The following is a 72,089-nucleotide window of genomic DNA, read 5'->3' as shown; positions in this document are numbered from 1 at the left end:
CTGCTCCCTGAGCCGTTCGATGTTCTACCCCGAAAGTAAAGAAGCCTCCACCTCTGGGGTCGATTGAGAATCATCGATCGGGTTCTCCGACTGACTTCCTCGAGGAGAAGTCCAAGCCATAACGCTAGCCCCAGAAAGGAGAACAAAGAGAAAAATGGCAAAGGAGAAAGGATGCAAGGAAACAGGCACGGAAAAGAAAACTTCGAGAGGGGTTTTCAAAGGAAGAGGATGGAGATAACTACTTGGGACTGGGGGACAACTCGACAGGGCCTCAGCGTCAGAAATGGATTTGCAGCAAAAAGTGAAGTTTTGGATGTAAGTGGCCGCATATATATAAGGCCCTTCAATGGTTGAGATGAAAGCACATCGAACGAGGGCTTCCCGGATGCCGACACATGGTAGTGCTTGGATCCTTCCTCGGTCCGATGGTTCGACGCACCTGCCACCAGATCAAGCCACATCACCTCCATCTGCGTGAACGGTTCTGGCCCAATAGCCCCCTGACACGTGGCAGAAAAATCGCATCTCAGAATTTATTAACCGATGGCAGTTCGTGTTCCCAAGGAGACGACGGTTCGCATTCCCAAAGAGACGGCAGTTCCATTCCCAAGGAGACGGTGGTTTGCGTTTCCAATGGGATGTTTGACATCGGATCGCTCGTTGGTACGATCGTCAGAGTCAGAGCATGACGTGATGGGAAACCACTCCTTTCGCCCGAAGCCGTCGCCCATGTGGAAACACTGGCCAATACGACATCCGACTCAGGAGTGGGGGGGCAGCTGTTGGGATATACCGACCGACCCATGTATGCCAACTTACCTCGGACCGGTTCGACCGACGTCCGACTCTACCGACCAGACCGACGGACAACTCCGACGATGACTGCCGACAATGGCTGCCAACAATATCCGACAGAAGGTATGTCGACCGAACAGACTCATACTGTCCCCGACCGGCCAAGCGACCGAGCCCAAATCACCGACTCACTGTCGGGTGGTAGCCGACGTCCGACTTCTGCAAGGCACCAGACCAGCCGACGGTATCTCCGAGTCATCACCCGGCAGTCGAATACCGACATATAGTCGGCCAGCCCACCCAAACGCCGTACGATCGCTATGGGTAGTTGTCCTGTCAAGGACATGCGGTATGGCCGTCCTGGGGTATTGTCCTGTCAAGAACATGGATTAATTCCAGTGACTTGACAACCCACGGTGGTTTGACAGCTCCCGACGATTTGATAACTCTCCAGTTGTCTGCACCATTAATGACGGGACCATACCGCATTCCACTATAAAATGGGATAAGGCAACAGTCTTGGTAAGTTTTGAGCAAGCTTCCTCAAGCTCTCTGAAGCGCCTCTTAGCTCTTGAGCTCTTTCTCTCTCTCTCCCGCTGAGCCCCTGATTTTCTACTGTTGCCTAGTCTCCTCTCTGGCTTGACCGTCGGAGGGTCTCCACCGGAGGCATCCGGTCTGTGAGGATTTTTCTTGCAGGTGCACGACACCGGCGATCGGGCGATGGGGGGATTGGCCGCAACAGACATATTTGTACCTAATAAATTTAAACAAAGGGGATTTTGATGCCCGATCCATTTGTGGACCGGACTTTAACATTTAAACCATGTTCATCCAAAATATAACATCCGATCCATTAAAATTAGGTGTTTGAGTCCCTCATGAAATAAAATTACCCTCATTTTTAATACGATAACTGTCCTATCTAAATCCCCTTCCCAAAATTTCTTCTTCCTTTGCCACACACAGCTGAAGAACGTCTCCAATCTGCTCACAGTGCCTCCTCAAAAATACCCGACACATAGTTATAATCATGTTCCATTTTTTTTGGGGGGCGAACAGAGGGGGTGGCTAGAGGCAGTGTGGATAACTGGGGGACCAGGGTGCGGTGCCGACGGCATGGAGCAGCAGTCAAGGGACGATGCGGGTGGTCGGGAGGCAGTACGGGCGACCAGAGGGGCAGTGCGGGTTGCCGGGAGCAGCACGGTCGGTGCGGATGGCCAGGGGACAGCGTCGGGAGCCATAGGGGGCCGCTGTGGTGCCGAAGGTACGACCGGGGGTGGCATGCACGGAGGAGCTCGGGGCCACCCCAGGGGGGAGGGGAGAGTCTGTGGCATGCGGGGAGAAAGTAGAAGAAAAATAAAAAATAATAAAAATAAAAATAAATATTAAATAATAATAATTTATTTATTTATTTATAATTTTAAAATATTTCTAATGAGTCACCCTTTTGAAAAAATATTTTATATATTTTACTTATTTATTTATTTATATTTTTAAAATTAATGATTTATTAATAAATAATTCTTTCTAAAATAGTTTTTAAAAATATTTTCTAAAAATAATTTTTAAAATAACTAAAAATTAAAAAAATAAATAGATAAAATAAAATATTAAAAAATATATAAAAATAAATTATTTTTTGTAATAAAAATTATTTAGTTTTTAAAATAATAATAAAATATTATTTTTAAAAAATAATTTTAAAAAATATGCGATGGTTTATATTTTTAAAATTATTTTTTAAAATTAATATTTTTTACTATAATTTTTATAATAATTTTTGTTTAGTCAATTTGGTGAGGAGTTGATGCCATATAAGAGAGGCATAAGTATACCTGGTATCTCAGTCCATGATGAGTTTGAGTCTGCTCCTGCAGTTCTGTGCCGAACACCCATAACCCCCCTCCAGTGTCAAAGTCTGAGTTTGCTCCCTTGATAATTTTAATAATAAATAAAAATTATTTTTTAAATTATTTTTTTAAAAATAATAATATATTATTTTTTAAAAATAATATTTTTAAAATTATAGTTTAATAATAATAAATAATATTTTTATTAATCAAATAATAATAATTTATTATTGATCATATAATAATATTTTATTATTCATAAAATAATAATAATATGATACACAGTTAAATTAACATGGTACATGGTAAATGAATATTGTATACAGTTAAATGAATAATGTATATAATTAACTAAATACGGTATACAGTTAAATAAATACTGTACATAGTTAAATTAATATTACACATAGTTAATTTAACACTGTATATAGTTAAACGAATCCTACATACAGTTAATTTAATACTATACATAGTTAAATAAATCCTGTACATAGTTAATTTGACATTGCATACAGTTAAATGAATCATACACACAGTTAATTTAACTATATACAGTGTTAAATTAACTATGTGTAATGTTAAATTAACTGTATACATGATTTATTTAATTATATACAGTGTTAAATTAACTGTGTACAGTATTAAATTAACTATGTACAGGATTCATTTAACTATGTATAGTATTAAAATAACTGTGTATAATGTTAAATTAACTGTGTATAGTATTTATTTACTGTATACCGTATTAATTTAACTATGTATTATATTTAGTTAATTGTGTAATGTATTAATTTAACTGTATATACTATTTATTTAACTGTGTATCATATTTAATTAACTATGTACTATATTAATTTAACTGTATACCATATTTAGTTAACTATATACCATATTAATTTAACTGTATATAGTATTCATTTACTATGTATCATGTTAATTAAACTGTGTATCATAGTTAGTTAACTATATACTATATTAATTTAATGACCATTTTATTTGATAAACAAGTGACCATGAAGAATAATTTAAATTTTATAATATTTTATTTTTTAAAAATCGACTACAAAATCAATCGCTAAAATCGATCACAAGATCAATTGCTAAATTTATTAAAATATTTTTTTAATAAATTGATTGCAAAAATAGTAGCTAATTATTTTTAAATTTTTTTATTAATAAAATTTATCACAAAATCGATCGATAACTATTTTTAATTTTTTTAATTAATTTATTGATCATAATATCAGTTGCTAATTTTGTTAAAATATTTTTTATTAATAAAATTGATCATAAAATTGATAGCTAATTATTTTTAAATTTTTTAATGAAAAAATTGATAGCAAAATTAGTTGCAATTTATTTTTTATAATATTTTAATTTTCAAAATTGATTGCAAAATCGATCAAATTTTTATTTTATATTTATTTTATATTATTTTATATTATATTATTTTTATTATTTTATATATTTTATTTTTTATTATTAAAAATAAATTTTTTATTATTTTTTATATATTATATATTATTATATTTTTTTTATTTTTTTTATTTTTTATTTTTTATTATATTATTTTTTATTATTTAAAATAAAATTTCATGCGGTTCATGAAGTGAGGCGTGGATCAAAAGGTATTTTCGGCCCCTTTTTCGTAGCTCATGGTCCTCTTTGTGGACCGACGAAGGCCGACGTCGGTGACCACAGGGAGCACGATGAGGGGAGGCTGTTACAGGTAGTCGCTGTGGAGGGGAGGGGGGCGGTCACCAAGGAGGAAAAGAGGGATTTCAGATGTCGGGGAGGGGAGGGGGGCCGTCGCATCGTGGGCCGGCATGGGGAGGCCGCCGCGGGTGGTCGTCGGGAAAGGGAGGACAGGCCGGAGAGGGGAAGATGAGGTTCGGATGCGGCATCCACTGGAAGTCTTCTTCATCTTGTCTCTCTCCTTCTTCTTCCTCTTTTTTTTTTTTTTTTTTTTTGCCTGATGGGGTTTGAAAGAGTATTTTGGATATTATTTAAAGTTATCTCGCGCCAAAACTTTTGGGTCATGATAAGTAAAGATTGAAAGTTATAATTTTGGTCAATGAAAAGTTTTGTTATAGTGGCGTCAATTGAGGGATCGACAATTAAATACCCATTAAAGGAAAACTTCAATTTTGTCCTACGCCATGCTATATGATAGCAAAATGCTATGAAGGCCATATAATTAGTGCGTATCGTTATCGATATTTTCTTTTATGTAACATGTGACATCATGAGCTATGAATATTTTGCCTGCTTATCTATAAGAGATTAAATGTTGTGGTAGGGATTGGTTGTGATAATCCGGCCCAATTGGGCCCAAAACCAGCCCACAAAGCCCACCAGAAAAAAAAAAATAGAGCAGGGAGGAAGACTCCCGATCGGAGTCTTCCTCTTCCCCGTCTCCGACCAAAAATCGGAGTCCTAGGGCCATTAAAAGACCCTAGGACGAGCTCTATAGGAACCCCCTCTTCTCCTCTAAGTGTAGATCCTTCGGTCACCGACGATCGCCGGAGTTTTTCTTCGATTTTTCCGTTTGAAGCCGCGGCCCCTCGACCTGTGCTCGCCGCGATTTCTCGCCGGAAACCTCACCGAAGTCGAAGGTAAGCCCCGGCCCTCCTTCCTCTCTTCCTTCCCCTCCTTCCCATGGCTTCGTGCACCCTCGTCGGCCGTCGGGATCGTTGGAAAAATTGATGAAAAAGCGAGACCCTGTTCTGCCCTGTTCGGTCGAGCCATTTCCTCCTCTTTTCGGGCCACCGGCACCACCGCCCGTGGTGCCACACCCCTGTAGCATGACCCCCACCTCCCTACCTTCCTTCTTCGAGGGTTATGGCCGTCGGTGATCGGTCAATGACCATAGAAATTCAAGAAAAGGGATCGGGTTCCCTGTTTTCCGATTTTTTTATAAAACTCCTGCCGGCCGAGCCTCACTGTCAGCGATCTCTTGCCCCCGCCGTCGGCTGCCACTGTTGGACCTCCAGCCATACCGCAGTACCTCACCGGAGCACGAGCCACCAAGTTTTCCCCCGCCTCTTGTCCCTCCTCTGTTTCGGCCTAATGAAAGCCCGGGAAGAAGAAGAAGAAAAGAAAAGAAAAAAAAGGAAAAAGAAAAAGAAAAGAAAAAAGAAAAAAGAAAAAGAAAAAGAAAAGAAAAGAAAATGTAAAATAAAAAAATAAAATAAATAAAATAAATAATAAGAAAAGAAAAAATTTTCCTCTCTCTCTCTTTTTCCCTCTTTCTCTCTCTCTATTGTCTCTCTCTAAAAAGAAAAAGAAAAAGAAAAAGAAAAATATATATATATATATAATAAAAATATATATATATATGAGAGAAAGTTTTTCTCATCTCTCTCTTAAGTCTTTCTCCCTCTAGAATTAGACTTTCTCTCTCTACCTTCTCTCTCCATTTTCTCTCTCTAGATTTTCTTCTTATTTTCTCTCTCTAGACCTTTCTCTCTCATTATGGATTTTGTCTCTCTAGGGTCATTCTCTCTCTCTGATTACATCACAGACCCTAGGATAAACTTGAGATGAAAATATGATGATCTGAGATTGCTCCAAAATTCGTGCAGTAGATCGGATCCCGATCCGATTCTTTTTCGAAATTGATAATATCAATCATGGTTAATCTATATTAAGTCACCTTGATATAACCTCTGATGATCTCAATCATGATTGCCACTTTTAAAGGATACGAAGATTCTCTCTCCACTTTCTCTCTCTACTTTCTCTCTCATGACCGACTTTCTCTCTCTAAAAAAAAAGATCTATGAATCCTGTATCGAGTCATGCCTTTATCTTTTAGAAGCTCATATTGACTCTAACAAGATGATCTGAAGTTGCTTTGATATCCGTGCTGTATGTCAACTCATCTGATCGTATCAAAGATCTTTCAAATTTATTATTAAAGAACCCTATTGATTGATCTTGACTTTAATTCGATCTGTGCCTCACGATTTCTTGATCAAGTCACTTGAATCTGACTCTCAGATCAAAGATCCTAAATTGCCCTGGTATCTGGATGGACCGACACCTCCGGACAACAATCCTCTTTCCTTATGATTTAATCTTATTATATTTATGAAGTAGAAATTGATGATGATTTGATATTTTAAATAGGATTAGCTGATTCTTCTAACGAAATCCGAAGATCTAAGATGAACGAGGTAAGTAGATCTTATGCTCCTTATTTATTTTTAAATGAACATATTTTTATGCAAAGAATTGCTATTGATGAAATCATAATTTTTTTTATAAACTAAGGATCAGCATATGTGATATGAAAAAGCATATTTTATTATAAGCATTGATTTTATGAATATGTCTTATGAAAATAGCATGATTATGAAGCATGAATTTCATTATTTTCCCATCTATGTATATGTATGCTTTAAGAAAAAGATATAAAGATTTCAAAGGCTCTCAGATGGCTATGAATGAATCCCTTCGGGAAGGTCGACATCCGGAGCTAGCATCCACATGAAACATGGCCCTGCCAGCGGGTATAAAGTTGGCACATGAATTAAGAACTCTGTCGATTAAGAAACATGGCCCTGTCACGGGTATAATAGTGATCTTAGCACGAATATCTGTGAGCAATGTTTTGAAACATGACATGAATACATGATGAAAATGATTTACGATTCATGATTGTGAAATATACATGATTTATGCATGCATGATGAGTTTATAGCTTGTTTTGTTATATGCTCTATGAAATACTTTATTTTGTATTATCTGTTATTTTTTAAATATTGCATTATCATGAAAAACTTATGCTTGATCCGATAAGGAAGTGCAAGTTCTACTTACTGGGCTAGTGTAGCTCATATTCTTTTTGTTTTCTTTTTGTTTGAACAAAGAAATAAGGTTAGGATCGGCAAAAGGAATCCAAGCTTGAAGATCGGCATAGCAAGCTGAAAAAAATTGGCAGCAGAAGTTTAATTTATTTTATAATCATGGATTTATAGTTATTCATGAATATTGAGATTCGAGTTAGTACTTACTTTTGGATTTAGATGCTCTGAACCCATATTGGTTCGATTATTTGATGAATAATATAATTGAATCTTTTTTATTTGACGGATTTTTAGATGATTATGATGAATTGGCTTCGTGTTATCGTGGGTTCCATCCCTCGGTAGCATGGTCGTGTTATGTCCCGGATTTGGGGCGTGACATTTTATGGTATCAGAGCTTAGGTTTAAGATCATTAAGATTATAAAGTGATATCAAAACTTTATGTATGATCAATAGGATGTGACCGAGTGAAGTATAATGGATAATATCAGAGCTTAAGATTATGATCATTAAGGACATGATAGAATGATATAAAGTTTAGGTTATGATCACTAGAGAATATGACTTAAGTGGTATTTGAGCTTAAGATTATCATTATTCGAGATTATGACTTTAATGATATTTGAACTTGAGGCTAAGATCATGAGGAACATGATAGATATAAAAAAAATGATTCAATAATTTGATTTCGAATCAATAGGTATTATGATGAAATTTATGTATAAATGGCATATGATGTCTATAATAGAATTGACGAGTTATATCTTAGATTTCAATTAGCAAGGTTGACCTGAATACGAGAAGTGCTGACCCTAGAATGAAGTAGGAGGTACTGATATATTATGTTAGGTATATTTGATGATATTGGAATGCTAAACCTATATGGATAAAGGATATGATAATTTTACTGATTTTGATGTTAATTTCTTTGCAAAGAAAAGTTGGTTTGGAAGTTGTCTAAATGATTGTAAAGTAAATCGAAGGTTAACTCAAATTAATTCTAGACATATTGGATTCTCGAGGAGTAGTGAAACTTATGTAATAAGTTCAAACATAGAAGGTGGATGAAGATTTAATTTTGATGTGCTATGCCTAAGAGATAGTAATGACAAGGAAATCTTAAATTTTACCCTTAATTGTATGTGAAATCTGAAAGTTGGATCTATCTCTGATTGATTTAATATACAAAGATATCTTTTATTTTTGATAGACTTAGATAATTTGGTAAGTTGAGATCAGAGTGCGCAGCAAAAGCGTGATGGTCTGAATTGATTAGAAATATTAATCCTTTAAATCTAAAGATATTATGAAATACGTTAGTTGTAAATAAGGAAGGATTTTACTGATAATAAATGGATGCTAGAGAGAAAATCTATCTGATCAAGGAGAGACTCAAAGCAGTATAGGATAGACAGAAGAGTTGGGCAGATAGAAAAAGAAGAGAATTAGAATTTTATTTTGATGATCATATTTTTCTAAAAATATCACCTACAAAAAGTATCATGAGGTTTGGGAGACATGGCAAGCTGAGTCCGCGATATAATGGACCTTTTGAAATTTTAAATCAAGTAGGAGATGTTGCTTATGAACTAGCCTTACCACCAGATCAGTGTGATAAAGTATGAGCCATTGCAAGTTTACGAAGATCTAACCTATGAAGAATTTTCTCTCTGAATTATTGATCGAAAAGAGCAAGTTCTAAGACGGCGTATCATTTCATATGTAAAGATTCATTAGAGTAATTATGAAGAGAGAGAGGCCACATGAGAGCTTGAAGATGATATGAAGACGAGATATCCACACTTATTTGAAAATGAAGGTATGTTAAATTTCGAGGATGAAATTTTTTTTTAAGGGGGTAGAATGTGATAATCCGGCCCAATTGGGCCCAAAATCAGCCCACAAAGCCCACCAGAAAAAAAAAAAAAAAAACAGAGCAGGGAGGAAGACTCCCGATCGGAGTCTTCCTCTTCCCCGTCTCCGATCAAAAATCGGAGTCCTAGGGCCATTAAAAGACCCTAGGACGAGCTCTATAAGAAACCCCTCTTCTCCTCTAAGTGTAGATCCTTCGGTCACCGACGATCGTCGGAGTTTTTCTCCGATTTTCCCGTTTGAAGCTGTGACCCCTCGACCTGTGCTCGCCGCGATTTTTCACCGAAAACCTCACCGAAGTCGAAGGTAAGCCCCGGCCCTCCTTCCTCTCTTCCTTCCCCTCCTTCCCATGGCTTCGTGCACCCTCGTCGGCCGTCGGGATCGTTGGAAAAATTGATGAAAAAGCGAGACCCTGTTCTGCCCTGTTCGGTCGAGCCATTTCCTCCTCTTTTCGGGCCACCGGCACCACCGCCCGTGGTGCCACACCCCTGTAGCATGACCCCCACCTCCCTACCTTCCTTCTCCGAAGGTTATGGCCGTCGGTGATCGGTCAATGACCGGAGAAATTCAAGGAAAGGGATCGGGTTCCCTGTTTTCCGATTTTTTTATAAAACTCCTGCCGGCCGAGCCTCACTGTCGGCGATCTCTTGCCCCCGCCGTCGGCTGCCACTGTTGGACCTCCAGCCATACCGCAGTACCTCGCCGGAGCACGAGCCACCAAGTTTTCCCTCGCCTCGTGTCCCTCCTCTGTTTCGGCCCAATGAAAGCCCGGAAAGAAGAAGAAGAAAAGAAAAGAAAAGAAAAAAAAGGAAAAAGAAAAAGAAAAGAAAAAAGAAAAAGAAAAAGAAAAGAAAAGAAAATGCAAAATAAAAAAATAAAATAAATAAAATAAATAATAAGAAAAGAGAAAATTTTTCTCTCTCCCCTCTTTTTCCCTCTTTCTCTCTCTTTCTCTCTCTCTATTGTCTCTCTCTAAAAAGAAAAAGAAAAAGAAAAAGAAAAAAATATATATATATATAATAAAAAAATATATATATGAGAGAAAGTTTTTTTCATCTCTCTCTTATGTCTTTCTCTCTCTAGAATTAGATTTTCTCTCTCTACCTTCTCTCTCTATTTTCTCTCTCTAGATTTTTTCTTATTTTCTCTCTCTAGACCTTTCTCTCTCATTATGGATTTCGTCTCTCTAGGGTTATTCTCTCTCTCTGATTACATCACAGATCCTGGATAAACTTGAGATGAAAATATGATGATCTGGGACTGCTCCGAAATTCGTGCAGTAGATCGGATCCCGATCCGATTCTTTTTCGAAATTGATAATATCAATCATGGTTAATCTATATTAAGTCACCTTGATATGACCTCTGATGATCTCAATCATGATTGCCACTTTTAAAGGATACGAAGATTCTCTCTCCACTTTCTCTCTCTACTTTCTCTCTCATGACCGACTTTCTCTCTCTAAAAAAAAAAGATCTATGAATCCTGTATCGAGTCATGCCTTTATCTTTTAGAAGCTCATATTGACTCTAACAAGATGATCTGAAGTTGCTTTGATATCCGTGCTGTATGTCAACCTCATCTGATCGTATCAAAGATCTTTCAAATTTATTATTAAAGAACCCTATTGATTGATCTTGACTTTAATTCGATCTGTGCCTCACGATTTCTTGATCAAGTCACTTGAATCTGACTCTCAGATCAAAGATCCTAAATTGCTCTGGTATCTGGATGGACCGACACCTCCGGACAACAATCCTCTTTCCTTATGATTTAATCTTATTATATTTATGGAGTAGAAATTGATGATGATTTGATATTTTAAATAGGATTAGCTGATTCTTCTAACGAAGTCCGAAGATCTAAGATGAACGAGGTAAGTAGATCTTATGCTCCTTATTTATTTTTAAATAAATATATTTTTATGCAAAGAATTGCTATTGATGAAATTATAATTTTTTTTATAAACTAAGGATCGGCATATGTGATATGAAAAAGCATGTTTTATTGTAAGCATTGATTTCATGAATATGTCTTATGAAAATAGCATGATTATGAAGCATGAATTTCATTTTTTTTCCATCTATGTATATGTATGCTTTAAGAAAAAGATATAAAGATTTCAAAGGCTCTCAGATGGCTATGAATGAATCCCTTCGGGAAGGTCGACATCCGAAGCTAGCATCCACACGAAACATGGCCCTGCCAGCGGGTATAAAGTTGGCACATGAATTAAGAACTCTGTCGATTAAGAAACATGACCCTGTCACGGGTATAATAGTGACCTTAGCACGAATATCTGTGAGCAATGTTTTGAAACATGACATGAATACATGATGAAAATGATTTACGATTCATGATTGTGAAATATACATGATTTATGCATGCATGATGAGTTTATAACTTATTTTGTTATATGCTCTATGAAATACTTTATTTTGTATTATCTGTTATTTTCTAAATATTGTATTATCATGAAAAATTTATGCTTGATCCGATAAGGAAGTGCAAGTTCTACTTACTGGGCTAGTGTAGCTCATATTCTTTTTGTTTTCTTTTTGTTTGAACAGAGAAATAAGGTTAGGATCGGCAAAGGAATCCAAGCTTGAAGATCGACATAGCAAGCTGAAAAAATTGATAGCAGAAGTTTAATTTATTTTATAATCATGAATTTATAGTTATTCATGAATGTTGAGATTCGGGTTAGTACTTACTTTTGGATTTAGATGCTCTGAACCCATATTGGTTCGATTATTTGATGAATAATAGAATTGAATCTTTTTTATTTGACGGATTTTTAGATGATTATGATGAATTGGCTTCGTGTTATCGTGGGTTCCATCCCTCGGTAGCATGGTCGTGTTATGTCCCGGATTTGGGGCGTGACATTGGTTATGTTATAAGAGAGTCAGATGGTTGGGTTATACATATTGCTTCCAAATTAGTTTGTCCTTTACCTACTCCATTGATTGACCTAAGAGCGGCATGGGAAGGCTTACTTGCTACCATGGAGTTGTTTCATCCTCAAAAAGATATATCTTGAGGGAGATTCTACCATAGTTATTTCATGGAACATCAATCCAAGATCACAACCTTTTGATGCATATCCTTTGGCTCTGATATATGGTATTATAAGAACAACACAACTTCTAGCTTATTTACAGTCAAGGTGAGTAGTAAGCCAACTAGCAAGTTGGTCCTTACCAAATGTTCTTCCCCCTAAACTCTCCTATTTTTTTCTCCTAATTTGATATGTTGTACTTTCCAAGGACAGCGATGAAAAATAGAGGTTCATCTCCCTTTTGCTGAAAAAAAAAAAACCTTAAAGAAAAACCATGGGTCTATTTCCATAGCATTTGTCTCTTAGAAAACCATAAGTCGATATCTCTTTATCCACCTGAGATAGGAATTCTTCGTTGGTTTTTCTTATGCAATTTTCAGGCATTTAATTTTGCACAAAAATTTTTATGTCGTGCTAGATGATGGTTCAATGCTGCAAAGGTAACAAAAGTCAAGGATGCTGTCATGACATTTTCTTTTTTTTTTTGATGTGAGATGTAATGCGCTAGGACTATTTTAGTTAGTCTTACTTGTTTGTTAGATATTAAATGATGCACACAAAATTTAATAAAGAACTGGGAGTTTTCTGCTCATATCATCTATCTTTTCTAAAACCATGCCTACAAAGCGATATATCTTTTAATCTTACCCAAGATAGATAGCTTTTGCTGATCTTGCTTGTACAATTGTTAGACATTTAGTTCATTACAAGTTTAAATAAAATATTCAATTTAGGGTCATGCTTTGACAAATAATAATGAAATGCTACAAGGACTAAAGTTATGGATATTAACGCAAAATTTTCTTTTATATGATAGAAAACATCATATGCTAGAAATATTTTGCTGGCCTTGGTTGTCTACTATGCACTAAGAGGTCTTTTGGTTAACAAATTTTATTAAAATATTATAACAAAAAATTCAAAATGAATAGGTTTTACCAAAATAGTTGTTTAGTTGTTTTCCACAAAAGCAACGTCATGGAGCCCCAATAAAAAAGAGTTTTATAAAAAAAAAAAAAATCATTTTGATGAATATCTATTTTAGTAAGATTTTACTCTCAGATAAACAACCCTAAAAGTTTAAACAAAAACCAGGTTTTTCCTCCCATAGCATTAGTTTCTCACAAAACCATGATCATAAAACGACATCACATCAACCCACTCACTTAACATCACACAAATTCACACCCACTTTGGTGCCAGGGTCACCACATCCTTTTTTTTTTTAGTATATATGGTTTGGGTCACCAGGAAATCAAGAAGCTGAATCCATCAGACTGTGGCTAATCAGAGCCAAATACCCCATCAGTTGAACAGCACTGATTTGCAATTAACGATCACCACAAATTCCAAGTCGGTCACCCACCCACCATTCCACCGCCTGTAGCCGGTTGACAGCCGTTGCGATTCAAAATGCTGAAGAGAAATCCGACATGGACGCCCTCGGAACGGACGGTGTGGATCTTTCCATGCACTTTAGAGAGAAGCGACCTCCGTCCGATCGCAGAAGAGCTGCTCGACGTTTAAAGGTAGGGTTTGAAACTGCCCTCGTCCGCCCCTGTCAAGTTCGAAAAGAACAATAAAAAACGCCCTCCTCTTAGTCTTCGGACCGTTCTCTCAATTTGAAAAAGCTCGCGGAGATCTCAAATGTGCCATGGATATATTGAGTCCTCGCTCTCTGACTGCATTCGGACGGTGAGTTCCTGAATTTTTTTTCTTTCGATTTCGATTCCTCGAGTGCCATATTCAATTAGGGTTTTTCTCTGAGGCGAGGCGCCTGAGATCTTGATCGTTTCTTCCATTGAATCTCGAATTCTTGAAGAAATTGATGATTACGGTCCTTCTAGGTGTTCCTTTCTGGGCCTGGTTTCACTCTGGAGGGGATAATTGGTTCAACGAGTTGCCTTTTTTTGATGATTAGGTGTATTTGGCGGGGTTAACAGATCCGTATAGGAAATTTGGCAACTTGGATCGTTCCTTGATTGGCTTTTCTCAGCTTATCTTGCCAATTTGAAATTTTACTTGATAACTAGCTTGCCAAGTTGAAATCTTTTTCGTTGATTGACCTTCCTTTTGATTGGCATTGAATTGGTCGAGTTATGTTGTTCATCGCCCATCAAACGGGTGTTCTTCTTGTGAATCTTCTGGGATACGCTGGATCTTATGGAGACTAAAGATCATTTTTCTGTTTCCATTTCTATTTCCAGTCTGTGGTCTTTCTTTTGTTAGAGGAATCTATCATCGCCTTCCTTTGTTCCTGATGATGGTTTGGAGATCTTTCTCTCTGGAGTTCTGCAACCGACTGGGGATTGGGACTTCTTTCTTCGCTCATCAGTTAAGGGACGATGGCAAGTGACAAGGAAAAGGGTGCTAAGAAAGGTGAAACTTCTGCATCTCCTTCTACTGCTGTTCAGGATGGGAGTAGTGATGAGCTTCAAAGACAGCGGCTATTGCATGGGTAAGTCCTTGATACTTAATGCATTTCAGACCTGGGTTATCTTCATTTCCATATCTGGAAACTCTGACTTGAGTTCCATGCTTTAGTGGTCGAGGGTTAGATATATGGTATATCCCAGTTAATTGGTCCACTGATTTAGATTTGTTGGTATGATAGAAAATGATTGATAGTGGGTTATTGCAGAGGAAGATCCAGCTAATACATCGATTGGATTGTTTTGCAGGAGGACCACTGGTCCAACACGCCGCTCAACCAAAGGGCAGTGGACACCTGAAGAGGTAATCTTAGATGTTTGTATATTATATCCTGATGTGATCCTAAGAGTTATTGTGTTTGGACATTAAGCTAAGCAGTTATATAAACGGTAGAAGGAATTGTGATCATAGATATATTTTGTTACATTTCTGCATTTGCATTATGTAGATCGGAAAAGTTGTGACTGCAGAAATCTGATACTTGTGTACCATCTTGGAAGATCAACCTTTTCCTAATATGCTTCTTGCTTTCTATGATCTGGATCCAGGGAAAAGTTTTATGATTTACATTCTGGTTGTTTTCCTTGAAATTTATGTCACATTTTTAGATGTTTTCATGTTAGTGTACATCTCGTCGTTCTCGTGTTTTAGTATTTTCAACAATTGATCCTCATGACTTTTGTTTTGGTTAACTCTAAATTTTATAATGTAGTTTTCTTGTTTAATGGTCATCTATTTATTTTGAATTCTCCTCTAAATTGGCTAAAGTGAATTATTTAATTCTCCCAATGGGAGATTATGATTTTTCAAAATCCCACCAACAATATCATCAATTAGTGAGTGTGGTAACTAAGGTCATGGTTTCTATTATTGGAGCAAAAGTCGGCTGAGGCCGAAGGCCAATACGAAAATTTGTAAGTTCAAAAGAATTACAAATTTTTCTTAATTTGGAGGAAAATGTGAAGTATTTGTGATAATTTATTGCTGATAACTTACTCAACCAATTTGTAGACTATATTCATACAAAATGTGATTGCCTACCATGTTACATAGCAAACGATGCTTTACCCCCATGGTTTGCTTTGTGATAGTTGCGATAGTTGGACCAAATGATCTTTTCTGCTGAATCTCCAGTCTAGTGAGTAAATTGTCACCGTCTTCTTGCCCAATGGTTCCTGTTTCAGCCTTGTTTTAACACATGGTCCTCAAGCATAAGTCAATCAGGAGATGTTTTCAAAACTCTGATTAGTACATTCATAAGTAATGTACATATTAAATTATGGATCTTTGGATGTCTCGGAACAGTCTTCTTCGAGTTTGAAAAGGTTGACTAGTTCTCTACAAATTTATGATTGTGTTCACCCTGGTTCTTCATGACTAAGGTGGTAACCATGTTATATTGCTTCTGAGAAGCCGAGTTGTCTTGCACACATGCTGATCGGCTCTAATTTACTGGCTAGATATGATGAAACATATCTCTTGTTCTAATCTATCAGAGGCTATTTTGCTTTTTCTGTTTCATTCACAGCTTGTGTTTTTTTGGGTTTGTGTAATTGATGTCATGTATTGCTTTGATTATACTTGCAGGATGCAATATTGTGCAGAGCTGTCCAAAAGTTTAGAGGGAAAAATTGGAAAAAGATAGGTACTCATTATGAAAAGTTGATGTAACTTATATCCTAATGCTAGCTTATGAAAGCAGCCAAGATGATTTATTCTTTTTTTGGTTGTATTGAATTTTATTATTCGGTATGTTAAGCAAGTTTTATGATTTTTTTTAAAAAAATTATTAACAAATTCACTTAAACATGTTATCCTATCTTTTTGCAGTCCGCTATGCTCAATCTCATTCTCATTCATAGTCCATCGATCTGTGGGTCTATTCAACAGTTATATGAGAATCACATTTATTTGTTTTTCCAATATGAGAATTTTCCTAGGAAATTTTGGACATTGAAATCCAAGTTAATACTGAATACATTAATTATTAGAGCTTCTGATGTGTTTTGAAAGTTTCAATGTGCTTTTCTTTGCACTCATGGCTTCCATCAAGATAGTAACTAAAAAGATATGCATAGAGTAAACCAGTGTAGAACAACTAATTTTCCATCTGAAAGTGTTTTCCATCTTTTTATCCATAGATCTGGCATATTTTCTTTTTGTCACCTTTGTAGCCTTAACTACTAAGTTGATTACAATCTGGTCTGCAAGTCTTACAGTAAAGTTACCTTCATTTTTAGATATAAATAGAAATTATATTTTAATTCTTTTAATTTCAAACTGTTAGCTATAGGCATTCATGCCTAAGTGCATCTTCTCTGAACTCACTCTGAAGACATATATTCACTTTTGTAGGTATATTTAGTTCCTTGTGATGTTTGTCAGCAAATGAACGGACCTTTTTATCATGCTCTCTCTCTCTAAATTTTGGATAAATGAGAAAGAGATACATCCTCAGAATCTAGGCTGTTCTCTTAATAGTTTTGTCTATTAAATATTTTTTTAAAATTTTTGTAGGAAATTATGAAATTTTTCATTCCTTCTCAAGTTTGTTTATTCTGTTTGCCAGATTTTTAGTAGTTCACTCTATTCTGCTTGAAAAAACTTAAGCTTTCTAATTTAGTAGGCAGATGCTATGATTTTTCGTATAGTGGCATTGTTCAGTTTATGCAATTAGAGGTTATATCTTGCATGTATGTGGAAATGCAGCTTATTTCTTCTCATATATTGAAGTTTTATAAGCATGCTTTATTACTGTTTCGTCTATCTGCCTTGCAGCCGAATGTTTTCCAGATAGGACCGATGTTCAGTGCTTGCACAGGTGGCAGAAGGTTTTAAATCCTGAGCTTGTGAAAGGACCATGGTCAAAAGAGGTAACACATTCTAGACATATACTATATAACTATGCAACTTGTCCCTGATGTACTGCCTTTTTTTTTTTTTGATTTGTTTGAACTGTTCCCAAGAAAACATTGGACCCATCTATAAATAAAGTTGCCTATTGTTTTTCTTTCTTTTTTTTTTTTTCAACAGGAAGATGAGAAAATCATTCAAATGGTAAATAAATATGGACCAAAGAAGTGGTCCACCATCGCTCAAGCATTACCTGGACGTATTGGAAAACAATGCCGAGAAAGGTATGGCATTTAGAATTGCATGAACTCATAGGTCCTCTATCATTTCCATGTTGCAGTTTTGTAGTCTCTTGCTCTATTACAGCTCCAAAATCCAATGATTAGTAAAAGTTTTACTGACAATTAACTTTTTTGTAACTTGATAATAATTTTTTACTAAACTTGATTGCTATTAGAACTTGAAGATCAAGTATTGGAGAATTTTTAAAATATAATGGTGCCAGCCTAGCATAAACATGTTTCAGTGTCTCACACCAGATGAGCAATGCATGACATAAATGGTATTTTACACGTAGAATATATGTATGATGACATTCACAGACCTATATCATTAATAAAGAATGCAACATCGATAGCCTGGTAGACGAACACAATAAAATGACTATGTCTATCTTTAGCATTGCTTTTGACCTTAAAAGGGATCTCCTCAGCAAATTTGCTAAATAATGGCTGAATATGTTCTGCAATTAGCAATAGTGCTTTACATTAAAAGAGGCAAGTAAGGGTTGCAGTGTAACAATATGGGGTGGCAATGTAGGCTAATATTTTGCAAATCCTATCCAAATTCAGCCCTTATTGGATTTGAATCTAGAAGATTGTGCTTAATAGATCTCTTGTTTGGGTTCAGATTGATAGAAAACAGGGTAGGCAGCATGTGTAGATTTTAAAATTTTGAAAACATGCAGCGAAAAATAAATCGGGTTAAACCCTTTAACCCCACATGTAAGATACCAGATCTAAACCTACCCAAGCCCAGAAGAAAGCACATATAATTAATCTGAAATTTAAAAAAAATATGAGATCATATCTCATTATCTTTACGCGGGTAGAAATTCACCGCTTCAGATGATCTCAGATTCGTAGAAGATGGAGCCGTACACGTGTCCGGCCTCTACGGGTATCCACCGAAATCAATCTCGAACTTTTCTTCTCGTAGAAATTCTTCTTCTCAAGAAGAACCTTGGCTTTGAGGACTCTGATCAACTCTTTTGATCTTAACTGAGAGATCAATTTCTTGATCTGCAGCCTTCTTCTTCTTCTCCTCAATTCTTGATCTCTAAGTCACCAGAACTCCTTCTAAGTGTGTGGAAGAGAGAACACCCAACCTTTAGGCGTGGAAAGGAAGAATATGAGAGAGAGGAGGCATGGAGATGGAGAGAGGGAAGGTTTTTTTGATGAAAAATCAATACTAAGAAATCCTAGAGACCTCCCTTTAAATAGACATAAGCCCTGACACATATTAGGAACCCTGTCATCTTAAAAAGGTAGATCCTTATCTCATAAGAATCTTCTACCTTTTAAATATGATTTATGCCAAATAAAATAGATATAAAAAATAATTAATCAGCTCTTTTAAGCATGTGCAATAGTCATCCATGGAATAAATGTTAGGTGGTTGGGACGCCAACTCTTGGTGCCCTACAAAGGGATCTCCAGTCATAAGAGATGGGGCATGGACCCTATCCTCTCTCCTTCACACCATGACACATAAGAGGGGGTGGGCCCCTCTAGGATATGGTGTTCGATAATTTTCAAAAAAAATTACGCCATCCATTCTTCCATCTATTCCATATTTATACTTAGAGATAATTAGGAGATATGGAAGAGATAATGTTAGGATAATTATGCCAACTGATTGATTTAATTAAATCCTCTTGGACTTATAATTAAGAGCCCAATTAAATCCAAATAAATTTAGGTTAGGTTCAAGGCTATAGACTTGATCAAATCAAAGTCTCGAAAAAAATTAGGTTTAATCATGTGCTAGCATGATTCTCATAAACCTAATAGAGTTTCAAATAAACCTTAACCCAATTAGAATTTCATAAGTCCAATTGGCAAATTCGAGATTAAATCCCTTAATGTGTGGTCCCATAGGTTTTATTCTATCTGGTAGTGAGATATATTGTGATCTCTATCACAATATCATCGAAACTCTTTTCGATGGATTGAAATATTTTCAATTCTATCCTTCGAGAGCCATCGATCATCAAGATGATGCCCGATGAGTCTCACAATCTACTAGTGACATCTAGCAGTATGTAGTGGTGACTCAGTAGAATGAAAATATGAACCCCTAGATGCAGTTATCGTATGATTTAGTTCTTCTATTGTGAGTCCCAACTTGACGGAGGTCATGGAGAACTCGTCAAACTCCATCGTCAGTCTTATGTAAGATTGGCCGACTCGAGTTCATTTGTGAATCCCATGAAAACTCTTTTCCAGTATTCATACTTGCTTTGGCCAAAGACTTTCTGAACTCAATCTTGCAAATCACATAGGACTTCTCCTTTTCTACCAAGATCGATAAATTTCATTTAGGTGCATCCTACTCTAAACAGCGAATCTGAACCTACTGAAGCCAACATACACAGCAAGAACCCGAATAGCTAGGGATCAAAAGAACGTGCAGTCAAATTCAGTAGCCTCGCTGCGAATAGCCAATATCACCGCAGGTCAAAGGACCACTCATACCACTGCAGCATCGAGAAGATCACTGACGAGTGAGTAGACATCCATGTGGTTCTCATGTTGGTCACGCTTAGTGTAAGTTGTTCTCTAACAACCACCTGCACCTTCACCCCAGTATCTCTACACTGCAGATCCAAGACTCATCTACCCACAAGGGAGGTGAACCGTGCACCGATCTCAAATGGATTGATCACTGTCCTCCGTGATGATCCTTTGATCGGGAGCATTTAGAAATTAACCACTAATTAATGTATGTCTCAAATTCTTAACTTTTTAAGAATATACAAAAATCATCTTTGTTAATTTCTAGGACAAATCATGGACATATAAGCATGATTGGAAAGAAAAAGCTCTTTATTTATAATGAAAGTATTACAAGTACAAATTTAGACCCTAGAAATACATAATGTGTCAGCCAACAATTGACTTCTAGGACACAAATCCAACACAGATTCCACTGAACAAATCAAATATTCAAGTTCTTTGACACACATGCAGATAACATCATGATCTAATATAAAAAGAATTCTGCTCTTTCTATCTCTCTTTCTTTCATTATTTGTTGTTGCTTCTTCCCAACTAAGCCCATTCACTCAGTTTCCAATTACTCTCCTTACCTAGTCAACTCCTGCTTGGTAATGCCACCTGGCGGTACCACCATTGGAAGTCCCCAACAACTTTAAGCTTACAATGGGCACCACTTGATGGCCCTATCTAGTAATGGCACCACTAATAAGCATTGTGCTTTGCACTAATCTCGGCTCGACTTCTCACCTCTTGATGCCTTGTTACTCTATGCTATCTAGGCACCTGCATTGGACTATGATCCTATGTGCCTCGGTATAGATTTTCTGCAGACCCATGCCTACTTCCATCTTCCCACATTTATGTAGTTCTCCTTTTGTTTTCTTTTGCCCCGCTCCTTCCCTTGTCCCAGATTCCTTGCCCAACTCCAACAATTTTTCTTGCATTCTCCCTAGTCTCTAATTACCCTATCTTATCCTAATCTAAAACCTTATCCAATCCGGCAATGGAATAAGCACGTTGCTTACTTATTGACCTTGGATCATGTATAGATCCCTTAATGTCCCTTTGCATTTGAACCATAGGTATCAATCTTTTGTAGCAGTATAACCTATAGAGGAGATGGCCTAGGTTTGGGTTCAATGGATTATGGAGTTGATAAGGATAAATATTAACAAATGAAAGTAGGTTACAAACTTGAAGATGCTCATTTGTGTGATAAGATAAATCAACAAATGGATCTAAGGAGGCACCGATTGAATATAGAATGATGCCATATTTGTTTACCACATAAACAACATGAAATATGCTTGTCACGCCCCCGACCCGAGATTTGTGGATCGAGGGCCGCGGCAACCGCCGCATACTCATGAAGAACTCTCTCCATAAGCATGCAAAGCATCTCATCACGATATCAATGCATCACAGCGGAATAAATTCAAATAATTACTATTCAACTGTAATTCAAGTAATTAAATCAAATGTCTTACATCCAATAAAATTTTTTCTATAAAAATAAAAACAATAGATCTAAAATTCAATGAAGTTGATAATGCTAAATCTCGTCTCTAAAAGCTCTGTCCCAATATTTCTTCCCACGCTCGAAATTAATTATCTGAATCTGAAAATTAGAAAGAAAGGTAATGAGCTAGACAGCCCAGTAAGTAACAAACATCTCAACTAGATAATTCAGATATTATATAATTTTCAAGAATAATGCTGCAAATAAACATAAGAGTATATTTCATGCTGATTTAATACAAATCAAATATTTTCAAATATTCACATATAATATAATCATAAATCCGATTCGATTCAAAATCACTCGTAACTCAACAGCCTTGACTATGACCAACGTTTAACCCCCATTGGCGGGGTCCACAGAATATCAGCGCACAACCCCCACTGGCAGGGTCCACAAACACCAGTGCACAACCCCCACTGGCAGGGTCCACTGAGTACCAACGTATAATCTCCATTGGCGGGGCCCACTGAAACATAGTTAGGCTGAGAGCATAAATCCGATCTAGATCAAAACACTTTGTACCATAATATATATCATAATCTCTCACTAAATATGTGCATAAATCGATATACCATAACATTTCAAAAGCATTTTTCTTTCAAAACATAATTTCATAAATCATGCATAATTTCAGAGAATAATTATTTATTTTCAGAATAAATATGAAATATCTCGAGAAGAGGATTCATTACTTACCTTTCACGAAGCACTAAATGAACAGGTCGACTAACTTCTAGGAGATTCTTCCGAGCCTATTATCCAAAATTATATTTTTACATTAATTTTAAGTCAAAATTAAATCTAACAAATCCCAAAATCAAAACCTCACTTAAAATCAAACTCTTCCCTAAACTCGATCAAGATCATCAATGAAGCCTTCCACTTCGCTAATCCTAGAGGAATAACTTAGAGAGAGAAAAATTCATCAAGAGAGAGAAATAATCTAGAGAGAGAAAATTCTAGAGAGAGAAAGTCCAATTTCAGAGAGAGAAAGTCAAGGTTCAGACTGAAAGAAGAGAGAGGAGAGAGAGAAAAACTCTCTCTTGTCATTTTTTTTTATTTTATTTATTTATTTATTTATTTATTTATTTACTTACTTATATATATATATATAAATATATATATATATATATATATTTATTATTATTATTATTTTTTTTTCTTTTCTTTTTCTTCTTTTTTCTTCTTTTTCTTTCCTTTTCTTTTTCTCTTTTTCCTTCTTTCTCTTTTCTTTTTCTTCTTTTTCTTTTTTTTCTTCTTTTTCTTCTTTTCTTCTTTTTCTTGGTTCTTCCCGTGCCGGAACAGGGGACGGTGTGGCCCATCCTTGGCCGGGCCATTCAGGCCACGGCCGCCGCAGCGGAGGCCGGCGGCCGACGGGGGCCACTCCCCCGGTCACGGAGGAGCGTGGCCGGCGATCGATTTCGATTGCCGGTGCCAGAAAAATCCACGGGAAAGAGACCAAAACAGAGGTCTCTTCCCCGACCGGAAATCGGCGACTCTCGTCGCCGGCAGCCGCGCACAAGATCACGGAAAGAAGGGGAAGGAAGAGAGGAAAAGGAGGGAAGCTTACCTTGACCTCTGGTGACTTCGTCGGAGAGCAATCACGGCGAAGACAAGGTGGTGTCCGCGGCTCTATTTCGGGAAAATCGGAGAGAAAGAGAGGGAGAAGAGGCCGATGGATCGATTCTAAAGAGAGGGGAGACCTTCTTATAGAAGATCCTAGGATTTCGAGGGGTTCTAGGACTCCTAATGTGCTTGGGTCTCGCCGGAGAAGAAGACTCCTACCGGGAGTCTTCTTCCCGGTTTTACTCTGTTTTTCTTTTTTTTTTTTTTTCGTTTTGGTGGGCTGAATTAGGTTTTGGGCTATAACAATGCTCCAGTCAAGGTGTGAAACCTTCTGTTATGCTGCTGATTGGCCCAAAAAAAGGAGGATGTGGACAATGCTCAGATGGACCACTTTGATTAAAATAGCTAAAAACCAAGATTTTGATGCTACCAGCAAGATTCTACGTGAAGAAGCTGGTTAGCAGCAATATTGGTCAACTCAACAAGCTGTGATATGTTTTGATGAGAGGCAACTATTTGACATGTTGGACAACATGTGTGACAAGACTGCCATTGTTGGGAAGGCAGTTGAATTTGAAGCAGCTCAAAATGTGGAGGAAAATTTTTGCCACCAGTGGATTCTATGATCGTTTAAGGAGGTAGCTAGGTCCTTTTATGAGCATCTTAAGATGATGCTGGTTTAGTGATTGCCATTCCATAGGTGTAGGGATGTATGAAAGTTAGCTGATTTATCTGGGCCAGCAAAGATGAGATCAAAAGGGAAAGTTTGATAAGCAATGTAGTGCTAAAGGAAAATATTGGCCGGTCCACTTATGAAGTTAGAAGTGCTTAAATGAACCATGTGGCAGAGGTAGGTGTTCATCCAAGATAAGATTTTGAGCTTGATTTGTAGAATCAAGGACAAGTCTGAAGGGCAAATTATCCACATTCTGATCACATATATGCAGAAATTTAGACAATAAACATACATGTATCCTATGCGGCATTTGGTCTCTAGCCAAGGTAAGATTGTATGCTTGATAATTCGAACAAAGTCATCTGAATGCCAAAGGTTTCAAATGCTTATCCAAGTAGGTCAACCTAAGTTGATTGAGAGTTGAGACACAGTGGGTTTAGTATGTGATGAGTATTAATTCACATGAAAGGAAGATGGAAGATGGTCTAGATGATGTCAGTTGAACGTAAATGACAATGAGTGCAAGTCAAGAATCATGAACTAGGAAGAGGCATGGTTGTGTCAGAGGGTGTTCTAGATTTTAATAAGCCCTTAGATAAGTGAAAAACCCTAAAGGTGCACATTTCCTATAGCAAGTATTGGATGGTTCTAGACTTCTAGTAGGTTATCTGACCATGAGTTAGCTACGAGTAGAGGATGGACCCACCTGCAGTAATGTTGCCGACCGGAAAAGATGGTTTAAACTTTAAACCCTAAGACTAGTAGTATGAAGGTTTTTTTTTTGCAATGTACACTCTTATAAATATCTGAAATTGCATGTATATCTTCACAAATTGACTGTCTGCATGTATATCATCGTAAATCTTTCCCTCTGTATATCTACCCTGCAGTCAGCATGAAGAAACAAGCTGTTTACAATTGAAAGAACCAAAATAACTTTACTCGGTAAAAGTATATGTTCCAAAAGAAATAATTTATATGGGTTTACATGCAAATAATAAATTTATGAGGGTATACATTCAATCTTAGATATTTACAAGGGTGTACATCATTTTCTTTTTTTTTGTTTAGTTAACTGCTAGTTAAACTAATCGTCGAGCGGACTATGATGTTGAGGATGGACATGCAATAAGAAATAATTGATAAGGGCAAGCATGCAGATAGTAAATTTATGAGGATATACATGCAATTTCAAATATTTATGAGCAAAAATACCCTTATATGGAATGAGAATAAGCTGAATAGTACAAAACTACAAATAAAACAATACACCTGTTTAATAATAAGTCAAACATCAAATAGGGAAAATATGTAGAATCAGATGGTTCGTGCTAGGATAGGCTTATGATACAACATCAAGTAAATTAGCAAAACAATGAGTTTTGGCAAATTCTCTTAAAATGGCTACAGTCGAGCAAATCTAACAAAAGTGGGGCAACTTGGAGTCATTGCATGCTAAAGTTGGGAAAATGAGGTGCAAATTGTGACTTTGCAGAAAGGAAAGGAAGATCTCAGGGTTTGCTAACCATGGGTAGTCCTATAGCAGCTAAGACAGGTGGACTCCATACAACTTTGACTTGCTTTCAGTAAAAAATCAGGGTGCTGATTCTTAAACTGACACCAAGAGTAGCAAGGCTCCAACAACCTTGATGACCACTGATGGACCAGAGTGTGCATGTGCGTGCATGTGAGAGAAAGAGAGAGAGGGAGAATTTAGATGGCCTTTCATTACAAAACTGGAGCGTAAAACTATCAACAGGTTGGAAGATAACCAAACAAAAACCCCTTCATATTACTATTCACAGTTTTCATAAAAGTTGCAATAACTCCTTGTCTCGGGATGTTACAACCATTAGACAGCACTAAAAGAGAGCCTTCAGGGAAGATTTTCAGAGGGCCCAAGAAATGACATGCTTGTTGACCTCTCTAGGGTGTCTCAAATTTTTAATGAAACATGAACCTCTGAGTGCATTATTGATAGTATGCAAGAAGAAAACAAAGACTAATTAATAAAAGTAGAGGGTGCGTACTGACTGAGGTGGTGAAGTCTCTTCTGTGGATATAAGAGGTCGGAGTTCGGTCCTGTCCTCTGTCTGGTATTCAGCCAGACTTCCACTTCTAGTTCTCAGAAGAAGTATATGGTGAAAATTCTTAATATGATGATCTTCTGATGATCTGAATGCACCAGGGATGGACACTGAAGAATCATCAAATACTCAAGAAATGGAGAGGGGCCTGTTTCTTTTCTGGTGTCTGCTGACTAAGAGTTACTTGATTCTCGTGATGGTTGAGCCACATGCACAGGCGATTAAGAATTGTCTTTTGCATGGGTTCAACCTTTAGTTTTGATCAACTAGAGTATGCCCAGATCCTTTAAGATTCATCTCTGAAGTCACTTGAAGATTTTACATGCAATTTTGGAAATGATACTATGATACTTGAAGTTAATTATTAATCCATTAAGGCTTGTCAGTTGTCAATGTTGCACAATTAAACTATTTTTTACATTCTAAATTTTTGTTCAGTAGCTTATCTTAGGTTTATAAAGATTCAAAAGACAATGCAAGCATCTAAAGTGAGAAACTTCTGCATATTTAATATGGCATTTAGTAGCTTCTTTACCTATCTACTCATGATCTGCTTTAAATCAAGCTCATTTGTAATAGTTGCTGAATGCACCATGCCTCGATTGTTTGGACTGCCAATTGGTGATGGACTATTTCTTTTTAATTTTATAGTGAAATAATATCTGGAAACTTCAGCAACATATCTTCTTTGGGTTTTGAACTAAAAAACGTTTACTCTCTTGACCCTTCAATCCTTTCGATTTTGATTTGTCATTTCACTAGCCATGATCTTCTAATTGTGAAAGAGTTACATTTTAGGTGGCACAATCATCTTAACCCTGCCATTAACAAGCAGGCATGGACTCAAGAAGAGGAGATAACGCTGATTCATGCTCATCAAATTTATGGAAACAAGTGGGCGGAGTTGACAAAATTTTTACCAGGCAGGTGTGAATCTGAAACTTTAGCTGTCCATCAAAGTAAATAAATAGAGTTTTTCACTACAGATGTTAAATTTGTAAAAATTCCTTGCAAACACTCTTTTCAGGGCTCTCCTGCCAGTTTGCCAGATTGGAATTAGACTATATTCATTTATTTATGGCAGAGTAAAATATGTTCTTCCATAAATTGATGTTTATATGCACGTGTATATTTATGTTTTTGCAGCCTTGCGAGAAAGTACCTGTGTATTCCTTTGTCTGTGCTTTTGTCCAGTGGATTGCATGCATGAATGTGCTTATGCACTCATGGACATATCAACATTCGTTCAATATCTTCAGTCTTTGTTTATCGTCATCATTTAAGAATTCAACTCTTCTTCTTCTTCTTCTTCTTCTTCTTCTTTTTGCATTGGTGCAGATATGTAATACTGCTACTACTGTCTACAAATACAACTTCTTTCGACTGTTTTTATTTTTATTTAATTTACAGTTCCTGTGAATATTTATTGGTGCTCGCTCAATTCTTTCTTTGTTCAGTGGACTGCCAAGTGATATTAATGTCAACATTTTTTCTTTTAATTCAACTGCTTTTTCTGATGAATATTGAAAACCATTGTGCTATGCATCATCAGGACAGACAATGCTATAAAAAATCACTGGAACAGCTCTGTAAAGAAGAAATTGGACTCATATATGGCATCAGGTCTCCTTGCCCAATTCCAAGGCCTGCCTCATGTGGAAAATCCTGCCCAGTGCATTTCTTCATCTGTAGTGAATCAACAGAACAGTGACAATAGTGGCTTTAAAGACAGGCAAGAGGTTGAGTATTCATCAGAATGTAGTCAAGGGTCATCATCAGCCTTGGTCGGTTGCTCTCAATCTGATTATGAATTGGCTAATACAGTTCCACTGCATGATGATATAAAACTTGGGGAGGATGCCAAGAAAGAAGATATACAAAATTCTCAGTTGCCAATGTGCTCCGAGGAATATTACACTTCCATGGAGGAAATTGCACGTGTTCTCCCTGAAATACAATGTGGAGATGATGTTGCAGTAACTGCTCCCTGTCATCGTGTACACGAGGTTGAAGTATCAAAAAGCTTGGCTAACCAAATGATTTCAGAAGAATTGACCAACTCTTTGCTGGAGTCCACACAGAAATCACCAGAGTTAAAAAGGACAACAGAACACCGTGCACACTGTGTTGAAAATTATGAAAGCAAATCTGGTTCTTTACCAGATCCTGTGGGAATGGAAATGCCTACTTCTGTCACAAACAGTGGTTTAGGATCTGACAACCAGGGTCAACTTTTGATTGCTGAAGCTGACTGCTGTAGCGATAATTTATTTGGAGCAGCAATGCATCAAGATATTACTCTGGGAGATCCTTTTACTGCACCAAGCATTACAAATATCGGTTACAACTCTGGATCTGTAAATTCCCAACCTGATTTTTGCAGTTCTTTGGATTATAGGGATTTGATTTCATGCTCACAGCCTCTATATCTAATCAATTCATCAGATATGTTGGGGAATTCATATTGTCAGGGCTTGATGACTGTAGTTCCACCATCTTATGTTTGTCCAGGTGATGGAAAACCAACATATGGAAGTGATGATGTGGACATGAGAGAGATTTCTGTAGGAACTCAAGATTCAGAACTCATTACATGCACGTACGGTGGCTTTGCTTATTCCAGCTGCTCTTCTTTATTATCCCCCAGTGGTGGTGCCAGATCTAAGATTTGTGCCCCTGCAGACAGGGGCAAGGAAACTGAAAGTCCAAAGCAAACCTATATGGAAATGATGGGTTCGGAAACTCCAAATGCCACTGGCAAAATTACATCACAAGATGAAAATCCAGCTATACAGGCTGAAGAACATCAGGACTCTGGAGCTCTATTTTATGAACCTCCTCGTTTTCCAAGTTTGGAAATTCCATTTGTCAGCTGCGACCTTATATCCTCTGGAGATCTTCAGCAGGCATACAGTCCCCTTGGAATTCGGCAACTGATGATGTCTTCTACACCATACAGCCTATGGGATTCACCTTCTCACGATGAGAGTCCTGATGCTTTACTTAGAAGTGCTGCCAAAAGCTTCATATGCACACCTTCCATTATGAAGAAACGGCAACGTGAATTATTGTCACCTTTGCAGGAACGGAGAATTGACAAGAAATCTGGGACAGACATGGATCGTGTGTTATTTTTAACACCTATAAGCAGAACTGATAATTCCTCCTTGAATACCATGAATGATGAAGGTGGCGCTTACAGAAATTCTTCATGCTCTATTGATGCAGATGCTTTTTCCCCTTCAAATCATCAGAAAAAGAAACATGAATATTGTTTGGAGGATAAAGAAAATTTGGATCATGCTCCAAGTTGTCAAAAGGATGAAAGTGCTTCCATGGAGGCCAGGATTTCAAGCAAAGCATCCAGTACCAGTAATTTTCAAGCTAAGATGAAACAATGTGCATCTACCATCAGTGTCCCCACTAAACTTGAGGTTAATGTTAGAGAAACGGAAGTAAGTATTTCCTGACTAGTATTTTTTCTTCTCCATAGTATTACATGTTACTAGTTGCAATTACCATTTTCCAGACACTGTTTTTTGCAGTATCATATATTGAGAACTTGCGATGCCTGTGAAAAGCTTGTTTGGCCTGTTCTAAGTGAATGTTATAAGTTTTTGCTTGTAAATGACCCCAGCCTTCGTTTCCTTGCATTGCACAAGGAAACTGAGGTAAGCTTGACCCAGATTAGTTTTGGCTTGTTCTTATATGTTATATAATGTACCAATGAGTTCACCATGCATATAATAACTATCATACAATGATATCTAATATTTCTGGAATTGTAAAATTCTGTACTTTATGTGGGTTTTGAGATTGGTTGCTTCAAGATCAATTGAGCTGAGCTGAGAAAGGCTAGCTCTGTGGATTTGGAAAATTCAAAGAGCTGAGCTTTTGGTAGGTTTTTTTTTTTCATGTGCTAGCTTAATTGGGGGGGGTAAGCGTGCCTAGACCAAGTTGGATGAAACTCACTTAGTAATATCACGTGTTGTATCTTGTGTGCTTTATGGACTTTGAATCATATCTGCTTTACAAATGCTTATTTATCCTTTTATGGTCACTTGGTTATCTCCATATGGATGTAAATTACCTTTGCTAAAAATAATTGGGTTTCCTTCTGATTCCAAGTGGCTGTAATGCCTGGTATATTGTTACAAAAGTTACTGCATTTTGTTAAGAAGTCGCACATCAACTTAAGACATGTCTATGCTTGATGATGTAAAAGATGGAGATGCTGTAAACTAAGCATACATATGCACTGCAGTCAATTATTGACATCAAAGGATACTTGTGTCATCCAATGATGCAAGATGACCATTATGTGTTGTAATTAGTGCCAGTGCATGTGGTAAAGGAAGTTATCACTTAGCCCTGTAACTATAGGTAAACAGTATATCATAACAAAAAGTATTAAATCTTTTGACCTTTGAAATTTAAGCTAGTGGCAAAAAGAGAAAGGAATGATTTTGTTATATAAGTGATCTAATAGTTTGCATGGTTGGAGAAAGCTCATCTCATAGCCTGATGTATTGTACTATTGCAGAAATTGGCAATGCATGTTTGGTGTATTTTCCATTTATGTATTCTAAAGGCTGTATATATATCAGGCATTGTTATATTTGCAGGAAATTTGTAGTTGCATCCTCAGTTTTGATATCCTGCTTAAAAACAAATATCCTTAGAATATCAGGATTTCAGCTTTACATTTGTAGATTTTGATCAAATCATGGAACTGGACAAGGCTGAACTAAATTTCCTGAGCCAAAACTACCAAAACTCAAGCAGCTTTAGAATGCTTTTGATTGAAACTAATCTAGTTTGTACACTGGCACATTCTTGATGGAGACCTCGTATAGACATACATACTCTAAAGTATATATTCTGTCTCATACATGCATGCATGCATGAACACATTCTGTTGTGTATATATGTATTTATATTTTTGTATGCTTGATTGAGATGGCAATATAGGTAGCGTTTTTGAGAATAGAGCAGACTGTTTTATCAGAACTGACAACAAAACTGACTTGCATAGTGGCTGATCTGGACTATAATTTATACAAATTATTCAAGCACTTCATTCTTCTTAGTTCTTAGTAACTTTTTTCTGTTATTAATTTATTTCTAAAATCGTAATACCATACCTGATGGATGTTGTTACACTATCTCATATATTAGTCAAATATATATTGTCCCAAATTCCAACCATCCAAGCATTTTTAATTGGTAAGAATATCAAAAAAAAAAAAGGTGATAAACCAGAGGGAGCAGAAACATTTGGGAGAAGAAAGCAATCGTTCCCATGTTATACGTACTGGTTGTATTGGTTTGGAATAGGCTTTCACATTCTTAAATAGGTATCCAGTTTTGGTTTTCAAATATTGCTTTGAGTCCAACATGTACTTCTCAAATTTTGCATTTTATGGTAGTTGGGTTGAAATTTGAGGAATGAGGATGGATAGATTACCAAGAATATATGCAATGAAGTGTTGGAGGGAGACCATATGTGCTATATATGGCCGCTGCCCCATATGGATCAAGGACTGAAACTAAAATACATTAGGTGATTATGGTATGCCAAATGTGTCAAACTTGTTATGGACAGAATGCTTCACCTTGAGTTTAATAGACCTTGATTACTGATGATGCATTGTTCTTAAATGGTTTTCAGTAGATAACAAAGTTGTTCTGGAGTGAGTTTAAGATGATTGTGAGTGTTCTCCAAGTAGATTTACTTTGCTTTTCTGTTGTTGTTCAATCTTTTTAACACTTAACATTGCAATTGCACCACCAATGTGGTTTTCATCAGCAGCCTGCTGGAGTTCTTGTTGAACATAATAACAATGACATGCTATTATTTGCCACTGATCGAGATGGGCATCCCATAAATGGACATACGAGTACTGCTGCTAGGTCTTTAAAAGACCAGACTTTCAGAAGTAATGAGGCTACACCAAATAAGGATAACTCAGCTGTTCCTTCTAAATCCTTATCTGATTTTTCTGCCTTCCTGTCTCCTGGAGTTGGTGAAAGTGAGCAGGTACAGCATCAGGTTCGAGTTACATCAGCGCAATGTGCTCCACGAGTGCATCCATCAGAGGTTTCAATTGAAAAGCATGGTTCATCCATTGACATGGACCTTGAAAACTTAAACATGTAAGATCAACTGAGGCAACCCATGATTGTGCCAAGTCTTACATTTGCTCCTTTTCCTCCTTTTCAGTACACAAAAAGTTTTCTGTTAACTGTATTGCCACTTTGCATGCTGCAGTCTGTTGATTAGAGAGAAATTTGAGGTCTTTTGCTATGCACAATTTTCGTGTCCCTAGTTCATATTAAACAATTTCAATTCTAGTACATCCTAAACAATCTCGATTGCATTCAACATTTAAAATTATGCTAAGTTGTGGTATGATGGCATCTTAGCAAGAGTTTTCCAATAGGCTCTAGTTCAACTGGACAGCAGTATAAAGTTTATTATAGTCGTATTTGGACAAAGCAGTCCCCTTTCACATGCTTGTCTGGCTTACTTTATATCAGTAAGTACCATTGTGTTAGTCAGTTAAATAATGTTTGTTTTCCTGCTGAGGATATACAATTACATGTGATAATGTATGAGTTATAGCTACTTTATACCATTATGGAAGTTAGTTAAACAATGTTTTTTTTCTCCTGCTGAGGAAACACAATTACATTCGATTATGCTTTAGTTAGAGCTACCTGATGTCTATGGTTGTCACATATATGCTTTTCAATAGTTAGTATAATAGGTTCAAAGAAACAAAATGCATATAATTATACATATGCCAACCAAATCAGTACAAAATGGTAACCAATAAAAAAAAAAAAAATCTTAAGTCAAGTTCTGTTGTTATGCAGGACATTGACACTACATAGAGTAGAGGTCACTGACTTCCTATCTATACCTCTTTCTGTTCTTTAAATGAGCATAAAGAGACTGTGAGAGCATCAGATTCTATAAATTTATAGGACTCAAGAAATGTATGTGGAATGGTTGGTTCATTTTCTCTTGTTCACAGTATGAGTAATCTCTTTAGCTGATTCCTTTCAACATACAATTGTGAATTAGACACTTGTTTTCCTTAGCACTGATTTACTTCTTTAATTTGTTTCTGTTCAACTTCAAGTACTTTATTTTACATGGACCCTTCTTAAATAGCTCTGCATTTAACTCTATGTCATTATTATGACTTGAAATGTTGTTGTTCTACACTATTCTTAGAGCTCTACTTCAAGTTTTCATTACTGGTAGAAGCACGTAACTAGTTGGGCAGAGTTCTTTTATATAATGATTTGTATGGGGTCATAGATGTCATAAGTATGCCATCTTCTTGATTTCTGCAACTTTTAGTCAGCTATGTATGTGGTTATTTAGTAATAATTTAAGAGACAATGGCATATTTGTTTGACTAATATGAAATAATGGTGCATGCCTGTGCTCTTAACTGTCTTTAGTGCTGATTTCTTTTGTTTTTCTTTCTTTTGTTTTGACAGTTTTGCTGATACCCCGGGCATCAAAAGAGGGATAGAATCTCCTTCAGCATGGAAATCACCTTGGTTTATGAATTCACTTCTTCCGGGACACACAATCAATACAGACATAACATTTGAGGTAGCTGAAGCATATTACTGATTATCTGAGTCATATATGGGAACTATAAAGTTCACCAATATCCATATTCGGGTAAACTTATTAGTAAGGACAATTAGTTTGGCTGACCTTTACAATATACAATGAGACTTGAAATTTTAGCGATACATTATGAAACATTGACAAATAGCTCAAACTACCTCTAATTGAAGAAAAGCTACAGTTTAGGCTCCCTTTTATTCTGTACTTTTGTGTCACTTCATTGATTATTTATCTCAACTTTTAGAAAGAAATATTTTAGGTTCCATTGTACAGTTGAAGACTTAAAAGTTCTTAATAACTTTTTGTGATTTATTTTCTATATCTCGTGAACCCTGGAGTTCTTTTACTCATTTCATTGTTTCCATCCTCTGATCTTTACAGGACATAGGGTACTTCATGAGCCCAGTAGACAGAACCTATGATGCCATTGGACTGATGAAACAGTTAAGTGAACACTCTGCTTCTGTTGTGGCTGAGGCACAGGAGGTATTGGCAAGTGGAAGCCCTGGAGGGGTATCGGACAAAAGGCACTCTGGCAAGGAAAACTTCCAGAAAGAAAATATTCAGTCAGACAAAGAATTGGAAGATCATCCTAATCCTATGATATCAAAAGTCATGGTAGCTTGCTCTTGATAGTTTACTCCTTTCCTTTTTTTAATGATACTATGGTTGTCTCTAAATTGGCTTACTGTCGGATCCACATATTCAATTCCAGTATCTGTCATCTGCATCAAAATTCTCATCAGATTGTCCCCCTCTGGTATAGGGTGGATGTGATACTACACATAAAAGTGCATAAAATTTTTAATGGGGCTAACTAGGCAGCATATTTGGCTACTTGGATATGAATATTATATGAGGAAACCCTTAACTTAGCATTTTACATTGGTAGGCCCTTGAAGAACTCAAAAATCTGGCAGTTCAATTTTCTTACACTGGATCATATTTTCAATGCCATTGAAGGATCTGCCATCGGCATTGACATCCCATCCGGATCATCATCCTATATTAGGTGGATGTGACACTTGACATGAAGGGTTTGAATACTTTCATAGGACAATATGGACAGCAGATCTCGCCACCTGAACTGAAATGTTGTATGGAACAATTTGGAACCTAGGTTCCCTTCTAGGCTTAGAGGACTTAAAAAAAAAAATCTAGAGGAACTAACAAAAACCAAGGGGAGCTTTTTTTAAAAAAAAAGAATCTAGAGGAACTAAAAAAAAATCTTCTGTGCAATTGCTCATAGCATTTCTAATGCCCCGGTAATGACTTGAAAAGCTGATATGTTTATACCAAACTTTTGTTATTACATGATGGTTTATTACTACAACGGCTTTGGGGACATTTGTCCATATGGTTGCATCATGTGTAAGTCTAGATAATATATGTTTTGACGTTTTTATCCTTATTAGCATGTCTCTGATATGTGTGAGAAATGTAATTGCTGAAAATTTGTCTCCTTTATACTTGTTGTCTAGAAGCTTTTTTTTCATCCTTATCAGTAGTTTTTTTTCTTGATGTGATAATTTTAGTTTTCAATCACAGCTATGCCTCTGTATATTGTTCTTGATTTATTCTGCTAACCTTTGAATGTTTCCCAGACAGAGGCGAGAGTTCTTGATTTCAGTGCATGTGGAACACCTGTCGGGAAAACAGGAAACAAGAATGTAGGCAATATGGAAACTTCAGTAAACTTAACAAGCCCATCTTCTTATCTCATAAAGGGCTGCCGATAGCTGGTTGTGGTTATGCCAAAAGTAAATATCTATGTGGTGATGTTGTTAGTAATGTATATGCCCCTTTCCATTGTCACTCTATTGATTTATTTTATTCTGGCTTTTCGGGGTATTCTTATGTATGTCCAGTTCATTTTGGTCCTGCATTTTTCCAATTGCAGGACAGCTAATTGGGTCCTTGATGAAGATTCTTGTCCAAATATATAATGTATAAGTTTATATTTCTCCATTGAATCATGTTATTTACTTTCTTATTTGCTCATTTTCTCTGATACCTTTTCCTCCTTCTCCCTGTCATCCAGCCCCTTCACATAGATTATGGTCTCATTTTGCGAGCAAACACAAGCAAATCTTTCATTTTCTATTGTAAGAAAGGAAATCATAGAGAAACTTGAGGAGGATCACTATTATTAGTTAATTATAAAGTAGTTCTAGGGTGCATCATCTATATTAAACAGGAAGTCATTGGTCAGAAGAAGATTGAATTGTAAGTTAAAAATTGTAAATCTGACTTTTCTGCGCTTACAAAATAGACCTGCATACACCGGAAGCTATTGTACCATAAACCTGATTGTTCTTTGTTCCATTATATTTTATGATCACTGGAACAGCAATGTAAAACATCAGGCAAGAATGCTGTGAAGCTTGAATGAAGCTCTAGATGCAATTAACTTTAGCCTATTTCTTCTAAGCAGTATTCAGAGAGAGATGGTCTCGTGAAGCATACTAACATGTAGTGTATCTACTCAGGCTCCCTATGTCGCGTGCACCACATGCTGAAGATTTGTGAACTGATATGGAAACCAATCCTTAGCCTCAAAAATATGGGAATCAAATCTAGCACCAAAATGCTCTTCCTTGGATGCTAGAACATGGTAAAATTTTTGTGACATTCGATCTACATGACTGGTTGTCACATGTTTATAAACAGATTTCAGAGTGAAATAATAACTTCTGCATATTTCATGTCATCTACTTTTGTGCATAAGCCATGATCCTAGCTTGCGCAAATGGCTTATTATCCTTCAGCTAGAAAGTTTCCTTAAAAATTTTGTAGTCTTGTATGATCCTCAAATACTACTGGGACACAGGAATGAGTAGCATCTTTGCTTGTTATATTTGTTTTGTATACTTCTGTAGAGGGCAACATGGGGACAATTGGCTGGCTCAGGAACGTGGACTGTTACACTTCTCATCTCAGCCATGAGTAATAAATAGCATCAGACCTCTCATCAAAATAACTCAACGATACAGGTGACACAGATGAACAGATGTGTCTGTCAGAATAATTGTCACAACAAAGGAATCTTTGTTTTTTTGCTCGGTCCATTTAAATGCAGTACTAGAACACAGATTATGATCAGCTTAGTCTGAAATTTTGAATGATGTTCAGCTTAGGGTAGGCGACTTATGCAATCTTGGGTCCCCGATGGCACAATGAATAAATCCATCAATTCCTTCTCTACTCCAAGAGCACAGGGCCATCACCAAACCAAAGTTTTCCAGAACTGGCACTCAGCCATAAGTTCCATGGTATCTTAATTTGACATGGATACAATGTGCAAAGAACTAATATTGTTAAAAATGTTTCCAATTTGATGATAAGGTTTTAAGGCTAGTCAGCCTTCATCCGTTGTGTAAGAGACTTGACTTGGTAGAATCTAAGATTAATTGGATCAAGCATTATTTACCCCTCAATCGAGTGATACCAGAAACCAATTGGTAATTCTCCGTTGGATTACTGCATGTGACTGACCTCGTTAATCAACAAAGGGCCATAAAGGACTCAAGAGCCTTGTTACTCGTGTTTGGACCAATCACATCAAAGGATGTTAGGTTAGACTGATCACACTCTACACGTGCATGCGTAGGTGCATATGGGTTAATGCGCATGCCGAAGCTGGACTATTACTAAGAAAATTCTTTCTAAATTTTTGAGAAAGTTGTCTCAAGACAATTTATGGTTTCTGTGTTTCTCAACAAATGATTGCATGGGAACGTTTGTCATCCTGCTATCCATATTAGATAAAATGTAAGAACCTTCAATTTTACTCTAGAATTCAAATGGCTTATCTAACTGAAATGCAGTTCCCAAATATCAAGTTATAGTGGATGAAAGTAAAATTTTTGGTCTCCTGAAGTTCTAAGAAATTTGCATCTGTAAGGCACGGCCATTTTAAGCAAAGGAGAGAGACTTGGAGAACTCAACTTCGAATCAAATTTGGATCCTTTCTTCCTCGCATTCTGCTAGTAAAAAAGAGTTATTTGGATAGCATTACTGTTTGCGAGGTAGGGATGTGGAAGAATGCATTGGTTCACATCAATGGCTAAATCCTGTTTTCACCCATGGTACCCATTTGTTATTGTTCTCACCCTTCTGTTTTTGTTGTCATAGAGTATTAGACCTATCCTCCCAAATGATCCGCCAATTCTTGCTAAAAAAAACTTTAGTTTATTTGAAATTCTTATGCTGCAACACTTTAGCAAGTCAAATGCATGGTGCTTCGAGACTTGTTTGGATCCTTCTCTGCTAAGAGACCAAGCTTGCAAATTATGCAAGCCAAAGAAAGAGTGGACCATTCACCATAGATCATGAGTTTCAGAAAGAAACCTGGGTTTTTGTGCCTGGTTGGCCATTGCAGTTCTTTTATTTTATTCCATTTGGTCAAATCCTTTCATCAGAGTTGAAGAGGTGGCACCCTATGAAAGCAAGCAATTGCGTGGACACTGTCGCTCCTCAATCCACATATTCTGCATATGTATGGTTGACTCTCCTAGAAATAGATCACTATTCAAGAGGGAAACTTTCTCCTTCCATCTGATAGTTCCTTAAGCTAGATCATAACTATTATATTTCCCCTAATAATCTAACTCACTTGTGCTGTTTGAAGAACATGGGAACCCACCATCTTCTCTGTCTTCAACATTAACAAATTGGCCAACCATATAGATCTAGTGGTGTCATCAGAGGTGGTGATCGACAGATCGTCACACGCTTTGGCTACATCCTCTTTCCCATTACTTGGGTCATTATCTTAGGTCTATGCCCGGTGTCTCCAGAACTACTCAAAATAATATTTCAATTTTCCATATCTTTGTCTTCTGCCTAACCAAATTGACTCTCGTGATAGCCCCATAAAGTGGTGAAGTTTCAGTTGGACCAGGTCCACCCCCTATCATTCCCGCTCGGGCGGGGAGAATAAGTCTTTTTTTTTTTTGTTTGTTTTTAAACAGAAGAGAACCATATCATTAGCTTACCCAAAAGTATACAATGTCTTTTCAAATATACAAATCAAAACCAAAATAGTAACCTGAACTGTAACCAACATAAGAGACAGAAGCTGAAACAGAACCTATAACCCAAAGTGAAACAGGACCTGTAGACCAAAAATAAGATACAACCCCAAAAGAATAACAACATATGGATAGAAACAGTAGAGGAGATGGTACACTAAACTCAGTAAATAGCAAGTGGATAAGCGAATATAATAAAAAGCCAACTTGGTGGATGCACTGTATGAGATATTTTGAAACAGTACTTTATAGCAATACTCCATTCTGGAATGTAGTCGAAGCATGGAGGCGTACCAGTAGTCCAGCTAAAAATCCTCTGCAGCATAGGATATAAAATTACAGATAAGCACAATGTGTTAGTAAAAACTATTAAGTCCCGTTGTTGAATGAAAGGAAAAACCCTTTTGCTTCTGTTGACTGTACATTGTGATATCCGAAAACTGAGATCCCAATCACATCACCAAACTTAAAGAAGTAATGGATGGAGATTTACAAAACTGTACACACATGCACCAAATAAGCCGAATCCAAGAGTAGTGAGAGCAATATTGCAAGAAAATCTGAGCAGCAGTCTAATCCTATGAGAGCTTGTGAACCGGGCACTGTAGATGCGGAGCAACTACACAAACGAATAAGTCTTTTAGACCTGAGATCCGACCACTATTTTGTACACTAAACAATGTTGGTTGCCAAGAGATGCCTCCCGAATGAATGTTACATATCGGAGAAAGAATTCTCTTGCACATTGGCAGATGCGTCTCACCGTTGAACTAACATTGGAACCTATCTCCATGATCGGCTGGGTGAGCTTTTCACTAACGCGCGGCCAGCTCCTGATCCATACCCAGATCCATCCACTAACCGACACATCTATATTATTTCTCTCTCTTTTTGTTTCTTATTTCCTTCTTTTGTCCCTCTTTGCGCACGTTGATTTGTGGTTGGATTGGTCTGCTGCTGAGCTGGTGCATCCAATAATTTCTCCGTGGATGGAGGAGGATTCTTATGCGCATTTCCCGGGCTTTTCACCAACGTTGCAGCTTCAAACGGAAAACTTACCATCCCCATCTCTTGCCCACCCTCCAAATAATCGCATTCGCTCCCCTCCATAAAGTTGCATTTGATGCATCGTCAAATAATTTTAAAAAATAATATAAATTATTTTCAAAATAAATTACTATCTTTAGATTACCAGTAATATTGATTACTGTGTTTGATATACACATATAATGTTCTAATAAAATTATTAAAAAATTTTAATTAACATAGTTGGTATGACAATCAGATTATCTGTAATATTATATCAAATTCTCAAAATATTTCTAGTAATTTTGCTACGATGTTCTTCTTTTTTTTTTTTATGAAAAGTAACAGAATTAATGTGGATGGAGGTGGCACAGAAAAGTGATAGACCGAGGCGTATAGGAAACCACAGGCATTGAGGAGTGGGGAGAGATGGGCGCATATGAAGCCATGAGGATGGTGAGGACGGACATGAAGGAGCCACAGAGATGATAGGGGACAAGAACGGAGAAACCGCGGGCAGGCAAAGAGAGATGGAGGAGCTGCGGGCTGGGCGTGCACGCGGAGTGAGGTGGGGAGAGGGGAGAGGATTGGACAATAAATTTTATATAATTTTTTTAAAAAATAATTTTATCCAAAATTTTTATTGTAACATTGTTAAAAAAAATAATAATCTAGATAACCATCTTTTTTTCAAAGCAATCTAGATCACCTCCCATAAGACAATCTGAATTACAAAAATAATCTAAATTATCATTAAAAAAATATATCAAATAAAATAATTTAAATTATCAATAATTTAGATAAATTGTCAGCCGCAACCTTAAAAAAAGAAAACTCCTTTCAGAAATATTCTACTCACTCCATCACCTCTCCTCCAACAAACCCGGTTTTCAAACATGCACCCTACATTTGAGCTCTTAAAAATAGTAATGGAAGACATCCCCCCCAGGAATCCTCCCCCTCATTCTCGCGGTTCAACAGAAGAGGAACCCGCCCAAGCGCTTCTTGGGCTATAGGAAGATTGAGTTTTCTCTCCCATTTCTTCAATCATCTCCCGCTTCAAGCTCCTACCTTTTAACTTCCCATCCATCTCCTGCTCTTATTGAAGAGGTAAATTCCTTCTCCCATTCCATCGAAGCCTTCTCCAACACAAAAAAGTTGCCACCTTTCGTCTCTTTTCCATCTCCTAGCTTGATTTCATAGGTCTTGAAGCCATCAAGCTCCCAGCTTGTCCATCCTATCCATCTGCTAGCTTGAATATTATATAGGTCTTAGAGCCATCAAGTGCTCACCTTTCTCTTCCATTCCGACTCCTTGCTTCATTTTTCGATAGGTGGATTACTTCTGCTCTCTTCAAATTCCTTCAGCAGGCAATCTCCCAAGTCCACCCACCTCCCACTTCTTGGCTCTCCCTCTCAGAGAAATGACCACTCCCCCTTCCGCAGCATCTTCTCCAAGGTCGAGTCGGTAGAAGGTGTTATGGTTCGATTCCTCAAGCGCGGAGCAAGCCTCGACAAGCTGGTGCAGGGGAAGGAGGGGGTATGCGAGATCTCGGGACGCCTGGCGCAGAGCCTAATTCTGGACGGTGTGGGTGGGAACGAGGAGAACGTGACCTTTATATATATATGTGTGTGTGTGTGTGTGTGTGTGTGTGTGTGTGGTTTTCTGATCATACGGGGACAAAGCTAAGTGGCCTGAGGGTCAGTGATCTTTTTATTGAGCGATCATCTTGTCTGGATAGTTTCTCTCTAAAATTAATAATCTGGTAGGATAATGTAGATTGTTTGGATGATAATATCTAATTTGGTAAATCTGATTCACACATGAAGCTGACGAAGGAGAGGTTTGTTTGTAAAACTACTTCTAAGATAAAATTTTTATAGTCGGACCGATTATAGAAAGAATTATGATCGGACCGTCATCGTCTGCCATATACATATATTAAGGCGTTCATCGAAAAAAGAATATTTATGTGATGTTTATCTAAATTGTTCAAATATCTTCAGAATTTATCTATTTTTTTTTTTTTAGTATTTCAATATGTGCGTGCGCTTATGTGTGCGACCACCCATCTTTTGATGGATGTTTTCGAAGCATGTCCAACTATAATTCCTTTCATGATCGGTCCGACTATTAAAGTTTTATCTCTACTCTCAAGCGAAGACATGTCAGATGGTGAAAAAGGAGTTTCTTCAGCTCTGGCTCTGTCTAATATCATCAGCAATCTTGCCAATATTATTAATTTTCCGTCATTTGTTCCATTCGTAGAAAGCACCTACTACACTTCATATAGGCAATTGGAAGAAAACTAATTGCAGGAAATCAAATGTAAGTGCTGACTGAAAATATATTTTGTTTTAATGATCTTCTAAATTTTTGAAAATAAGAATCCTTTAAAAGTTGATTTATATATTTGGACATCTTTATTTTAATTTCAAGCAACTCCTATATCTACAAATGATTGAGAGCATATTGGTTCGATCTACATTAACTGGTAATAACTCTAGTTTTCGCAACACGAGATTCAATTGCTGATTTAGCATTGGCCATTGTAAAATATATGTCACAGCATCTCATTAGGGAGGAAAAAGGAATGAAATTTTCCACTTTTAGGAAAAATATTGCAACCTGATCTTTTTTTTTTTTTTCTTTGAAAGGTAGAAATTTACATTCTATTCAATAAACAAGGTACATCATATAGTACAAAATGTTAACCGCAAAAAACAGAGCCCAAGACAACAAGGAGGCTCGGTTCTGAAGTACCAATACACGAACTGTAAGACTATACAACTAGGCAAAATTGCATAACAGTAATGTGAGAAACTATAAGAGAAAAAGCTGCCAAAAATGTTGCATAAACGGTCTAAATGTTGATGGAAGAGGTGAAGAACCTCCAAAACTAAAGCAAAATTCCACTGCACAAATATGCGTAATAAACTGTGACAATTGTTCTTGTTTTTGGGAAACAGAGATAACCTGTTGTTCCTGTTCTGGGAAAGAATATATCATTGAATCTGGAAGTAGACTATTTGTACAGTATAATTAAAGGTTGTGTGTAGTGTATGTAACAGAAACCATAAAGAGGCTGCACATATAAAGCTCTGTGTATTGGGTTGGAGACAGGATAGGCTGGACATTGTTTCCCAGCTTCAGAATAAGAATTCATCATCAGCCAGTTCAGACTAAACCAAAGCCAAGCAAAATAACCACAAAGAGGCTGCACACATAGACCTTTCTGCATTGAATAGCAAAAAGGATCATCTAAATATTGTTTCACAGCCTCAGAATGAAAATTCATCGTCAGCCTGTTCAGCCGACAAAGACACCAAATAAGGTACCCATACAAAGACTGCACCCATGATCCTCTCTGCATTGAATTGTACAACCTGATCTGTTTTGATGGGAATTTTATTGTCCTCCTTTCTTTTTTCCTTTTTCTTTAAGAAACAGTTAGGTGCAGAAGAGCCAACGCAAAGAAGCGAAAACATTAGAATAACAACCAAAAATCTAGTTATCAGCCTGAGTTTTCTGATTGATCCAGCAACCTCTCGCTGGTGTTTGATTTAAGGACTTTGACAACAATTCCTAAGCTATTTCTCCACGGTGTGGATAACATTCATCCCACGATGTTTAGTGCCACTGACAACCCTAGCATTTCTATCTAACCAAACACCCTGAATAATTACAGCAGTAATCATATCCCAGCCATGACGCCCGCCTTTGTTTGATCCAATCCAACTAATAAATCTCTTAAGAGATGCTCGGTTAGAGAGACTTGGGGTCTGGAATGGGAATAGATGACTCCCATTCTAACCATTTAGTTAGGAGTCCTATTCCGATTTCGGGACAACGAGAATGATATGATCTTCCTAAAATCCAATTCCTACTTCCAATTTAGATTTTCATTCCGATTTCAATCACGAACCAAATATTTCAGAGGATACAGTCATTTCGATTTTCATTTTAATTTCGATTCTAATCACGAACAAAATGCTTTAGGAGATATGGCCATTTTGATTTTGATTCCCACTTCGATTCTGATTCTAACTCTGATCTAATTTTGTGCCCCAAAAACCACCCTTAGCCTCTTAATGTTGGATGATTATAACCTCATTCCAGTCTACTCTTATTATCTTAGACAGGGACAGCAGCGATATGGATCATCCAAAAAGGGTTCGTTACTGAAAGAACTTAAAGACAATCATTAACTAGGCAGCAAAGATTGTTTTATCAATCAAAAAACAGGTCATTTATATCATTTTTTCTTTTTGGTTACACTTTTATATCGTTTTATAAGAAAAAGTGAACTGTTTCCGGATTGGGTTGGAAAAGGACTAATACGTCAAAAACCCTATTTTTACCAGCGTTACTAGAGCTAGATATTGACATAAACATCTTTCTACACTTTACATACTTCTCATATCTCATTATGAGCACAAATCAAAATTATTTCCAATAGCCTTTTATTTTTCTTTTCTGATTATTGCAGCTTCTGTATTTGGTGAGCAATGGCGTTCCGAACTAATGTCTGCTGAAAGGAAAGCAAGGTGGCGTCGAGAAATTGATTGGCTTTTTATCTGTCACCGATCATTTTGTAGAATTTGTTCCTTCACAACAGATATCAAAAGATGGATCACACATGGAGGTCATAAATGAACTTTTTCTTTCTTTTCCTTCTTTTCTTATTCCATCCTAAGATCATCATCATACTAGTACTTCCACATTTAAGCGCTACATATAGCGATCTGCCTCAAATCTGCATGAATTTGATTGTCATTTTCTTGTCTCTACAGATAATGGTAACTCAGCAACGCAGAGATCTTTAGTCTAACATCCCTGCCTTACGCAAGCTTGACGCAATGCTCATCGTGAGATAGCCCAACCCTCTTTTTTGTCCAAAAAAAAAAAAAAAGCTGAAATCTTTTATTGTTTATGAAGATATCAATTCTAATTTCATATGCTTTTCCATAAGAATACAGAGCTATCTTGACAACTTCAAAGACCAGGATGAATTTTGGTATGTACCACGGGATGGTGATGAGTCTGAGAAGGGGAATGCAAAGAGGAAGTATGACAAATGGTGGCTTCCCACTGTCAAAGTTCCTCTAAATGCGCTCTCTAAGGTCACCAGACGATGGTTGTTATACCAAAAAGAGTCCGTAAAGCAAGTTCTCAAGGCAGCTATGGCTATAAATGCTCAGCTTATGGAAATGTAGGTCCCTGATGTGTATATTGAATCGGTACCAAAGGTAGACCCTCATTTAATTTTTTTTATATTATCCTGCTAATATGTGCTGCAAGGCCACATAATCATGAAATTCCTTTTTTTTATTGTTATTATAAAACCAATCATGAAATTCCGACTGAGATGCCACCATAGAATGATATCATTTTTCAGTTAACGTTATCAGGATGCACAATATAAATGCAGATTCAATATTCACTGACTCCATTGCATAAATAATACATACCAGAATTAACACTTTGGCACATGAATTTTAACGTCTAAAATGACTTGTGAAAGGTCACGCTTCTTCCTGAGTGATCCTCGTTCCTGTTCTTTTAACCATGGCACTTCCGTCCAATTGTCACTTTAATCATATATAAATAATGAAAAGGACTATTATGCTGGGGCCCCAATCGTTTTCCATGAAGTTCACCAGAGAACTATCAGTCTGCATACCAGATGATCAAACATAACTAGTAAACCGATCATTTCCCTTTCTGACAGTATGTGTTCAATTTCTAAACGAACCTTCCCACGAGATGGTATTATTTATTTTTCCTGATCCTCATTATTGTTGGAAGAAAAAGAAGCATGCTCACTCTAATTATCTGTTAATGATATCTATTTCCTGAGTTGGGCATTTTTTCTCCTCATGACAGAAAGGGAGGTCAAGCCTTGGAGATGCAATCTATAATTACTGTGGAAGTGTTTGACCCTGAAGAGTTTCTTGAATCAATGGACTTGTCTATGAGGCAGCACGAGGTCCTTGACCTTAAAAATCAGATTGAAGCATCCGTTGTAATTTGGAAGAGGAAGATGCACAATAAGGATGGCAAGCTATCTTGGGGTTCTACCGTCAGCTTGGAGAAGAGGGGGCAATTTGAAGACAGAGCAGAAACCATCTTACACCTTATCAAGCAAAGATTTCCTGGCATTCCTCAATCAGCAAAATCCAGTACAACAGAGTAAACTCTCTTTCCTCATTATCCTAAAATAACATGTTTTTTCCCTCAACTAAAGAACAACAAAAGCAAGCTCTCAAACATCTACTGAATTTTCTGCAGGATGTTGGGCAGGTTGTTTTGGAAAGCTACTCCAGGGTTCTAAAAAGCTGAGCATTCACTGTGACATCGTGAATTGAAGATGTCCGATTCAGACACAACAGGAATGGCGAAGAAACTGGACCCAAAGGAAGAATTAGAGAAGTTGAGGAAAGCACCCATATCAATGACACTGTCAGATTTCATGGGTTGGCATTTTGATCCAGATGCAGAAGCAGAAAAGGATTCAGGGAATTTGAATGAGGACATGGAAAAACTCAAGAAGCCTTCTAACATTGCGACAAAGAAATTCTCATATATAAAGAAGCTTGAGAATTTGAGAGGCTTGAGAAGCCCAAGAGCTCGCCATTTAGGGGTTCTACAGAGCAAAGGACACTTGAAAATGGACACCGATAGGGAGAGAGACAACTTGGATTTGAATGTAGATAATTCAGAAGCATGTTAGAGCCTTAACAGACGAATTAGAAAGTGATCAGTGGTTCTTCCCCCCATTTGTAGATGGGAAAGTGCTACTTCTGTTTGACACACTGGGTGCTTCCTTATCCACAATACTATACATACTTTTCTAGCTCCTGATCACCTTTTCCTCCCCTCCTTGAAGCTACCAATCACTTATTCTGCATCCTTAAATGAGATTATAGATAACTTACTTATTAGATGCTCATTAAGGCACCACATAGATAGCATGAATTTCTTTTCACTAAAGAGCAATAGAGGCTGGAAGATTCTCTTTCTAGATAACTCATGCTAAACTATTATCACGTTTCATCAGTAGGTTTAAACAATCATTGATATTGTAAAAATTCATAGTAGTTTCTCATTTTTCAATCTTTTAAATTGCAGAAAACCTCTTGTCAAGTCATACACAAACTATATAACTCATACATACAACCATACAAAGTTATGCAGATCCTTTTCCATACAATTCCTCTCGAGACTTATAGTACCCCATGAACAAAAGCTTTCTAGCTGATGATCCTCAAGTGTTAGCTAAATCCTCTCAAAGAAATTGAAGGATATGTGATTAGATGTTGAGAAAGTGAGGCACAACCATTATAAGAATGGTGGAAACCATTTGTTGTCGGTGCATTTTGTGATCAACTTCAGATACTTACACCACAAAAAATGCAGCAATCATCTATCTATGCTAAAAAGGGGTTCACGTACAGACCTCAGTAATTATATGTCCGGTACTCTATTTACCCCCTCCACATCCTACTGTAGGCCTCATGTCACTGGATTAAAGTGCCTAACTTTTGTATTATGCTATCAAGGTGATGGTCAGCACACACACACACACACAGAAGAAAAAGAAAAGAAAAGAAAAGAAAAAAAATAAATGCAGTTCCAATCAGTTCCTTTGCGAGGCAAAATTGTAAAACGGGAAACCAACCTGATCATGAGTCATACCCAACAATACAGGTTCATATTCAGTTTTCTCACTCTGATGGAAATGCATGAAATGGAACACCTGAAAATAAGTCTCACTGTAATGTTAGCTACATCAATAGCAATAGCAATTCATTATAAAATATTATAAATCATAGATGAGTAAATTAAATTACTCAACCATAAGGAAGCACATTAACCATTTAATGAGCAAAAAAACAGTGGATTCTACTCTGCATCTCTAATCAAAATATCTTCCCATTATAATTGTCAAACAACTCATCTAAAGCCAGCAAGTAAAGCCCTTGCGGGATAGCAAAGAGAAACAAAAATGCTGGCTACAAAAGAAAAGCGTGCACCTACAAAAGAACCGCATGCACCACTCTGGCATGGACAGATTCAGTCCAGCTTTACTCTGTCCAACTCACTGATCATCTCCTCAAACTGCAACATCAAAGAGGCCAGATACAGAATTAGCATACAGGTGATAGGACAAGGCAGTTTATGTACATGATAACAGCTGGTGCTGCTGCAGCACAAAGTATCATTGATAACAGCAGCAGCAGCTGCAAGATGAGGCAGAAATAGCAGACAGCAGGAAGAGTGAAGATATATAACAAACCTTTAAAATCTGGCGCAGAAAATAATCACCATATCGCTTTATAGACTTAGGTTCAACAACATGTATAACATCCTGCATTGCAAAAACATTATTGACAACAAACCACCATACCTGCTCACAAACAAGAAGCCTACAGAGTAATCAAAGGGTGAGCATGGAACAAGAAAGCAAGTATTTTAACATTTGTGACACAAAATTTTCCTATTCAATAGATCACTTCTGTGTTTCCTCTGTATGCGATGGCCTTAATCATTAACCATCAACCATCTGATAGTAGTCAGGTGACCAGCATTAAGAATAAAAAACCAGGGTATGACAACTGAATTTAATATTTTCCAAGAAATGACCATTCTTACAATATAAATATGCTATGGCCAGATATCACTAAAAGTTTTATTCCAAATTCAAGGAATGCAGACAAAAATTACCTCATTAATGTAGAATTCCACATCTGCATTTGGAATGATCTTTCCATCAGAATCAACAGAATGCATTTTATGCTTGTATGCCATCAAGTTTGTTCTGTCGGCAAGCAATTGTTAGCAAGTGGTCATGAAATCATTTACAGCTCAACAAGATTTAAAATATTAAAAAAAAAAAAAAACTCCATTAACTAAAAGTATAGTCAAATTTTGATTCCTAGCGTCAAAAGAAAATGCACAACCCCTCCCTGATGCACACTTTTCAAATTATAATGAAGAAATCCCATTTCTTTGGCAATGATAGATGATATCAATGATCAAGATAAGAAAGACTGAGAAACCACTGACCTCAATGTGGGTTCATCCACTTCCATATATGCAGCAAGTTTTCCTACCGATATGGTTGAATACAAGTTCAAGAAACTGCGAACAGCAGCAAGCAACTGTTGTTGCTTCACCTCATAAAGGAACAACTTCAGTTGCAGCCTATAAGCATCCTGCAGTGAGCCAGCATGCTGATCAGTAACTCCACCAGGCCTTAACAGAATGTGAGGAATCGCCATTTTGATTGGGAAGTTTATTTGTGAATAATAATTAGATAACTGGATATATTATTAAACCAAACTACAGATGTTGTAAAAATGAGATAAGACTTGGTGTAACGGTAAGGTTCCTCCATTGCAACTTGGAGGTCACATGTTCGAAACATGAAACAGCCTCTCCGCACGTTTGACCCTCCTCAAATCCTGCAATAGCAGGAGCCTCGTGCACTGGCTGCCCCTTTATAGATATCATAAAGATGCCTAGAACTGCTATCTGTCAAAAGACAAGTTGTAAAAGATGCATTTGTATATCATTGGAGATGCAGGTCTATTTGCTTGTAGCTCACATTTTGAAGTCATTTTTTCTCCAATAATGGGTTCAAAACACTCCTATCAATCATTTACAAACCATATGTGTAGCTCAGAGCCTCAGACAACTAATTCAGTGAAATCCATATGGCTCAGCATATCAATGCAGCACAAATAATGGTGCCAAAACAAAATCAAAACAGTATTCATCTAAATTACAAACCAAAGGCAGATTCAATGCAATCAACATGATATGCAATAAAGAAAGCAACTACCTGGTTGTAATTTGTAAGCGGCTCCTCTAGAACAGGAGCTGATGGAGTGATGAATTTGGGGCAGGCATATGAGAAAAGCTCATCATACACAGCAAATGCTTCATCATCATATCGCTGCATCTTCAACATCTTCTCATTGTACTTATCCTTCAACTGAGCACTAACATTCTCCTCGACAAGTTTTGTCTGGGGGCACAGCGACAGGCAGATTGCCAACAAAGCATACATCTGTTCATTTTTTTTAAGAATCTGATCATATTGTGGAGATTTCTGATGATACTGCTTGTACTTCAGAATGTACAGAAGGATTTTATTGAACTCACATATTGCCTCAACATACCTTTCCATAAGCATACAGAAAACTAGGTGATCAAACAGAAACCACATAAAAAAAAAAAAAAAGCGCGAAAATTGGAACGAAGTGAATAGACCTAAAAGACCAAGGAAACAATACTATGCATGTAACTTAGCAATATTAAGATGAAAGCTTCATGAATTATGTAAGATCTTTCCAGCATGTGCTTAAAGAAAAGTAATAGAATACTAGATTGACAAGCAATACAAAGATAAAATGCAACAAACCACTATATACATTACATACTAACCAGGAGGGAAAAAATGTTTGCAAGCTCTGGCAGGTGTTGGCTAAACCAGAGGGAAAACTCAGAAAATTCTAAGAAATATGTTGATAGATTTTGCATGTTACCCAAGCTGGCCGTTCATTTCTATAAAATTCCCCGCTCCTAAAATACTGACTCATACTTGTTTTTGCTAAACATAAGAAGTAGCAGGTGTTATCAATGAGACATCAAGGGATAGCATCAGAACAGCAAAACTTCATAATAGTAAGACACTTGTCAAATTCACTAAAATAGGTAAAGTTGTGCATGGCCTCAATGCACCAGCAACTAAATTTACCAGGAAGACTATGAGAAGTGTTCTCACTGTCATCAAGTATGTATCTTACATAGCCTCAGTGCACCAGCAAAATTATGGTAGCAAGTATATATCTTATCGTAGAAAGTCTCCCCCAATCCATGACCCAAAGTGAGGTACGTCCAACAAAATTAACAGCACCACAAACCCTTACATAGACCAAACAAATTCTTAGAACAAACATATTATTTTAAAAAGGTATAAAGCCAAAGCATATTCTCCAACCAATACCGCAGTATTTCACATATTGTCGGACCATCACATTTCTCTATCAATATGGATTTAGTCAACCTCCAGGAAAGATTGGGAATGATTCAAGTGATTGTAAATCGCATACTTCTAATGGTTTAAATTTTACTAGGAAACATAAACAGAACTAACGTGATATCTCAATTCCAAGTCTCATCTGCTAAGTTCAGAAAGAGTCCCATTCACCAAACAATACTTCTGTGCTATGTTATATGATCATTAATGGATTAACATTGGACCCCACTAGTAATAAAATATGGGGTGAATCTGCAATGTTTTACTCCTCCAAGAATCCTACATCAGCATGGAGCAATTCGCAGAAGTCAAATTTAGAATGGCTAATCATGATTTAGACTTCTCTTGTTAGATGATATGCATGAATGATATATTAAAAGACATGTTTAAGTATTATGATACAATTTCTGAAGCAGGTTCTATCTGCAACAAACTGATGCAAGGCAAAGTCATGCATAATCATACATCTACGTATATGTTACAGAAACAGAAAGAGAATAAAATACGATACATAGTAAAAAATGATATCCTAACTTACATTATTTTCAGAACTCACATAGAAATGGCCAAAAAAGATACAAAATGAGATAAAAGGAACACATGCAATATGATGGTCATGATATTAGCAAAAGGAAAAAACAGAAATAACCAGTAAAATCTTCATAACAACATATGATCTCCATGAAATATGCCTAAATACAGACCAACTAGTAAAGAACTGTCCTTCCCTAGTAGCACAACAGATAATATTTATTAAAAAAAAAAAAAGAACTGAGAAAAAAGAAGGCTGACAAAGCACCTTACCTTCGTAACATCAGGTTTGCAAACCCATAGTGATATATTGAAGATATATAGCTTCCAATCACAACAGTGTAAACACCTTGTTGACTGATGTCGATTGGAGCCAAACACTTTAGGCCCGTACTGTAATCACCCAACAGGCAATGCACTCTCAACAACCCAATCATGCTGTAATAACCCAACATTTTCAATACATTGCTTCCACCTTCATAATCATATCCATCTGTAGCAGTAAATTGCTCCAACCCTTCTTTCTCACGTTCCAAAATCTGGTGGATCATGGATTTCTCCACAAGAGCTTGCAAAAAATTGAGAACACCATACACATTCCATGCCTACCAAGATTCAACAAGAACCAGGGTGATAAGATGACAGCTAGCATGATATAATTGTATATGTGTAAAAGAAAACATGCAGCATGTATAATCCATGTCTATGAACAGCCAAAAAAGCCAGCTTATCATGTACTGACCTAGAGAAAGTCACTTATGAGTCTTAGATGGATATACAATGAGATGCCCAACAGCTATCATACATACACACTTGCTTCCTCGTACATATCACACACCAAAACATCAGACTGTAAATATTTACAAGAAATAGACATGACAGGATTGAACCAAGTCAATATAACATTGTAATGAAACTTAACATTGCATTCAAGCTAAGATGAAAAATAAAGACAAGCACTCTGACATAAAACCTTCTGTTTATGCACCCCATGCATGATGTAAACTATTGGCTATGAAGGAGCATTAGTGCACAACATGATCACCATTTTAACAGCATCAAGGATGCATTAACCAAAAAAAGAAAAAAGAAAAAAGAAAAAGAAAAGAAAGAAAGAAGACAAATTGCATGTGAAGACTATCATACTACATTGCATTTTGACCACTATGAGATTGAAATCCATTACAAATAAAACAGAGATATGCATCCCCCACAGAACTTCGGTCAGAATGCTAAGGAACTGAAGAAAACCAAAGATAAAGAGAACAATAACCAGTTTGTAAATAAGTATGCAACAATTTCAAACCATCCCCCTCCCCAAAAAAAAAGGGGAAAAAAAAAAAGAAAAAGAAAAAGCAACAACAGCCTAGGAATCATATCTAAAATATGACATGTAAGTCTGTCTGTCAGGGATATAGATGAACTCAGTCATATAGTAATGCTATAGGTTCACACATTCCAATGAGTTAAATTTCGCTAAAAATACAACAGTATCAACCCTCCCCACCCCCACCACCCTACATCTTTTATCTGATAGCCTAATCCGATGCTGTTCCACTAGATCGGTCTCAGTCAACCTTTTCTTTTACATGTCCAATCTAATCTGATTACTGAGGCTTCAAGGCATGATCAGAGTAGTAAAAGTCAATAGACTCCTATTATCCCATAAGAAAAAGAAATATGCCTATGAGGTGACAATAGTGGCCCTTCTCAAAGTCTCACATTGCAGCACGGCGAATTACCACCTCCTCTTTTTAACTTTTCTTTTTTCAGATTGCAGCACAGCCTCTCATCGATCCTTCTGAAACCATTCTTTTTTCTTGAGCGATGGAGCCACACTAGTGCACTCGAGATTTCCACTTTAATAGTGGTGTTCCCTTTAAACTTGGAAGTTGGGTGGAAAACAAATAAATAAATAAGGGGTGCGTTAAAGCACCAAGATTTTAATTAGTCTCCACTTCCCATCAAATTTGATGATTACAATTACAAAAACTCTCTAAAAAATGAAACATAATTTTATCCCCAGTTAAAATAAAAATTTCAGGAAAGAACTGTTAACCAATATACATGTGCCCGCACAATTCCTCTTCTCTCATCTTACTCAGTCTCCCTCCTGACTTGCATTAATATTAGTATATGGTAAGTGATAGCTTTTTACTCTATATTGGAATGATAAAAAAACCTAGACGTATATCCATCTCAGCAGTTAACACTACATCTAAATAAATCATCTTCAGGTAAAGCATTCGATACAAATTCTGTCAAAAAGTGATTTGTCAATCAGTATGCGACAAGTTAAATAATAATAACCACATTGACCTGATCAACTATGAGATCTCATCAATTAGCACTAAAACCAAATCATCTTCAAATAACATACATCAAGCAGATTCTGCTCAAAAGTAATCTCTCCTAATACATAACAAGGTATACGTTCTTAGGAATGACTCCCAATTTTACTTTACCACCTTTTGAACCTCAATGCACACACCACGACTAGCTCATCTGCATGTAATTCCTCTAAATATTTCTTCTTGCTGACAAATGATCTTTCTGTTTGCTCTCCTTCCACTATGCATAAAAACTCAACTATATGGTATACTTAAGGTGGTGTAAAAACAGTTTAAATTCATTATTTTTACTAGGCCTTCCAGTTGGACACTTCTCATATAAATCTCAATACCAAAATTTTGGAACACCAGCACCAAAAAAACTTCCTAGTGTACTTTATTCGCAGAATACCCTTACAACCTTTGTTCTTATATGCAACTGAATGATTTGCATCACCAAGTACCAAATTCTCAAATTACACATCAAGAACAAAATGGTTTTCAAGTTTTTCTTATATTCTGTTACACTTGAACATTATTCATCATAGAAGACATCAAAATCTAAAGCATTCTCAATGCACCAAAATCTACTCCAAATTATCTTCCAGGAAATGATACAAAATCAAGACTGCACAAAACCAATCAAAATCCAATTTTTCCAAAGGTGTAAGTTCCAAAACAGAAAACCAAAGTTGAACAACAACAATTTTGACACTCTAAAACTTTTTTTCTTTTTTGCTACCGATACCTGGCCATACTGCCGCAGCAGCTGCAACTCCTCCTCCGTTTTGTTCTTGAGCTTGGCCCGGTACTGACAGTGGGACTGGAACTGGTAGACGAACTCGTCCACCATGTCCCACAGCCACTGGTTAGGAAGCTGCATGTTGACAACGCCGTGGAGCACGACGCCGAAGAGGCTGCAGTAGTTGTCCCAGGACTCGACCCGCTGACGCCCCGTGGGGGAGAGGCGGGCGTAGACGTGGCGGAACCACATCTCTCGGTAGAGGAGGCAGAAGACGTGGTCATTGTCGACGTAGGGGGCAACGGCCTCCACCGACGGCCAGGGACTCTCGCGGAACATCCGGTCGCTCAGGCGCTGGAAGCTCCCCTCGTACATCTGGTGGATCTCGTACACGTTCTTCTCCCGGATGTGGCGGTAAAGGTGGACCACGAAAGTCTTCACGGAGTCCGGCACGAAATTGGGGTCGTAGCCTTGGTCCGAAGCCTGGGATGACGACGGCGGGTACGAGCGCGAGTCGTAGGATGGATCGTCGTACTCGTAGGAGGAAGCCATCCTCACTGATCGATCGATGGGGTTTCAGAGAGGAAGGAATTAGTTCGCTCCGCAAGATCCCAGAGCGACAGAGAAGATGGGAGAGAAAAGGAAGGAATAGGAATTCTAGGGTTTTAAGTAGAAGAGATTGGCTTAGGGGAGCGATGGACTTATCAAGCAGCGCTTAATCTATACCGTTCGTTTTTGAGATCCTGAAGCTGAATAGGTCATCGACGGTCTTGATTAGGAGCTCATGAATCCTCAGGTGCACAAAATATAATAGTATCGACATTCGAAAAGGCGAACGGGTTATAAGTGAAAAAATAAATAAATAAATAAATATTTTTAAATAGTAGAGGGTGGTTCCAAGGTTGCAAAGGTCGAGGAAACAGAATCTACCTGCGCCGGCGAGCAAAAGATAAAAGAAGGGACGAAGGAAATGAGCTCTTTTTCAGAATAATTCAAAAAAAAAAAATAAATATCAAAATATATCAAAATTAAATTTATTTATCAAACTAATGCAAAAGAGAAAAACGTCATTTTGAATGACGTTTTTTCTCCTTCCACGTTACCCCCCCTTTTTCACGGTGGCGTCGTCCCAAAAAAAAAAAAAAGAAACGCCATCGTGAATGGCATTTTTAAAAACGCCAAAACGGCGTTTTCAAATTTTCCCTCAAAAAAAAGGTAAAAAATTGTGAAATAATGGCAAAATTGGTTTTTTAAAATTTAAAAATAATGAATAAATTAAAATTGTAATTTTGATTGAAATTTAAAATATAAAGATTTAAATTTTTAATTCATTAAAAAAATTATTTTAGATTTTTTATTTAAAATATTTTTTAAAAGATGTCAAAAAAAATCTTAAGAAATAAAAAAAAATTATCATAGAAAAAAAAAAAAGAGAAAGAAATTTGAAAGAAATAAAAATTTAAAATTTAATTGAAAAATATCATTCGAAATACTTGTTCTAAAAATTTTTAAAAAAATTATAAATTTTAAAATTTTTAAAAAATAAAAAAAAAGAATTATAATGTAAAAATTAAAAAAAATAAAATTTTAAAGATTAATTGAAATTAAAATATTATTTCAAATTACTTTCTCAAATTAAAAATAATTAATTTAAAAAAGATTCAAAAAAAAATAGAAATTATAATTGTAATTGAATAACAAACTTTATAATTTTTAATTTTAAGAAATAAGAATTATAAATGTAAATGAAATTAAAAATTATATTTTAAATAACTAAGTTAATTTAAATATAAATTTTTAAAAAATATTATAAATAAAAGAAAAAAATACGTAATAGAATATCAAAAAGATAAAAATGAAAAAAAACTAAAATTTAAATTTAAATTTATAAAAATTATAAATTAGATTAGAAAAAATATATCATAAAAGAATAAAATTAAATTAAATTAATTACAATTTCTTTTTTAGGGTATTTTATAAATGTGACTTAAAAAAATTAAATTTGAATTAAATTTTGATTAAAAAAATACATTAATAAGTTAAAAAATGATGAAAAGTTAAAAAGTTAAAATTTTTAAAAAGTCATAAAAAATAAGAATTCTAAATTTAAATTTTAAAAAAAATAAAATTTTAAAGATTAAGTGAAATAAAAATATTTTTTTAAATTAATTTCTCAAATTAAAATTAATTTAATTAAAAAAAATTTTAAATAAAATATAAAAATCGACTAAAAAAATTTCATAAAAAGATAAAGAATTGAAAAAAAATAGAAATTCTAATTGCAATTGAAGAACAAAGTTTATATTTTTTAATTTTAAGAAATAAGAATTAAAATTATAATTAAAATTAAAAATAATATTTTAAATAACTAAATTAATTTAAATATTGATATTTAAAAAATATTTTAAATAAAGAAAAAAATACGTAATAGAATGTCAAAAAGATAAAAGTGGAAGAAAATTAAAAATAAAAAATAAAATTATAAAAATTATAAAAAAATATTTCATAAAAGAATAAAATGTAATTAAATTAATTATAATTTATTTTTTCAGATATTTTATAAATGTGACTTAAAAAATTTTAATTTGAATTAAATTTTGATCAAAAAATAAATACATTAAAAAGTTAAAAAATGAAGAAAAAAATCATAATTTTATCAGATATGATTCTGAAGTCTCAAAAGCAAGAACAAAAGATGTGTAATCTATTAGAGGCAATTTCAATATTTTTGAAAGCGTATTTTCTAAGAAAAATAGATTTATATTTTTTAGTCGACCCCATGAATCGACTCATGGCTAAAAGAGTTTAACGGCACGCAAAATTTTTGGCTGCCACACTCTGTGAGTCGACCCCTTGACTTTCTTTCTGGTAATTTTTATTTTTTAAATTTTTTAAAAAGAGGGAGAGAGAGGAAGAGGGAGAGAGAGGAGGCAGCTCACCGCCGTGCTGTCGGAGAGACGCCGGAGAAGGGAGAAGAGGAGAAAGGAGAAGAGGGAGAAGGAGAGAAGAAGGGGGGAAAGGAGAAAACGCCGTTCCCTTCGACGTTTTTTTATTCTTTTTTTTTAATTTTTTTAAATTTTTTTCATAATTTATTTAATTATTTTTTTTTAATTTATTAAATTTTTTAATGAGGATAGTAATTTGAATGATAATTTTTAATTTAAATTAAAGTTAATTTTTTATTTTAAATTATAATTTCTATTTTATTACCATTTTTCTCTTTTATTTATTATTTTTATGATATATTTTTTTAATTTAATTTATAATTTTTATAATTTAAAAATATAATTTTAGTTTTCTTCTATTTTTATGATATATTACGTATTCTTTTCCTTTACTTAAATTTGTAAAGGAAGAAGGAGAAGATCGAGAAGGGAGAAGGGAGAAGGAGAAGGGAGAAGGAAGGAGGAGGGAAAAAAGGGGTTTGGCGAGGAGAGAGAATGGCATTTTCTCTTTTTATTTATATTTTTTTTTTATTTCTTTACTTATTTATTTGTAATATTTTAATAAATAAATTTAATTAAATAATAAAAATAATAATTTAAATGATAATTTTTAATTTAAATTAAAATTAAATTTCTTTAAAATTTATAATTATAATTTCTATTTTATTATTATTTTATTATTTTTTTATGATACTTTTTTAAAATTTATTTTAAAAATTTTATTATTTGAAATTATAATTTCAGTTTTCTTCCATTTTTATCTTTTTAGCATTCTATTACGTATTCCTTTCCTTTATTTAAAAAAAATATTTATTTTTTCTAAAGTTCAATTCAAAGAGCAACATTTGATATATTATTATTTACGTTATAATTTTTATAGTCCTTTCAGCATAATATTTTCTCTCCTAATGTTCTGAGACACGTTCGAGTATGTGTATCCATATGCACCGATCATAATATCCAATAATTTAAAATTAAATAATATAAAATAAAATCAACATTTAATATTATTCAATAAAATAAAAATGTCAAACATACAAAAAAAAAATAGTACAACAAAAATGTAAAAATACTAAATACAAATACAACAAAGACTAAGTCCCATAAGGACGTCGCGGCGCCCGTGGTCGCTTGGACCTTCTCAGGAAGGTCTTCGTCGGTTGCTCCTGCTGTGATGGCTCCTCTCCTATATCAGTGGAGAAAATCTGCTGATCATGCTGCTCAGGAATAACTGATGTTGTCGGATCATCTACGGACTGAAAGACCCGTTCAACTCTCTCATCTGGATACACGGATGGACTTGAAAAAAAAAGTATCATACTCATGTGGCCAACTGGTACCCGGTGATGGCATCTGGGGGATGTAGGAAGAAGAAGATGCTGCCATCTGTGGATGAAAAGACAGTGGCATCTGTGCAGCATCAAATGATGACATATGCGGAATATGCGGTGATGGCATATGTGAAGTATATGGTGACGGCGTATAACTCATATCTGGCGTCCGAACTGCTCCATACCAAGGCGCACAGGTATGTGGATCAACATCAATCGCCACCAATGTTCCGGAACCTGTTCTCTCCATCTCCTGCAGTATCTGAATCCGCTCGTCCTCATCAATCGTAGATAAAGCACGACGAGTGTCTAACACAAGATCCGACACAGAATCAGTCTATAAAATAAAAATAGAACAGTTAGTATAAAATAATCAGTATAGTGTACAATATAAAACAAAAATATAACACAAATAACATGAAGTAATTTTCGTAATCTTACCAAAAGACGTACAGTAGAACTCTCGTCCTCGTATCCAGAAACTGCATACTGAGACTGTCCAATGACTCGCACCGTAATGCTAAAAAACCAAGCCATGTAGTCATCAGTAGATGAACGGCCTCTCAAAATAGGATCACCATGAACAATGTGATCTCGACGTGCATCTCAAATATCGATGTACTGTGCATGTCTGATACGCCAGTCGATACGAGCTCTCCCTCGTCGATCAATACGATGAAGTCCCTGGCTGGTATCAAACTGCTCTGGGATGCCCTGAGTCTGACCAAACTACCGCAGGACACGATCGGGAAGATGCCACTCTACCACATCAAAACAAATAAGTGGCACCCTAGCAGTCCATATGTCGTATCCAACTGTACACATCTGCGGCAGTATAGCCAATATCCCATCTGTATATGGCTCCCACAAAAACTGATATAATATAGTTAAAATAAAAAAAAATAATAAAAAATTATAATAGATTATGAATACTGTAAATTGATATTTGTAAAAAATTCAAAATTTACCCGTCTAGATGTATCAACTAATGTATCCAACTGGCACCTATAAACCTGTGCCACTCTTGTCGATACGTGATGAACGTTGAATGCAACGTTCCATCTGTTTCACAATGTACTAATATTAAATAAATTTAAAATAATAAAATTTAAATAAAAAAAATAATATTTCGATACCTGTATCCTAATGGTCCGTCTAGTCTGAATGGAACATCAGGATCCTGCTGCTCTGATGGCATCTCGAGCAACTGTCGTCGTAATGGACTGATAGTCGGCATACGCTCCCATACCCAAATCTGCAAAATTTAAAAATTAAATAAATGATATATCGAATGTAAAATATAATTAAATATTAAAAATTAAAAATTTTAATTCACGTACCTGTAATAATACAAGATAACCGCCAATCTCGCTCTGATCAGCATAGGAACCCCGACACATAGCTCGGTATAGACAAGCTAGTACGGCACTGTCCCAACTGAGTCGACGAGCGAAGTCTAAATCCTCTAATAATGGCAAAAACATCAACTTCATCTTATTCGATGAAGTATCAGGTAACAGGACACCACCTAACAATCGCAGCACCTGACCCCTAACATACTGCTGCATCATCTCCTCTGGTGCATCATCCGCAATATGAAAATGACGATAACGATCATCCAAACACTCAATCCTAAGTCGTGAATGATCGAAAAAATATGCGTCGGGCTCAAACCCTAACAATCGCAAGCACAAAGCCTACCACTCCGGAATGGTAAGTGTGGGATCAACTCCGGTAACTGGATCTCCATCAACTGGTAGTCCAGTAAGGATGCTGACATCCTGTAACTGATGGTCGCCTCACCAAATGGAAGATGAAATGTGTGTGTCTCTGGACGCCATCTCTCAAGCAAAGCCGTAATAAGACCAACGTCCATCTGTATACGACCGATCCGATATACTCCATAAAATCTCAGATATCGTAAATAATCTAACACTCTATCTGGGATGTCCTCTGTCCTCCAGAAATCTGCATCGGATCGTCGTAGACGAAGATGTCTGGACTCCTGCAATAAAATATAATAATTAGATAACGTACATGATTTTTAAAATAAAAATTTAAAGAGTAAATAAGATTGTAATGCTTACGCCGCCATCTAAAATAGTCTGTGATCGATGGTGCTCCTGCAATGTAAGAATGCTGCCGTCTCGGGGACCGGGATATCATGGATCGTAAGCCATAATACGCTCTCCAAGCAATATTATCACAGATGTATTAAAAAAATAAGACAATATATTTTAATTTTTTTTTAAATACAATATTATCACACAATACAACTTAAACACAAAATTCAGTTCATCCCAACATATTAAACATGAAAATTCAAATACAATCCCACAGTAATTCATAAAACAATGACAACAATAAATTGTCGAAGCTTTCAATTTCTTTCACAGCTTGAAAAAAATTCCATGAAACAACTGTACCAGGATTTGCGTATTGAAGTGCAGCCATATAATAAGGTAATTTAGCATAAGATGGCTCCCATTCTCCATAAATATCAACCAATGCCTTATGCTTTCCACACCATGCTTTCCTTTATGATACTGTATATTGAAATTGATCATTAACGGCTGCCACTATAGCTTCAACTTTAACACCGGGATCTTTCTCAACAATATGTCGGACTAATGTGCTAATCATCTTTCCACTGACATGTTTGTGGTCTCGACTCAATCCCGTAAACAAACAAGTGTGAGGACCCTCATATTTTGTGATTTGAAAATATCCATATTTTTTCAACAATGCAGCACGAAGCCTCCATTTACAATGCTGAACATTATCTGATGATGCGCATCGTACGGACCATAATTTCGAATGCGACTGAACTACATTGTATGTCTGATGCTTCATAATGTGATAAAGATCAACAGCTCTCCTTACATCATCTTTACTCTCAAACATTAAACCTTTAGAAAATTCAGTCATCGAAGAGTCCCAAAATTGATTGTCAGAATTCAATCTTCGACCAGCACTAACACAACCACCATCATCTAAATTTATATCATTAAAATATTATGGAGGTTCGTGCAAACGAGATTGAGATTCTTCCACATTAATATTAGCTTGAACATCTTCATCATCATTCTCATCTTCATCATCATCATCATTACTGCTACTGTCCTCATCCATCCAACTGTCTTCATTTTCATCTGACTCAAAACCCAGACTATCAGAATTTATTCCACCGACTACCCAATCATCATTTCCTATATGAGCGTCGTCTCCCGCACTTACCACTACTTGTGCCAAAGGAGAAGTCACCATAGCAGAAGACACAGGAGAAGTCACCACAGTACTTGGAATAATTGGACAGCTAGGACCGGCAGTAGTGGAATGTTGTTCTGCAAAACCGGCCTCAACACTATCGGTTTGTATCATAGGAGTTACGAAAGGTGAGGAAGGCCCAACATTATTATCCGCTTGAGTTAAAAACTGACTATGATATCCAAAGCTTGGTACATCTTCTTTTTCAATATATAATTCTAAAAATCGATATTCTGAATATTTCAAAGGAAAGGTCAGCATTTCTTCGACATCATCATCGTCATCAATTGGAACCAAGATATATTTACTCTGCATTAACTGTCCCGACAGATTAGGAGATCTCCATTTCAATTTTATTTCATATTTTTCTTTGTCTACAGGAATACTGCTGTATAAATGATCCAATAATTCTTGATGTGATAATGATGAAGATATTCTAATCATCCGATTTGCAGGGTGACTATACTGCACTCCAGTTTGATCATTCTGTATCATGCCATCATAATACAATAAAACACGAACTCGAGTACTGGCCATTTTCTCAAAAAAACCTACAATAAAATCAAGATTAAAATATTTAATATTATTAATTATTTTATCATTATAAAAGATTTACATGATACATGCATCATATCATCAACAAATAGGTACAGATAGATCCTATCCCATTCGGGAATTGCATTAATTCTATAGATTAATTACATTAATCAAACGATACGCAAAAAGGACCGAAAGAAATTTCGACAGTATTTTCCCTTAGTTCTCTCCATACGACTCAAAATGTGTGAGGAGAACTAAAGAAAAATACTGTCCGAAATTTCTCTCGAACCCTCCGCATATCATTCGAATAATGTAATTATCTATAGAATTAAATGCAATTCCCAAACTGTCCAAACTGGACAATCAATTGATCAATGTATGTATTTTACGATATCCATATAAAAATATATATTTCATATATATTTTATACGGATAACGTAGAATATTATACATTGATCAATTGACGGGTCTACGTTTTCATGAAATGCAATATACTTAAAAATTTAAAATACAACTGGATCTAATTAGATAAAGATAAAAATAAAAATAAATTAATGAGATAAAAAAAATGAACGTCGGAACCCGTGGGCCCCACCGTCATCGCAGCCCATCGCATCGGAGCCATCACCACGCGGGGCCCGCCGTCAGGGCATGCGGCCCCACCAACCGTCTGGGCCCACCGTCGAGATGCGGGGCCCACCGCCGTGAGAGGCGGGGGCTAAGGATCGCCGTCGGGGCACGGGGCCCGCCCTGGCCACCGGGGTGCGGGCCCACCGCCAGCCGGGGCCGGGCCCACCATCGGGATGCGGGGCTCGCCGTCGGGAAGCGCGGCCCGCCGCCGGCGTCTGTGGCCGGCGGCCAAGGAGAAGGGAGAGAGAGAGGAAGAGAGAGAGGAGGGGGCCGGGGGCCAAGGACGGGATGCGGGACCCGCCGTCGGGGTGCGCGGCCCACCGTCGGTCGTCTGTGGTCGGCGGCCAAGGAGAAGGGAGAGAGAGAGGAAGAGAGAGAGGAAGAGAGAGAGGAGGGGGTCGGGGGCCACCGCCGGGACGCGGGCCGCCGGCCGTCTGTGGCCGGCGGCCAAGGAGAAGGGAGAGAGAGAGAGGAAGAGAGAGAGGAGGGGGCCACCGTCGGGACGCGCGGCACGCCGCAGGGACGCGCGGCCCGCCGCCGGCCTTCTGTGGCCGGCGGCCAAGGAGAAGAGAGAGAGAGAGGAAGAGAGAGAGAGGAGGGGGCCGGGGGCCACCGCCGGGACGCGCGGCCCACCGCCGGCCGTCTGTGGCCGGCGGCCAAGGAGAAGGGAGAGAGAGAGGAAGAGAGAGAGAGAGGAAGAGAGAGAGGAGGGGGCCGGGGGCCACCGCCGGGATGCAGGACCCACCGCCGGGATGCGGGACCCGCCGTCGGGACGCGCGGCCCGGCGCCGGCCGTCTGTGGCCGACGGCCAAGGAGAAGGGAGAGAGAGAGGAAGAGAGAGAGAGGAGGGGGCCGGGGGCCACCACCGGGACGCGGGACCCGCCGCCGGGACGCACGGCCCACCGCCGGCCGTCTGTGGCCGGCGGCCAAGGAGAAGGGAGAGAGAGAGGAAGAGAGAGAGAGGAAGAGAGAGAGGAGGGGGCCGGGGGCCACCGTCGGGATGCGGGACCCGCCGCCGGCCGTTTGTGGCCGGCGGCCAAGGAGAAGGAAGAGAGAGAGAGGAAGAGAGAGAGAGAGAGGAAGAGAAAGAGGAGGGGGTCGGGGGCCACCGTCGGGACGCGGGACCCGCCACCGGGGCGCGCGGCCCGCCGTCGGCCGTCTGTGGCCGGCGGCCAAGGAGAAGGGAGAGAGAGAGAGGAAGAGAGAGAGAGAGGAAGAGAGAGAGGAGGGGGCCGGGGGCCACCGCCGGGACGCGGGACCCGCCGTCGGGGCGCGCGGCCCACCGCCGGCCGTCTGTGGCCGGCAGCCACGGAGAAGGGAGAGAGAGAGGAAGAGAGAGAGAGAGAGAGAGGAAGAGAGAGAGGAGGGGGCCGGGGGCCACCGCTGGGACGCACGGCCCGCCGCCGGCATGAGAAAAAGAGAGAGAGGGGAAGAGGGAGAGAGAAAGAGAAAGAGGGAGAGAGAGGGGGGAAGAGCTCACCGCCGTCGAGACCTCACCGCCGTGCCGCCGTGCCGCCGGAGAGACGCCGGAGAAGATCAAGAAGGGAGAAGGGAGAAGGGAGAAGGAGAAGAGGGAGAAGAAAGATGGAGGGGAGAAGGAAGGAGGGGAAAAAGGGTTTGGGGAGGGAGAAAACGCCATTCTCTATGGCGTTTTCTCCTTTTTTTTTTATTTTTTTAATTATATATTTGTAATCTTTTAATAAATAAATTAAATTAAATAATAAAAATAATAATTTAAATGATAATTTTTAATTTAAATTAAAATTAATTTTTTTTAAAATTTATAATTACAATTCTTATTTTATTATTTTTTTTATGATACTTTTTTTTATTTATTTTAAAATAGTTATCATTTGAAATTATAATTTCAGTTTTCTTTCATTTTTTTCTTTTTAGCATTCTATTACGTATTCTTTTCCTTTAATTAAAAAAATATTATTTTTTCTAAAGTTCAATTTATAAAATTTTTTTTCCATATTTTTCCTCATTTTTTAACTTTACACTGTATTTATTTTTTGATCAAAATTTAATTCAAATTTAATTTTAAATTTTCCTCCCATTTTTTTTCTTTATTTAAAATATTTTTTAAATAATAATGTTTAAATTAATTTAGTTATTTAAAATATTATTTTTAATTTCAATTACAATTTTAATTCTTATTTCTTAAAATTGAAAATTATAAACTTTGTTCTTCAATTACAATTACAATTTCTATTTTTTTTTAATTCTTTGTCTTTTTATGAAATTTTTTTAGGTCATTTTTAAATTTTATTTGAAAATTTTTTTAATTAAATTAATTTTAATTTTATAAAATACATTTAAAAAATATTTTTATTTCAATTAAACTTTAATTTTTTTTTTAATTTTTAATTTATAATTATTATTTTTTGTGACTTTTTAAAAATTCTCACTTTTTAACTTTTTAACTTTTTAACTTTTCCTCATTTTTTTAAACTTTTTAATGTATTTCTTTTTTTATCAAAATTTAATTCAAATTTAATTTTTTTAAGTCACATTTATAAAATACCCTAAAAAAGAAATTGTAATTAATTTTATTTAATTTTATTCTTTTATGATATATTTTTTCTAATCTAATTTATAATTTTTATTATTTTAAATTTTAATTTTAGTTTTTTTTTATTTTTATCTTTTTGATATTCTATTACGTATTTTTTTTATTTATAATATTTTTTAAAAATTTATATTTAAATTAATTTAGTTATTTAAAATATAATTTTTAATTTCATTTACAATTATAATTCTTATTTCTTAAAATTAAAAATTATAAAGTTTGTTATTCAATTACAATTATAATTTCTTTTTTTTTCAATTCTTTATATTTTTATAAAAAAAAATTAGCCTATTTTTCAAAATTTTTTGAATCTTTTTTAAATTATTTATTTTTAATTTGAGAAAGTAATTTGAAATAATATTTTAATTTCAATTAATCTTTAAAATTTTATTTTTTTTAATTTTTACATTATAATTTTTTTTTGGATTTTTTAAAAATTTTAAAATTTATAATTTTTTTAAAAATTTTTAGGACAAGTATTTCGAACGATATTTTTCAATTAAATTTCAAATTTTTATTTCTTTCAAATTTCTTTCTCTTTTTTTTTATTTTCTATGATAATTTTTTTTTTATTTCTTAAGATTTTTTTTGACATCTTTTAAAAAATATTTTAAATAAAAAATCTAAATTAATTTTTTTAATGAATTACAAATTCAAATCTTTATATTTTAAATTTCAATCAAAATTATAATTATAATTTATTTATTAATTTTAAATTTTAAAAAATCAATTTTCTCATTATTTCACGATTTTTTTCTTTTTTTTTTGTGGAAAATTTTGAAAACGCCATTTTGAATGGCGTTTTTAAAGCCGTGCAAAAGGGGGGTGACGTGGAAGGAGAAAAAACGCCATTCAAAATGGCGTTTTTCCCTTTTACATTATTTTGATAAATAAGTTTGATTTTGATATATTTTGATATTTAAGTTTTTTTTTTATATTATTCTGAAAAAAAGCTCCGAAGGAAATTAACTCCGGCTTGCGTGTCGCAGCCCGACCACTTGATTTCCTCCCCAATGTCCGTGAGCGGCTTAGAAGAATTCTAGTCGGCCCTTTATATCCTTGATGTCTGCCGATAAAGGCTGACACTAATTGTCCAAGGTATTATCAGCTTCATAGCTCCTATCAATCACACAGTTAAAGAGTCCCATCGAGCGAAATGAACTTAAGAACGTTAACACCATACGGGACCAGAAGAATTGAGGGGGAAAAAAAAAAACCGACTTCCAATCAGTAAACCATACTGCAAGAAGAAGAGAAGAGAAGATCAACATTACTCTTATGAAACAAACATATGGAAAGGAGGAAGATACTTTATTTGGCTAGGATAAGGTTTGGAAATTCAGCAAAACTTCAGCAAGTTCTCAATAATAAGCCCACAGTTAACTGCCACCAGAACAGCACGCAAAGCTTGAAGAGACCTGCCCAACTGTCACAGAAGGCATCAGACAATTAGGATAAGATCACAGTTAAATAGAAAGAAATCATATTTAGAGACGTATTCCATGTCACAAACTGTTGCTAATAACAATAATGCATAATTAATTCAGACAAAATTAATTAAGACCCAAGATTTTACAAGAGTACGAGCAGCGTATCACATCATCCGCTTGGCGATGCATGCGTATCACATCATCCGCTTGGCCTAACCTGAACACGAATCAGGAGAGCTTTACAAAGAAAATATCCCCAGATTTGCAAGAACCAGGAACTAATTCGGTGAAATAATAAAACCAAAGAAGAAAATTACTTAATCTCTCCAGTTTAATAAAAGGAAGAAAAACCTCAGAACAAGTCACAGGAATAGATCACGTCTTCAAGAATCAAGAGATGTGAAAGCACGATGAAGACAGAATCCAGATCGACTCTTCAAGAAATAATGAAATATCCCTAGGTTATGCTTCATCGCCTGGCCTAACCTGAACACGAATCAGGAGAGCTTTATAAAGAAAATATCCCTAGATTTGCAAGAACCAGGAACTAATTCGATGAAATAATAAAACCAAAGAAGAAGAACCACTTAATCTCTCCAGTTTAATAAAAGGAAGAAAAACCTCAGGACAGGTCACAGGAATAGATCAGGTCTTCAAGAATCAAGATATATGAAAGCACGATGAAGAGAGAATCCAGATCAACTCTTCAAGAAATAATAAAATGTCCCTAGGTTATGCTTCATCGCCTGGCCTAACTTGAACTCGAATCAGCAGTGCTTTATAAAGAAAATATCCCTAGATTTGCAAGAACCATGATCTAATTCAATCAAATAATAAAACCAAAGAAGAAGAATTACTTAATCACTCCAGTTTAACAGAAGGAAGAAGAACCACAGAACAGGGCGGAGGAATAGATCAGGTCTTCAAGAATCAAGAGATATGGAAGCACGATAAAGAGAGAACCCGGATCAACTCTTCATGACATGAGAGCAAGATAAAGTGAGGATCGCGTTAACAAAATATCTCAAGGATCTCGTCAAAGCATCGATGGAGAAGATGTAGGGTTTTCGTCCCCCTTATAACAAGAACGATGCGATCGATGATGGCTTCATCACCGCCATGATCCGCATTGGCCGACGACGCCCTTTTCTTTCTGTGTTCTTGGATCATTAGCATAGAAACAAAGATGGGGCCTCAGAATTCTTTCAAAGAGATCGAGGGTTAGCGTTTCTAGACAAGATTAGAGAGAAAGAATGAGAGAGAGAGAGAGAGAGAGAGAGAGAGAGAGAGAGGACTCGGCTTGCGAATTGAAACTGAGGAAGGCGGGAGGCCGGGTCCTGGATATTTATAGGGGACCGAAGGCGGTGGAATTCTTGCGTACCATGTACGCTAAACATAAGATACGTCGTACGCTTATAATACGTATATAATTCTTGCGTACCGTATCCGCTGGACATAAGATACGTCGTACGCTTATAACACGCGCATAGAGGATTTAAAAGTAAGCGGACTCTTCTGTACGCATAGAAGACACGCTGGCGTCTAACGGCAGGATGGGTCGGAGAAATTATTTCCTGGACCACCTCCAGATGGACCAACCAAACCCACGGTGAATAACACGCCACATTAACCCTTGTATGTCACGAATTCCCGATTGTGCGTTATCCACCGTGCATGTACTCTGAGATTTGTGCTGGTCTACCTGCAGGCAATAATTTCGCTAATGGGTCGGGTGTGTATCTTTCGTGCGAAGGAAAAATGAGGGAGTTCGGATCGCTTTCAGATGTGGGTGATCCAACGGTGAATTTGTGCGAAGGAAGGTGAATCCTTGTTTCGCGCGAAAGATAGACCTCTTAATAAACATGGTCGTTGGGGTGTGGTGGCCCTCCTGACCGCCAGTGCCGACCGCATTTGACCGTCGCGCTATTCCACGAGTAGGGGGGCAAACTGAACGCAGGCATGCAAGGTATAATTATGCGCAGCATAGCCGCTAGGATTGTCAAATAAAATCAGCAGAGAGTAAACTGACTTTTGACAAAATTTAACAATAAGCTTCTACCAAAAGAATCATATAATATATATATATATATATATATATATATATATATATATATATATATATATATATATATATATATATATATATATATATATTCTGTGGAGAAGTATATATATATATATATATAATAATATTCTGTGGAGAAGTATTGAAGTATTGCTAATTCAACTTTTCAAATAAATTTTATTGTACCACTTGAAAAAAACATCTCTTTATATTAAATTATATTATTAATATATGGTATTATTATATGCTTACAATTAAAGCCTATAAAATAATACTTTGTGAAGGAGCATTGAAGTGTTGCCAACTTTTCAAATGAGTTTTGTTGTGCCACCTAAAAAAATATCTATCTCTTCATATTAAATTATATTATTAATGTATGGTATTATTATATTCTTACAATTAAAGCCTAATACCACTTCACATTAAATTATATTATTAATATATAGTATTATTATATTTTTATAATTAAAATCTATTTATATAGATGGTTGAGAATATGAAGTAACCTTAAAAATTTGAATGAATATTATTTTATTATTTATAATATTTTTTATATTAAATTATATTATTAATATATGGTATTATTATATTTTTATAAATCTAACATCTCTTCATATTAAATTATATTATTAATATATCATATTATTATATTTTTATAATTAAAATTTATTTATATAAGTAGTTGAGAATATGAAGTGATCCTAAGAATTTGAATAAATATTATTTTATTATTTATATATAATTTTTTTCAATCTAATTAGATTCAAAAGAAAATTATATTCATACATCCGACTTCACGTAACGTATGAGTCTTCGACTAATTTAATAATAAGTTTCTGGATGCAGCAGAAGTCTAGCTTGTCAAGTCATACTAAAATATCACAAATTGGCAACACAAAAACTTAAATTATTGGAAGAAAGACCGACTCGCGCTAACAAATCCATGTGGCACTAATATTTAACAAGCTAACATTTAGATTGTGTTTGGTAGCTGGCAGTCTATCCAGATTACTGATAATTTAATATGATAATATAGATTACTGTATTTAGTATGCTTTTTGGATGGTAATCCAGATTACCTTATGGAAGGCAATCTGGATTGCCTTGAAGAGGGGTGGCTATCCAGATTATCATTTTTTTAACAATATTATAATAAAAAATTTGGACAAAATTATTCTTCCAAAAATTATATAAAACCCATTATCCAACTCTCCCCCCTCCTTGTGCGCTTTCAGCCCGCGGCTCCTCCATCTCTCTTTGCCTGCCCATGGCTCCTCCGTCCTTATCCCCCATCACCCACGCATGGCTCTTTCACATCCATCCCCGCCACCCCCATGGCTCTACATACATCAACCTCCTTCCCATCCCTTCGTGCTCATGGTTTCCCACACCTTTTGACCTGCCATTTCTCTGTGCCATCATCATACCCACATCATTTTCGTTATTTCTCATAAAAAAAAAAAGAAGAGCATCAGGATAAAATTGTTGGAGATATTTTGAAAATTTGATTTCATATTATCAGTAATCTGATTGCCATATTAAACATGTCAATCAAGATTTTCAATAATTTTACTATAATATTATCTGTATGTATTAAATACAATAATTAATATTATTAATAATATAATGATAATAATCTATTCTAAAGGTAATCCACATACATTATTTTTTAAGATATCTGACAATGCATCAAATGCAACCTTAGGATTTATGGCACGGTGCTGGACTCATTGCATTGGGACTTACTGTAATCCCTCACAAATACTCCTTTATATTGAGCGATAATATCTCTCGTGTTTTGAACGAATGCTCCTTTATTTTGAGGGATGATACCTCTCGTGTTTTGAACCCTGATCTCTTAAAGGAGGGAGAGATACATGAATTATATTGTCCCATCTTGTTTTTCCATCCAAGCATATCCTAATGGTATTAGAAATACACCAGAGTGCATAATATATTAAAATGGTTATTTGGTGATTTTAGTAAGCAATAAATAAAAGATAATATGGATAAATTTACAGTGATTTGATCAAATTCTGCAGCTCAAAAATTTGTTAGGCTGTAGTAAGAGAAGGGATAATGTCTGGAGATGGTAAAAGGGTAGGTGCTACAGTCCATGATAACTGATTTAAGCAAATGTGATGATCATCCCTACATGTTTGGAAAGATATTCAATTACAGCAGCCTCAATTCTAAAAAGGTTGGAGATTCATGTTGGAAATCATGGAATACATGTATTATGCATTAATCATGGAAAGATACAGTGATTCATGTAGAATTTTATAAAAATCTCTCTTGTTGGTGATACAAGAGCAAGATGCACAAGCACAAATAGAAGAAGCACACCCAAAAAAAAAACAAAAAGAAAAGAAAAGAAAAATTATACAAGAAAAAATATAAGTGATTTACATGATTTGGAAACTTTCTTTCATTTAGGGACAGCTAAAAGAGAATTATTTGTTGAGGACAAAGCACAAAATACCTGGATCCTAATACAAGAGCTTGTATGGAACAAATTAACCCATCCCTCACTTGTTATAGAAAAGTTCTCAAGCCTCACACCCCAATTCTCTCTCTCTCTCTCTCTCTCTCTCTCTCTCTCCATACAGTAAAAGAACTCTTAACCTCCAAATAGTGGA

General features: G+C 36.3%; 2 protein-coding genes and 1 long non-coding RNA gene across 6 annotated transcripts; 1 reads left to right on the top strand and 2 right to left on the bottom strand.

Annotated features, from left to right (window-relative positions):
• Positions 1-13,950: 13,950 nt before the first annotated feature.
• On the top strand, positions 13,951-36,008 carry LOC105040829 (transcription factor MYB3R-1). 4 transcript variants are annotated; one of them, XM_029263291.2, is made up of 13 exons: positions 13,951-14,085; positions 14,598-14,848; positions 15,072-15,126; positions 16,411-16,468; positions 17,602-17,696; positions 17,857-17,960; positions 27,106-27,234; positions 27,860-29,762; positions 32,117-32,246; positions 32,331-32,463; positions 33,823-33,940; positions 34,343-34,579; positions 35,566-35,991. In XM_029263291.2, exons 2-13 carry the CDS (start codon positions 14,736-14,738, stop codon positions 35,698-35,700), a joined length of 3,210 nt encoding a protein of 1,069 aa, XP_029119124.1. In that variant the 5' UTR covers positions 13,951-14,085; positions 14,598-14,735; the 3' UTR covers positions 35,701-35,991. The 4 variants fall into 4 exon arrangements, with proteins under 4 accessions (XP_029119124.1, XP_010915833.1, XP_019704522.1 ...); XM_010917531.3 differs by having other exon boundaries at positions 32,117-32,463; positions 35,570-36,008; XM_019848963.2 differs by having other exon boundaries at positions 32,120-32,463; positions 35,566-35,992.
• An 11,784-nt stretch (positions 36,009-47,792) lies between these two features.
• Positions 47,793-55,329, bottom strand: LOC105040830 (uncharacterized). The gene is made up of 7 exons (XM_010917532.4): positions 54,677-55,329; positions 51,872-52,203; positions 49,868-50,207; positions 49,090-49,238; positions 48,748-48,841; positions 48,320-48,391; positions 47,793-48,141 (listed from the first exon to the last, which is right to left on the bottom strand). The coding sequence occupies exons 1-7, from the start codon at positions 55,220-55,222 to the stop codon at positions 48,097-48,099; spliced, it is 1,578 nt and encodes a 525-aa protein (XP_010915834.1). The 5' UTR covers positions 55,223-55,329; the 3' UTR covers positions 47,793-48,096.
• An 11,578-nt stretch (positions 55,330-66,907) lies between these two features.
• LOC140856133 (uncharacterized) lies at positions 66,908-68,612 on the bottom strand. The gene is made up of 3 exons (XR_012139503.1): positions 67,532-68,612; positions 67,266-67,381; positions 66,908-67,195 (listed from the first exon to the last, which is right to left on the bottom strand). It is a non-coding gene; the product is annotated as an uncharacterized lncRNA (long non-coding RNA).
• Between the last annotated feature and the right edge of the window lie 3,477 nt (positions 68,613-72,089).

This window comes from Elaeis guineensis, chromosome 3 (assembly GCF_000442705.2).
Source record: "Elaeis guineensis isolate ETL-2024a chromosome 3, EG11, whole genome shotgun sequence".
Taxonomy (NCBI): Eukaryota; Viridiplantae; Streptophyta; class Magnoliopsida; order Arecales; family Arecaceae; genus Elaeis; species Elaeis guineensis.
This window is presented reverse-complemented; position numbering and strand designations above follow the sequence as displayed.

What these genes read in the sequence shown, in the direction of transcription:
- LOC105040830 (XM_010917532.4), bottom strand. Translation starts at nt 55,222, where the DNA reads ATGGCTTCCTCCTACGAGTACGACGATCCATCCTACGACTCGCGCTCG. An exon ending in GTGGATGAACCCACATTGAG is followed by an intron (nt 48,842 to 49,089) that starts GTCAGTGGTTTC and finishes GCTTGCCGACAG; the next exon opens with AACAAACTTGATGGCATACA. An exon ending in TTCTGCGCCAGATTTTAAAG is followed by an intron (nt 48,142 to 48,319) that starts GTTTGTTATATA and finishes TTGATGTTGCAG; the next exon opens with TTTGAGGAGATGATCAGTGA.
- LOC105040829 (XM_010917530.3), top strand. Translation starts at nt 14,736, where the DNA reads ATGGCAAGTGACAAGGAAAAGGGTGCTAAGAAAGGTGAAACTTCTGCA. An exon ending in AAGGACCATGGTCAAAAGAG is followed by an intron (nt 17,697 to 17,856) that starts GTAACACATTCT and finishes TTTTTTCAACAG; the next exon opens with GAAGATGAGAAAATCATTCA. An exon ending in ATACAGACATAACATTTGAG is followed by an intron (nt 33,941 to 34,342) that starts GTAGCTGAAGCA and finishes TGATCTTTACAG; the next exon opens with GACATAGGGTACTTCATGAG.